At 46.4% G+C, this 71,898-nt stretch overlaps 1 protein-coding gene and 1 long non-coding RNA gene across 2 annotated transcripts; one reads left to right on the plus strand and one right to left on the minus strand.

The window, feature by feature from the left end:
* Positions 1-26,632: 26,632 nt before the first annotated feature.
* ZFP64 (ZFP64 zinc finger protein) lies at positions 26,633-40,833 on the minus strand. Its single transcript, XM_029070048.2, has 6 exons — positions 40,660-40,833; positions 35,859-36,098; positions 34,668-34,829; positions 32,901-32,963; positions 30,571-30,822; positions 26,633-28,226 (listed from the first exon to the last, which is right to left on the minus strand). The coding sequence occupies exons 1-6, from the start codon at positions 40,703-40,705 to the stop codon at positions 26,917-26,919; spliced, it is 2,073 nt and encodes a 690-aa protein (XP_028925881.1). The 5' UTR covers positions 40,706-40,833; the 3' UTR covers positions 26,633-26,916.
* A 1,134-nt stretch (positions 40,834-41,967) lies between these two features.
* LOC103171051 lies at positions 41,968-53,664 on the plus strand. Its single transcript, XR_486571.2, has 4 exons — positions 41,968-42,367; positions 42,681-42,813; positions 46,765-46,928; positions 53,244-53,664. It is a non-coding gene; the product is annotated as an uncharacterized LOC103171051 (long non-coding RNA).
* The last annotated feature ends 18,234 nt before the right edge of the window (positions 53,665-71,898 follow it).

The following is a 71,898-nucleotide window of genomic DNA, read 5'->3' on the forward strand; positions in this document are numbered from 1 at the left end:
TTTTCCATTTATTGGTATTAGTTGATTTTAATGGTTATCAGCGGGAATATCTGCTGAAATGAACTAGCACATGCTTTAAACCAACCTCATCTGTTGAAAAAAAAAAAGTCAGGAAATGGCCTGGGCAGTTTTTCAAATGATTTTCTAAACCCAGATTTCCTAGGTGTTTGAGCTAAGGATTTAAGTTGCCAAATTTTTGCCTTAGCTATCCCTTTGTCCCCCTCATATCCATCCATAAAATCACAGACTTCCTTAACAATGACAGTGTATGTTTGTGGTTAACACCAATAAATGCCATCGCTTCTCAAGTTGTTCCCATGTTTTCACACCGATTCTCCAAGATGATCTAGACATCTGGCAGCGGATATCACCAGCATCACAGATGGGGATTAAATGGGAGGAATAGGTTCAATTAAATTGGGGAAATGTGGTCCAACTTTTTTCTAGAGCATTAAGGAAAATTATATTAGTGGCACATTTTGGTAGCTGCCCTTTTTAAGAAATTTGATCAATAAAAAGATAGGTTAGCAAAGACCTATGAAACCCCACTCCCAAATCTCTCATATCTATTCTGTGGCTCTCATATTTCCCCTTTTTTCTCCATCAAATCCCCCAAATTATCATCTCCTCCACCTTCCAAGCTTCAGAGAAAGTCAATCATTTGAAGGCTTAGATGCTTGGGAGAGTACAAAGAAGTTAGAAGACATGGTCCTAAACTCTCAAGGAGTTTACCATCTAGCTGGTATGTAGGCACTTAAATTACTGATGGGGGAATAATCGAGTATGTGAGATATATACAAGTGCTGGGCTAATAATAGAAACTTGAGCAGCATGGACCAAACGGAAAGAGCTCTGCCTGGAAGGCAGAAGACATAAATTCTAATCCCAGCTCCACCACTTGCCTGTCGTGTGACCTTGGGGAAGTCCCATTGCTTAGAACAGTGCTCTGCACAGAGTAAGGGCTCAAATACTGGTCTGTGCCTCAGTTTCCTCATCTGTAAAATGAGGATTAAATATCTCTTTTCCCTCCTACTTATTCATGTTCATGTGGGATAGAGACTGTACCTGACTTCATTGTCTTGTACTTACCCGAGAGCTTTGTACATATGCTTGGCATATAGTAAGCACTTAAAAAATAGACTTAACAAACAAATGAGATGCAGCGTGGCTCAGTGGAAAGAGCCCGGGCTTGGGAGGCAGAGGACATGGGTTCGAATGCCGGCTCAGCCACTTGTCAGCTGTGTGACCTTGGGCAAGTCACTTAACTTCTCCGTGCCTCAGTTACCTCATCTGTAAAATGGGGATTAACTGTGAGCCTCACGTGGGACAACCTGATTACCCTGTATCTACCCCAGCACTTAGAACAGTGCTCTGCACATAGTAAGCGCTTAACAAATACCAACATTATTAAATACCATTATTATTTTTATCACTAGGTGGCATGAAGGATCTGAAGGGTTATAAACGGAGACGATGAGAGCTTAACCGGGGAAGGCCTTCTGAAAGAGATGTAATCCTGGAATCCATAGGTCATATTTATTGAGAACTTGCTAAGTGCAGAGCTCTGTACTAAGTGTTTGGGAGAATATTTGAGGAAGTGGGAAAACCATCATTACCTTCTCCAAGAGTCATTCCCTGATTAAGATCCTCCTTCCTGGACCATGCCAGCCAATCGGTCAGCCTTAGCCTCCTTATATAATCATGTATTTGTCGATTTATTCATTTAATGGCTTACTTTTATTTTTATCATTTGCCTATCAGGTATACTCAGGCCTCCTAAGGAACCCACTTTCTAATCTATTTATTTTGTATATATTTTCTCTGATGATTGTGTAGAAGCAGCAAGGCCTAGTGAAAAGAACACAGACCTAGGAGTCAGAGGCTCTGGATTCTAATCCCGGCTCTGTCATGTTTCTGCTTTGTGACCTTGGGCAAGTCACTTACCTTCTCTGCCCCTCAGTTACCTCATCTGTAAAACGGAGATTGAAACTGACCCGATGTGGGACAAAGACTGCCTCCAACCTGATTAACTTGTATCTACCCCAATGTTTGACACATAGAGCTTAAGAGATATCATGTTTATTATTATCATTACTATTACTTAACTGCAGATTAAGGAAGACTCACACTTCAGTATATGGACCTTGACTGGCAATCATGCATGCCCCCGGTGATTTCTTCTGATGTCTTAATAATAATAGTAATTATGGTATTTGTTAAGTGCTTACTATGTGCCAGCCACTGTTCTAAGCTTGCATTGTGGGCAGGGAATGTGTCTGTTTATTGTTGTACTCTGCCAAGCGCGTAGTACGGTGCTCTTCATACAGTAAGCACTCAATAAATATGATTGAAAGAATTCATTCTATCTCGATAAGTGTATTTTGTCAATCCACCAGATAACAATACTGACTGAGAATTTACTCTGTGCAGATTTCTAAAGGATTTGGGAGAGTTCACTAGAGTCAGTAGGACATGATCCCTGCCCCGATGAAGCTTATAGTCTAAGAAGGGAGGAAGACACTGAAATAAAGCTAGTGGAAGGCTGGATGTTGGAACAATGTTCCCTAATTCCTTAACAGCATCCTGTCCCAAATGAGTAGTAAAAACAACCGCTATGGAAGAAACAAGCATATTTGTGTCCACTTGTCATCCCTATTAGATTGGAAGCGGCTTGAGAGTGAGGACTGTGATTTTTTTTTTTTTAATTTCCATTGCTTGTTTCCAAGAGCCTGGTACCCTGCTCTGCACCTCGTGGGCTTTCAATAAATGTTCCAGCTGCTGCTGATAATGATGATTCATGATATTTAAAGTACATCCCTCTCTCTGGCAGTCTGTTTTGTGCCTGTTTGTGTCTGACTTGGTTTGCCTCTCTGTCTCTTCCATATCTGCCTCTGCGTATTTTCTGCCTTTTTCTGCATCTGTCTGGAAATCCTCTCTTAGCCAATTGCAGCCAAGTGGGGCACACTTTAGAAGCCCCGTTCAAAGATACATCCCGCTGGCCACATTCTCTATCTCTTCTTAGATCCACAACTGTCTTTAATGGTCCTGCAGCACCTGTAGTTCCTCATCTTCAGTTTGTGTTATGGAGTGGACACACGTGACCCTATGTGGCACAGGGACTGCGTCCAACCTGATTAACTCGTATCTACCCCAGTGTTTGACACGCAGAGCTTAACGAATATCGTCATTATTACCATCATTATCATTACTTAACTGCAGATTCAAAATGATGGGAACGGTGCCTCGTGGTAGATATCTTGAAATTTAAAATTTTACAACCGGAAATTTTGGGTTGAGTTCTCTTTAAAGTTATGCAGATTTTACATCCCGAAGAAAAAAAAATAGTATGTGGATTTTTAGTCTGTGGATTCTTTTCCCCTCTAGACTGTAAGCTCATTGTGGGCAGGGAATATGTCTGTTATATAATTATATGTAAGTGCTTACTATGGGCCAAGCACTGTTCTAAGCTAATCAGGTTGTCCCATGTGGGGTTTACAGTCTTAATCCCCATTTTACAGATGAGGTAACTGAGGCACAGAGGAGCTAAATGGCTCACCCAAGGCCACACAGGGGATAAGTGTCGGAGCTGGGATTAGAACCCGCGTCTTCTGACTCCCAAGCCCATGCTCTTTCCACTGAGCCATGCTGCTTCTCTACTTCTCCAAGCAGTCAGCACATTGTACTGCACACAGTAAGTGCTCAGTAACGATGATTGATTTTTTTTTCTGCTGGTCAGAAAACTGCTAAAGAATAATGTTGTGACTTCCATGTATCTAGATCTAAATTTTTATGTAGTGATATTCTGTCTTCTCTCATAGTATCATATTTATTCATGTCATCTCATATCTACAATGTGATATGCTATTCAGGCTGCTAACATGAAGCTTTATTCCAGGGAGAGAAAACCACTCTTGAAGCCAACTGCTTAGTACATCTTCCGGAGTCCTCACCTATCATTTAGCTACAGGTGTCATGAAAATGCAATCCAGAATTTGCTAACCAAAGAATACTTCAATCCGTAAAACAGTGCCTGAATCCTCATCCCCCAAATAATAACTATTACTTTGGCGGGTAGGCTTTTAATGAATTAAATAAGCTGTTCATGAAAAACACACATTTCTCAGTTTCACTCATGGAGAAAGGAAAATTCATTCAAAAGTTGCTGGGTTCATTTTAGGATATTAGGGATGTCAAATCTGACACTTAAAATTGTTTAAAAACCTACAGCTCTGCTTAGGGTTTACGTTGAGAAAGTTTTCTAAGAAATTTTCCTACAATTAGATGCATAGTAGACACAGTCAAGCTGAAACTGAGATTAGCTCAAATCATCAAGCATTCAGATAACTGAACAAACCTGGGCTGGGCTACAGCGAGGAGGCATGTACGCAATTTTCTTCAATTATTTGAGCCTAACCTGGATTTGGATTAACAGATTCAGCTTCCTGCTGTACAAAAATAAACACATGCCTGGGGAAATTATAGCCCTTTAATTATCTTCCATAAGTGCAAGAATTTCTTTGCTTTTTGGAACTTTTAATAGATTGGGTCTGTTGCTGTATCTTTTTTTTTTCTAAATTATATTTTAATATTCCTCTAGAGAACAGCTGAAAATTAGGGCCACATGGATCTGCAGAAAGATGAATATTTCTGAACACAAAGGAGAAGGTCTGCTTCGGCCTTGAGTTGGAGAAAAATTTACACCCACCCGCCTTTTTCTAATAATAATTAGAATAATCGTGATATTTAGCAAGCATTTTTCATGTGCTAAACATTATACTAAGCACTGGGGAGTAGATGCAGCATGGCTCACTGGAAAGAGCACGGGCTTTGGAGTCAGAGGTCATGGGTTCGAACCCCGGCTCTGCCACTTGTCAGCTGTGTGACTTTGGGCAAGTCACTCAACTTCTCGGTGCCTCAGTTACCTCATCTGTAAAATGGGGATTAAGACTGTGAGCCCCACGTGGGACGACCTGATTCCCCTGTGTCTACCCCAGCGCTTAGAACGGTGCTCGGCACATAGTAAGCGCTTAACAAATACCAACATTAATGTAGATCAGGCACAGTCCCTGTCCCACATGGGGCTCACATCCTTAAGTAGTGGGGTGAACAGGTAGAGAATCCCCATTTCATAGATGAGAAAACCGAGAAGTGACTTGCCCAACGTCATCGAACAGGCAAGTGGTGGAACTGAGATTAGAACCCAGCTCTTCTGACTGCCGGACGTACTGTTCCCACTAAGTGATGTCTTGTCACATTGCTCAGTTAGTGCGCATGAAGTATCTATAACACAGTAACATCATCCCGAAAGTAAAATCTGCCCAAACCCCTGACTTCTGTTGACATAAGCGCTGTTGTTAATTCCACAGGCAAGGTAACCCTAACCCCAAAACACGATTGGTTTTGTCACTAGACTGTACCCTTCTTGTGGGCAGGAATCTGTTCTATCAACTCTATTGTATTATTCCAAGTACTTAGTACAGTGCTCAACACAGAGTAATCTCAGTAAATACCACTGATTGATTGTAAACAAATCTTTAGCAAAATAAAAAAGGGTGATATAAATCTAAAAAGGAATGCTGACAAGGAGCTGAGGCATATAAGCAGTGAAATCTGGGATGAGAATCGCGGAGTCTTTAGAGGTGGAATCAAGTCACACTACCCACTTCTGGACTTGAGAATTCTTTTTTTCTTTTTTTTAAGCATTAGAGTGAAATTTCCAATCCTGCAAAAGAAAAAAAAATTGGTTTTGTTTGGGTAAAAGACAACCTTTAAGAAGCCAGAGAGTATCAGTGAGAAATTAGAGCAGCGTTGCCTAACAGATAGAGCATGGGCCTGGGTGTCAGAAGGTTCTAATTCGGACTCTGCCACTTGTCTGTTGCGTGAGGCAAATCACTTCACTTCTCGTTGCCTCGTTTACCTCATCTGTAAAATGGGGATTAAAACTGTGAGTCCCACATGGGACAGGGACTGTGTCCAACCTGATTAGCTTATATCTACCTCAGAGTTTAGAACAGTGCCTGGAACATGGTGAGCACTAAACAAATACCATCATTATTAAAAATATGCTTGAAGGACATGCCGTTCTTTTAAAGACACAATATTAAGCTCTAATATTCCCAATACGTAGCCTCCAACAGCCACCCTGACCCATACGTGTCACTTAAGCATGACCTTGTAGAAAGAGCACAGCCCTGGAAGTCAGAGGATGGGGTTTTAATTAATTTTGGATCTGTCACCTGCCTGCTATGTGACCTCGGACAGGTCATATAACTTCTCCGTACCTCAGTTGCCTCATCTGTAAAATGGAGATTAGACACCTGTTCTGCTTCCTTCTTAGACCTGTGAGCCCTACAGTGTGACTCAGTGGAAAGAGCCCGGGCTTGGGAGTCAGAGGTCATGGGTTCGAATCCCAGATCTGCCACTTGTCAGCTGTGTGACTGTGGGCGAGTCACTTCACTTTTCTGGGCCTCAGTTACCTCATCTATAAAATGGGGATGAAGACTCTGAGCCTCACTTGGGACAATCTGATTACCCTGTATCTCCCCCAGTGCTTAGAACAGTGCTCTGCACATAGTAAGTGCTTAACAAATACCAACATTATTATTATTATTACATGGGACAGGGATGTGTCTGACCTGATTATCTTCCAAAACACCCAGTATAGTGTTGGTACAGAGTAAGTGCTTAGTAAATACCACTATTATTTAATAATATTAAACACATTTTCCACACTCTCTGTGGACCTTTGGATTTCCCTTATGCAATGTACCACTATATATCTGTGTCCCCACTAACCTGTGAGCTCCTTAAGGGCAGAAATTATGTCTTTTAACTCTTTCGTACTCTCCCAAGCACTTAATACAGTCCCCTGCACATGGTAGGTGCTAATTAAATGCTGCTGATAAAGCAGTGTGTATAGTAAGTTCACTGCCTGCTTTTTTTTTTTTTTTTGATGGGGGAGGGAAATCAGTCATTTGGTTTTAGGGCTGGAAGTGGGGAATACAAGTGTGAAGAGAATGAATGTTGATGGATTTCCATGGGGCGGCTGGTTTGAAGATACAGTCGGTGTTTCCTAATCATCCCACACGATCTTCCTTGTTAGGCAAAGAAACTTGCTAAAAGAACTTTGCGTTACCTTTCTTCATGGAAGGGCTGAAATCTACTAGGGTACAGGCATGTTGAGGACAGGGAATGTGTCTTTTATTGTACTTTCCCAAGTGGCTACTCCAGGGCTCTGCACTTAATGTATTTGAAGTCTTGCCGTGCTCCGATAGCTAATTCGGAGAGTGGCTGTTTGTTATTTTTAAGTTTTTCAGATGCTCAAAAAACACAGTAGTTATTGAGGTAGGTTGAGATCCCACAGCTAAGTTTCTTGAAATTGATGTCCTTGGGCGTGTCCGCTGATTGAGCCAGAAATCCCCTCCATCGACAACTGCTGCTTGCGGGGCAAATGGGTATTTGCCGCTCTTCTTGTCCCACTTGCCAGCCCGGCACAACTCTGGGGTTTGCCCTGAAGTTTCCCCAGAATGGCTGGTGAATAAATGGATGGGACTGGAGAATGGAGAAGCCCTCGATACCGTCTGGTCGTCAGATAGTATTGTTGAGGAGCAGTGGGGCCTAATGATGATTGTGGCATTTGCTAGGTGCGTACTGTGTGCCGGGCACCGTTCTAAGCGCTGGGGTGGATACAAGCAAATCGGGTTGACACAGTCCCCGTTCCATGTGGAGCTCACAGTTTCAAGTCCGGTTTTACAGTGAGGGAACTGAGGCCCAGAGAAGTGTCCTCCCCCTCTCCCTTCCCATCCCCTCAGCACTGTACTCGTCCGCTCAACTGTATATATTTTCATTACCCTATTTATTTTGTTAATGAAATATACATCGCCTCGATTCTATTTAGTTGCCATTGTTTTTACGAGATATTCTTCCCCTCGACTCTATTTATTGCCATTGTTCTCGTCTGCCCGTCTCCCCCGATTAGACCGTAAACCCGTCAAATGGCAGGGATCGTCTCTATCTGTTGCCGACTTGTTCATCCCAAGTGCTTAGTACAGTGCTCTGCACATAGTAAGCGTTCAATAAATACTATTGAATGAATGAATGAAGTGATTTGCCCAAGGTCACACTGCAAGTGAGTGGCAGAGCTAGGATTAGAACCCAGGTCCTTCTGACTCCCAGGCCTGTGCTCTGTCTACTAGGCATGGGGTGGTGCCTCAGTTACCTCCTCTGTAAAAGGGGGATTAAGACTGTGACCCCCATGCGGGATATGGACTGTGTCCAACCTGATTAACTTGCATCTTCCTCAGCGTACACTCACTGACGTACAGTGCCTGGTACACAGTAAGCACTTAACAAAAACATTTTTTTTAAACTTTTTTTTTTAACATTTTTTAAAAAAGGACAGACATATGCTGATGTGAGAAACTCTGACATCTAAGGGGCTCCTGAACGATAGCCTTGTCACCATGGTATAGTCTCCCCTGATATTAATTTGGCACCACTGATTTCACGTGCCTCATGGAGAGCCGGCTAAAAAGGGCACTTGTCCTCTAGAAAATGTCTTTCCCAAAGCATTCTGAACTCACACAGGCTCACCTTGTGGATGCAATCGAGTGAACTCATCTACCTGAACCAGGTAAAAGCGGCGTTTGGACTATCGGCCGTATACTTCGTGGCTCAGTGGAAAGACCCTGGGCTTCGGAGTCAGGGGTCATGGGTTCGACTCCCGGCTCTGCCACTTGTCAGCTGTGTGACTTTGGGCAAGTCACTTCACTTCTCTGTGCCTCAGTTACCTCATCTATAAAATGGGGATTAACTGTGAGCCTCACGTGGGACGACCTGATTACCCTGTATCTCCCCCAGCGCTTAGAACAGTGCTCTGCACATAGTAAGCGCTTAACGAATACCGACATTATTATTATTATTACTTAATATTATTGTCGTCGTCGTACTTAAGTGCTCGTTCTGTGACAAACGCCGTTCTCAGCGCCGGGGTAGATACAAGCTAATCAGGTTGGACACAGTCCCCGTCCCTCGTGGGGCTCACCATTTAAGTAGTAGGGAGTAGTAATTGATCCCCATTTTACAGACGCGGTGACTGAGGCACAGAGGTCATGCAGCAGACGTGGTGGAGCCGGGATTAGAACTCAAGTTCTCTGCCTCCCGTGCCCGTACGTGTGTTGTTCCTCTCTCTATTTAAACGGCCTCGTTCTTAAAGCCAGCCTTGTTGGGACGAACTCAAATGATAAAATACTAAAAATTGGGTCCGCTAAGAATGAAGTACTCCATTGCTCTAGTTCATTCAGGCTTCAGAGCAGTTTCTAAATGTGCGGTAATCAGTCCTTATGTAACGATGGAAGCATCTGGGGGTTTAAGACGAAAAGAGAAATGGACCTAGAGGGTAGGAAGTGAAATTTAGGACTAATTTCCCGGTAGTGCTCTTCTCAGACTACAGACTACATCTTTCCAGCAATGGGGTTTTCTTCCGGTCCGGTAAATTCAACTAATCTTGTGAACACACCCAAACAGTCAAAGTACACATGGTGCTGTTTACACATGCTATATGGTTTCTTGGTTTGTGTTGAGTAAAATCGAATTCTCTCAGTAAAATATCATTTATTGTAAGCTTCTGAAACTTGAAAGTCATCACCACGGTGGTTTAAGGGCACAACGGCATCTATTTTGAATGCCTCTGTCTCACTTTCAGAAGAGGTCATGTGTTTTGTTCCTTTGAATAAATGTAAATTTACAGAACATTTTCCATGAGAAAGAACCGTTCTAGAAGCTGAAGAAAAAGCAGATTTCAAAGACCGTGTACTTGCTTATTTTTTACTTTCTACCTTCATACTCGGTATCATCTGGTTTAGTTCTGTCCTTAGCGGTGGGGAGGAACAGAATACCCAAAAGGACAGTAAAATCAGGCGTCCTCATGAACGCCTTGTAAAGCCACCGAGGGGACACCGGCATCTTGTCTGTCAGTCACTGAAGGAAGTGGGAGATGTGTTAAGAATAACAGGTCATTTCCTCTTTTCCTGTCCTGACCTCCAAGCTCTATTACCCACCACCGGAGAAAGCCATGGCTAAGTCAGTTAGTGACATCTTAAGGTGAGTATCAGAATTGGCAGCAGTGTTTTTCACCTGCTTAAAATTCACCTGAAAACACATCACCGCTTTGTGTAATGATGAATGTAGTGTTTTATAACAGGCATATTAGAGTTGAACTGGCCTACTCCACATTTTATTGTTGACGTTTTATTGTTTACTGGGATTATTAGAAGGACAGCATTGTGAGCATGAATTAGTACTCAAGGAAGGTTAGGAGTATAAAGAGGTGAGGAAAATTGTCTTCCCCAGGAAATCAGTTCCATAGATAAGAATTATTAGGGCTCTCTTTACTTTCCCTCAGACCGTAAGCACCTGCGTGCAAAGGTCGGGGAAAAATCCAGACGGTGATGGTGATAGCTGTGGTCTTTGGTAAGCCCTTTCAGGGAATCGAGAACTGTACTAAGTGCCGGGATAGATACAAGATAATCAGGTCGGCCACGGTCATCGTCTCACGTGGGGCTCACGGTCTACAGGGGAAGGAGGACAGGTACCGAAACCCGATTTTACAGATGGCAATACTGAAGCCCAGAGAAGTCAAGCGAGTAGCCCAAGATCTCCCAGAAGGCAAAGTTGTGGCATCGGGATGAGGATCCAGGTCTATTGACTTCCAGGCCTGGGCTCTTCCCGCTAGGCCAGGCCACTGGTGACGCAGGCCCGGGCCTCCCAGGGGTTCACAACCTAAGAATAAGGCAGGGAGGGTTGGCAACGGACATAGAAGGAAAATGAGATAATGATAAATGCAAGAGCAGAAGGGCATTGCTGCTAGAGGAGGAGAGGCTCAGGTTACAAATGGCTTAGTCCAATAGTCATGTGGGTCACAGCTGCAGCCAAAGAATGACCTTCCCCACCCATTTTCCAACTTGCTGACTCCTTTTCTACATCCTCCCTCTGGTCTGGAACTCCCTTCCCCTCCATATACGCCGGGCTACCATTTTCCCCGCCGTCCAAGGATTATCAAGGTCACATCTCCTCAAAGAGGCCTTCCCCGATTAAGCTTCCTTTTCTCCGGTTCCCTCTCCCTTCCGCGTCATCCGTACGCTCGGGTCCCTGCCGTTTAGGTTCTTGGTATTCGCTCCACCCATATGTACGTATCTATAAGTCAAATGATACAAATACCGTCCGACTCCCCCTCTAACCTGGAAGCTCCCTGTGGTCAGGGAACGTGTCTACCAACTCCGTCGCAAAGGACTCTCCCAAGCGCTTAGCGCAGTGCTCTTTACACGGGATGCGCTCAATAAATACCGTCGACTGGTTCTAAAATTGGAGACGCAGGTTATCGGAGTTTCCTCTCCTTTCCTGGGCCGGTGTAGGGGCAGACGGGATTCTCGTCGGCGTCTGGCCCGACGGTCTCTCTCATGTGCCCCAAGTTCCCGGGCAATGGTCCGACATATGGATAGTTTGGGACTCAGATCCTTGACAAACATATACCGGTCCTGGTCTGCTCCATGCACCTTTCCTGAATTATTATTTTTGGGGCATTTATTAGGCACTCTGCACTAAGCACTGGGATTCATTTTAAAAAAATAAATCAGATACAATCCCTCTCCCACATGAGGCTGTCCCAGAATGCCCTCCCTCCTCACCTCTGCCAAACTAATTCTCTTCCCCTCTTCAAAACCCTACTTAGAGCTCACCTCCTCCAAGAGGCCTTCCCACACTGAGCTCCCCCTTTTCCCTCTGCTCCCTCTGCTCCCCCTCTACCCCCCTTCACCTCCCCTCAACTAAACCCTCTTTTCTCCCCTTTCCCTCTGCTCCTCCCCCCTCCCTTCCCCTCCCCTCAGCACTGTGCTCGTGTTCGCTTAATTGTATATATCTTCACTACCCTATTTATTTTGTTAATGAGCTGTACATCACCTTGATTCTATTTATTGCTATTGTTTTAATGAGATGTTCATCCCCTCGATTCTATTTATTGCTCTTGTTTTTGTCCGTCTCCCCCGATTAGACTGTAAGCCCGTCAATGGGCAGGGACTGTCTCTATCTGTTGCCGATTTGTACATTCCAAGCGCTTAGTACAGTGCTCTGCACATAGAAAGCGCTCAATAAATACTATTGAATGAATGAATGAATGAGGCTCCTCTGTATCTGATGAATTGCAACGGTCATGTCCATTTTGCCTCATTGGGATCTGAAGACACAGTGTGATTCCAGAAGCATTCAGTGGATGAGAGGCAGCATGGGGTAGTGGATAGAGAACGGGCTTGGGAGTCAGAGGTCGTGGGTTCTAATCCCGGCTCCACCACTTATCAGCTGTGTGACTTTGGGCAAGTCACTTGACTTCTCTGTGCCTCACTGACCTCATCTGTAAAATGGGGATTAAGACTGTGAGCCTCACATGGGACAACCTGATTATCTTGTGTCTACCTCAGTGCTCAGAACAGTGCTTGGCACATAGTAAGCGCTTAGCCAATATCATCATTATTATAGAGCACGGGCCTGGGAGTCGTCAGGTCATGGGTTCCAACCCCGGCTCCGCCGCTTGCCTGCTGGGTGACCTTGGGGCAAGTCACTTCATTTCTCTGTGCCTCACTTACCTCTTCTGTAAAATGGGGATTGAGACTGTGAGCCCCATGTGGGACAGGGATTGTGTCCAGCCCAATTTGCTGGATGATTTAATATAATAATAATAATGTTGGTATCTGTTAAGCACTTACTATGTGCAGAGCACTGTTCTAAGCGCTGGGGTAGATACAGGGTGATCAGGTTGTCCCACGTGAGGCTCACAGTCTTCATCCCCATTTTTACAGATGAGGTAACTGAGGCCCAGAGAAGTGAAGTGACTTGCCCACAGTCACACAGCTGACAAGTGGCAGAGCCGGGAGTCGAACCCATGACCTCTGACTCCCAAGCCCAGGCTCTTTCCACTGAGCCACGCTGCTTCTCTAGCAGCGATTTGCCTAGCACTTAGGAAGCGCTTCACAAATACCATAATTATCACTATTATATCGTAGAGTAGCCGATGAAGGAGGAGTCTGGGTGGGATCTTGCGGCAAAGGAGACTGAAGTGATGCCTCGGTAACCGGCCAACCCGATCTAACCTCTCCCCTTGAAAATGTCGGTGGCATCTTGTGCTTTCTGTTCAGTTTTCCGTGAGGAGAAATTCAATAGTATTTATTAAGCGCTTACTATGTGCAGAGCACTGTACTAAGCGCTTGGGATGAACAAGTCGGCAACAGATAGAGACGGTCCCTGCCGTTTGACGGACTTACAGTCTAATCGGGGGAGACGGACAGACAAGAACAATGGCACTAAACAGCGTCAAGGGGAAGAACATCTCGTAAAAACAATGGCAACTAAATAGAATCAAGGCGATGTACAATTCATTAACAAAATAAATAGGGTCACGAAAATATATACAGTTGAGCGGACGAGTACAGTGCTGTGGGGATGGGAAGGGAGAGGTGGAGGAGCAGAGGGAAAAGGGGAAAATGAGGCTTTAGCTGCGGAGAGGTAAAGGGGGGATGGCAGAGGGAGTAGAGGGGGAAGAGGAGCTCAGTCTGGGAAGGCCTCTTGGAGGAGGTGATTTTTAAGTAGGGTTTTGAAGAGGGAAAGAGAATCGGTTTGGCGGAGGTGAGGAGGGAGGGCGTTCCGGGACCACGGGAGGACGTGACCCAGGGGTCGACGGCGGGATAGGCGAGACCGAGGGACGGCGAGGAGGTGGGCGGCGGAGGAGCGGAGCGTGCGGGGTGGGCGGTAGAAAGAGAGAAGGGAGGAGAGGTAGGAAGGGGCAAGGTGATGGAGAGCCTCGAAGCCTAGAGTGAGGAGTTTTTGTTTGGAGCGGAGGTCGATAGGCAACCACTGGAGTTGTTTAAGAAGGGGAGTGACATGCCCAGATCATTTCTGCAGGAAGATGAGCCGGGCAGCGGAGTGAAGAATAGACCGGAGCGGGGCGAGAGAGGAGGAAGGGAGGTCAGAGAGAAGGCGGACACGGTAGTCTAGCCGGGATATAACGAGAGCCCGTAATAGTAAGGTAGCCGTTTGGGTGGAGAGGAAAGGGCGGATCTTGGCGATATTGTAGAGGTGAAACCGGCAGGTCTCGGTAACGGATAGGATGTGTGGGGTGAACGAGAGGGACGAGTCAAGGATGACACCGAGATTGCGGGCCTGCGGGACGGGAAGGATGGTCGTGCCATCCACGGTGATAGAGAAGTCTGGGAGAGGACCGGGTTTGGGAGGGAAGATGAGGAGCTCAGTCTTGCTCATGTTGAGTTTTAGGTGGCGGGCCGACATCCAGGTGGAGACGTCCCGGAGGCGGGAGGAGATGCGAGCCTGAAGGGAGGGGGAGAGGACAGGGGCGGAGATGTAGATCTGCGTGTCATCTGCGTAGAGATGGTAGTCAAAGCCGTGAGAGCGAATGAGTTCACCGAGGGAGTGAGTGTAAATGGAGAACAGAAGAGGGCCGAGAACTGACCCTTGAGGAACTGCAACAGTTAAAGGATGGGAGGGGGAGGAGGCTCCAGCGTAGGAGACCGAGAATGATCGGCCAGAGAGGTAAGAGGAGAACCGGGAGAGGACAGAGTCCGTGAAGCCAAGGTGAGATAAGGTATGGAGGAGGAGGGGATGGTCGACAGTGTCAAAGGCAGCAGAGAGGTCAAGGAGGATCAGAATGGAGTAGGAGCCATTGGATTTGGCAAGAAGGAGGTCACGGGTGACCTTAGAGAGAGCAGTCTCGGTAGAGTGGAGGGGACGGAAGCCAGATCGGAGGGGGTCTAGGAGAGAATGGGAGTTAAGGAATTCTAGGCATCGAGTGTAGACGACTCGTTCTAGGATTTTGGAAAGGAAGGGTAGTAGGGAGATAGGACGATAACTGGAGGGGGAAGTGGGGTCAAGAGTGGGTTTTTTTAGGATGGGGGAGACGTGGGCATGTTTGAAGGCAGAGGGGAAGGAGCCCTTGGAGATTGAGTGGTTAAAAATAGAAGTTAAGGAAGGTAGGAGGGCAGGGGCGATGGTTTTAAGAAGGTGAGAGGGAATGGGGTCCGAGGCGCAGGTGGAGGGGGTGGCACTTGCGAGGAGGGAGGAGATCTCCTCTGAGGATACTGCAGGGAAGGATGGGAAAGTAGGGGAGGGGGTTGGTGGGGGGGAGGGGAGAGGCGGAGGGGTGACTTTGGGGAGCTCAGACCCGATCGTGTTGATTTTCGTGAGGAAATAGGTGGCCAGATCATTGGGGGTGAGAGATGGGGGAGGGGGAGGAACAGGGGGCCTAAGGAGAGAGTTAAAGGTCCGGAACAATCGGCGGGGGTGACGGGCATGGGTGTCGATGAGGGAGGAGAAGAAGCTTTGCCTGGCGGAGGAGAGGGCAGAGTTAAGGCAGGAAAGGATAAATTTGAAGTGTGTGAGGTCGGCTCGGTGCTTGGACTTTCGCCAGCGGCGCTCGGCAGCTCGAGCATAGGAGCGTAGGAGGCGGACGGAGGAGGTGATCCGGGGCCGTGGGTTAGTGGAGCGAGAGCGGCGGAGGGAAAGGGGGGCGAGAGAATCGAGATGAGTAGAGAGGGTGGAGTCGAGAGCGGAGACCCGATCGTCGAGAGTGGGAAGAGAGGACAGGCCGGCGAGGTGAGGAGAGATGCTATTGGAAAGACGGATGGGATCGAGAGAGCGGAGGTCTCTGTGGGGCAGTAGCGAAGATTTGCAGGGGGAGGGAGCGTGAGAGATGAGGCAGGTGAGAAGGTTATGGTCAGAGAGAGTGATTTCAGAGTCGGCGAGGGAGGAGATAGTGCAGCGGTAGGAGATGACGAGATCGAGGGTGTGACCGAGTCGGTGAGTGGGCGCGGTACGGTGGGGGAGGAGGTCGGCAGAGTCGAGGAGGGATAGCAGGCGGGCGGCAGAGGAGTCGTCGGGTACATCCGTATGGATGTTGAAGTCTCCGAGGATCAGAGTGGGCAGAGAGAAGGAGAGGAGGAAGGTGAGAAAGGGGTCAAGGTGGTCGAAAAAGTCGGAGGTGGGACCGGGAGGGCGGTAGATGACGGCGACAAGTAACTGGAGTGGGTGGTAGAGGCGAATGATATGGGCTTCGAAGGAGGGGAAGGAGGGGGGGCGGAGGAGGAATAGTGCGGAAGTGGCAACGGGGTGAGAGGAGGAACCCGACGCCTCCTCCCTTACCGGTGAGTCTGGGGGAGTGGGAGAAGGAGAGGCCTCCGCCGGAGAGAGCGGCGGCGGAGACCGTGTCTTTGGGAGAGAGCCACGTTTCCGAAAGGGCGAGGAGGAGGAGAGAGCGGGAGAGGAAAAGGTCATGGACGAAAGGTAGCTTACCTGTAATAGAGCGGGGGTTCCAGAGGCCACACTTGAAAGTAGCTGTGGGTGCAAGGGGGGGAGGGGGGGAGGGGCGGGGGGAGGGGAGGGTTTGGATGGGAAGGAGGCGGCGGGGCCCTGGACGGGGAGAGGGGGATGAGGGGTGGCGGTGGGACAAGAGGACTGGGATGGGGCGTGGGTGGGGAAGAGAGAAGGGGGGAGGGGGTGAAGAGGGGGTTTGGTGGGGGGAAGAGTAGGGGGAGGGGGAAGAGGGGTAGCGCTGGTAAAGTGGGGTTCTAGGGCGGGAGAGGGGAGGGGGGGAGGAGACAGAGGAGAGAGCGGGAAAGAGCTGAGCGAGAGAGGGGAAGGGGAAGGGGAGGATAGGAAGGGGCGGGAGGGGGGAGGGGGGGACGAGGGACATGGCGAGGCCAGAGAGGTGGGAGGCAGCACTGACAACAATAAACAGTAATAAACGAAATCGGTAATATAGCAACATGATACAATATGATACAATACAGTAGTGCTAATATAGCAACATGATACAGTATGATACAATATAGTCGTGTTAATAAAAGGGGTGATGATCAGGGTCGGGGGTAGACTCGATTAAGGGGCGACCTGATCAGATTCAAAGTCTGACGACAATAAACAATAAAAAGCGAGATCGCAAATATAGCAACATGCTACAGTAAGGCACACTACAATAGTGTTAATAAGCAGGCGATGACCAGGGTCGGGGGACGAGCCGACCCTACCCGATCAGACTCAAAGTCAAGCGGCCAGCGGCCGGGAGAGTCCCAGAGCTCATGACCAAATAACCCTGTGGCGGCGGGGGGGCCCTGAGGTTGTCCGGGGTGGGTGGCGGCCGTGGGCGGCGGCTAAGGTAAGGTAACATGGTGAGAACAAGGACGTCGTCGCCCGGGGCGGGGGCGGGAGAGATGAATCACCTCAAGAGGGAAGAGGGAGTGAGGCCTCATGTAAGAGTTCGCGCTGAGTACCCCTGCACTAACCGTAGATCTCAGCGGGTTCAGCCACCGGGTCCAAATCTTTTTGTCATTTTTCAAAGTTTAGCTTTGGTGTCTTTCTCAGCAGTTCAGATAACTACCAGGTGACTGCATGTAAGAAGATTCATTCTTTCAATAGTATTTATTGAGCGCTTACTATGTGCAGAGCACTGTACTAAGCGCTTGGAATGTACAAATCGGCAACAGATAGAGACAGTCCCTGCCCATTGACGGGCTTACAGTCTAATCGGGGGAGACGGACAAAAACGAGCAATAAATAGAATCGAGGGGATGAACATCTCATTAAAACAATAGCGATAAATAGAATCAAGGTGATGTACATCTCATTATCAAAATAAATAGGGTAATAGAAAATATATACAATTGAGCAGACGAGCACAGTGCTGAGGGGAGGGGAAGGGAGGGGGGAGGAGCAGAGGGAAAGGGGGGGAAAAGGGGGCTTAGCTGAGGGGAGGTGAAGGGGGGGTAGAGGGGGAGCAGAGGGAGCAGAGGGAAAAGGGGAAGCTCAGTCTGGGAAGGCCTCTTGGAGGAGGTGAGCTCTAAGTAGGACTTTGAAGAGGGGAAGAAGATGTACTATGTTATGAAGGAGCACATCATCGAGAGGAGAAGATGGAAATGTTGTTAACATTTTCATTTTCACTCCTCAGAGGTTTTGCGATGGAATATATAGGACCAAAACCTCTCTCTAGTTAGTTGTATCCGCTGAGTGCTTACTGGGTGCAGAGCACTGTACTGAGCACTTGGGAGAATACAATATAACGATAAACAGACACATTCCCTGCCCACAATGAACCCGCTTTAGTGATCTGCAAAGGTTCTTCGTTTAGTGGCTTTGGATCTCATCTTTTTTGTTTTTTATGGTATCTGTTAAACGCTTACTATGTGTCAAACACTGTTCTAAGTGCTGGGGTAGCTCTAAGATGGGACCCAATCCCCGTCCCACATGAGGCTCACGGTCTAAATAGGAGGAAGAACGGGAGAAGCGAGTCAAAGAGAATTTAAGCCATTTGCCCAAGGTCACACAGCAAGCAATTGACAGCCAGGATTAGAACCCAGGTCCCCTGATGTCCCGTGCTCTTCCCACTAGGCCATGCTGCTTCTCTGCTGCTTTGGAATCCCACCACATTTTAAGGAAGGTTCCCCACCAACAGTGAGTTTACAGTCTAGAGGGGGAGACAGATGTTAATATAAATAAATTGCGGATACGTACATAAGTGGTGAGGGGCTGAGGGAAGGGCGGATAAAGCGTGAAGATCCAAGGACAAAGGTGATGAAGAAGGGCGTGGGAGAAGAGGAAATGAGGTCCTAGTTGGGGAAGGCCTCTTGGAGAAATGCCTTCAATAAGGCTTTGAAGGTGGGGAGAGTGATCATATGTCATATGTCATATAATGTCATATATGATCATACCTAGAGAAACAACGTGGCTCAGTGGAAAGAGCCCGGGCTTGGGAGTCAGAGGTCATGGGTTCAAATCCAGGCTCTGCCACTTGTCAGCTGTGTGACTTTGGGCAAGTCACTTCACTTCTCTGGACCTCAGTTACCCCATCTGTAAAATGGGGATTAAGACCGTGAGCCCCAGTATCCTCCCCAGCGCTTAGAACAGCGCTTCGCACATAGTAAGCGCTTAACAAATGCCATCATTATATGTCGGATATGAACAGCGAGGGCGTTCCAGGCCAGAGGTAAGACAAGTGTTCCTAAACACTAGGAACATTCGATTTACGAAAAAGATACAATATAACGTATCCATTAACCCTCGTTTCGATAACCCACGCCAAATAGCAATCGCACGATATGGGTAGGGGGGAAAAGAAGGATTATTTTCATTTTATTCTTTAGTGAGAGTGGAAAGAAAATGTGTGGTGATCATTGTAGTGCAGTTATGCATTCCCAAGGCGAAATTACTTACTCTCAGGCTGGCGTTTATGCAACCAAGACCTAGAAACATAAAAAAGGGAAGAGCGAGAGTCTCGCTCTTTTCTATTTAATAGTATTTTACCAGAAATTGCATTTTAATTGCTATTCGATTGTCTTTCACTGTAGCAGGTTTTGTTAAAATAATCACGTTTAGGTTATTGGAATTATATGTTTTACAGAGTTCCACCATACATAGGTAAATGTAGTAATCATCCTCAGAGACTTTTTCTATTAGAAAATGGAACAGATTGATACTGAGTTTGGTGGTAGTGTGATGAAAGCACCGAATTCTAAATGTTGTATACTTCAGCTAAATCTGACTTAACTTGTCTTTACCAATAATCTTAAGAGTTTTATTCCTAATAAGGAATGAGGTGTGAATGGCATTTGGCTAGCATTGTATGGAAACTTATTGCTCGAATAATTCAGAGACTATTACTCATGGACCTCTTCCTCAAAGAGATTTCATTACCCTCCGCTCTAGGGGGCTCTGACAAATTGTGAGTATTTTAATTTTACGCAAACTGCCTTCTCAGTTTCTGAAAGTTCTGCAAGCTATACATTTATTTTATTGTACTTTTTTCTTTTTCTTGATCATCACTTTGTCAAGCCATCCAGATTTCCATTTAAATGGAGAGTGGACTGTCCACAGAATGGTCTTTGAAGCTATTAGCAGTGAAAGATAATCAATTGGAAATGGTTCCCGGAGGGCAGTTTTCAAGCCAAGTCATCACCAGAAACCAGTTTTGCCGGTAACTTTTGGAGATCATGAGCATCACCATCCAATTAGAAGTAGTGTCGCTTTCTGATCCATGATTTATAATGCAGGCAACATTTGATATTGTTTAAACAAACTGTTGTGAGCGATAAATAAATATGAAACAGAGAGAAGGGGTAGGAAACAGGTCACAGATTTTCATATTTCTCTAGCAACAAGGGATGCATTCTTATGCATCTCCAATGGTGGTAAGGATCTATTGCATTTATTTTAAATCTGTGCAGCAGAAACACCCATGATCCTTCCCACTCATAGTTTCTTCTATTTTTTTAAAAATGGTATTTGTTAAGCACTTGCTACATGACAGGCCCTGTACTAAGTACTGAGATAGATACAAGATCATCAGGTCTATTAAAATACTACACGGTGAATCATTAAAAAAAACTTTCACTTTCAAAATTTTTCATGAAATCAGGTGTCTATGGACTTGTATTCTTTAATTTCCCCTCCCCCAAGTCATTATTACACTTTTTTAATGTATAAAAAATGAGGAATCTGAATTTTTGTCATGGTGTCACCTATTTTGATTAGCAGAATCCTTTGCTTCACTCTAGCCGGCATAGCGATAATTTTTGTATAATTTTCATTCGGCACTTACGGGATGCTAAGGACCGATTTTTTAATTTCATCCAATATTAAGCTACTTGGCCAATCCTGGTTCTGCTCTTAAAATGATAGGGCTCCTTGGGGGCTTTCTATTATATTACAAAACAACTGGAGTTCAAAGAGCCAAGAGATATGATTCGAAGGGGGAAATATACACTCCAAGTGGGAAAGAGCATTTGCAAAATGAGGTTTGCCACGGCACTACCATTGTTCTAATTGAATAAGCTCCTATTTCACCCTGAAGTGACAATCCCCCAAAGAATAACAAAGGAACACATAAAGGCAATCAATTCAACATAGTTCTTGATTTAGAAAGAAAAGGTTTGATGCCATTCCTAAATAGTGTTTTAAAGATCCCTTAAGCTTGTTTTTAAGCAAACATTCACTGGACTAAAACTGAAACAATTTGAACCACGTTACTAAATATTCTGAAGCCTAAAAAGTAAATGATATCCCCTACTTACTAATTAAGCATTTGTAGATTTTTCTGGTAGTTGCATTTATAGGGCATTTCCTTGAGCTCTATAAACTCTCTCAAACTCAAAACTTGATTATTCAACATTGGCTAAAATTGAGGGGTGAATGTATATTCTATGACCAGGTCTAATCAGTTCTTCAAATCCACTATTTTGGAAAATATCTATCTGGGACTAGCTGTGGCCTCAAAATAATGAAACTCAAAGACAGAATAATCTGTCTAAAACCACCCAAGAAACTTGCATCTAAGCTAAATGTCAGCACTTTACCGAGACAGCATTTGGGGGAGAGAAGTAGCTCAAATAAGGGCCACCCCAAAAAGGGATGATTTTAACATTTAGATTACATTTTGAGGCAAGTTGGAGTGTACCTCTGAACTGTGAGGTAGATGTGTTTGTAATATAGGATTCTCAGGCAAAGGTAGTTCTCAATGTACTCTAAATGTCTAGAACAGGGCTATGTAACTTGGGGAGCCTCTGTGTAACTCAGTTTCAGAAATACTGAAATTCAGAGTTTGAATTCAGGGATTCTTCACTTAGGATTTGGCTGAGAGTTTCTGCCAGGAGCCCTTTGAAATTATATGATTCAAAATTGACTCTTGTTTATAGAAAAAAAATCACATTCTAAATATTATTGCATATACATTTTCATTGGTTAGCAATTCATAGTCCACCGAAGGGGAAAAGAGCCACATTTACAGCAGGAGATCCAAAGAGGCATTTCGCTTTAGCATTCTTTTTTTTATTGAATCTACTTCCCGGCCTATTGAATCTTTTTGTATAACTTACGGCTCATGAATGGGGCTTCAGTTCATGTCATCTTAGACACCTGTGTAACCCTGGACTCATGTTTACACAATTAGAGCTATGTGAATAGTTCACACAAATGATAAAGGAGTCTTTCATGCTTAGGACGTACATATGTGTACTGTATTTCTTTGAGTGTAATGTATAATTAGAAAACTCTCATTCTTCATCTAGTTTTTATGCCTGTATTGTTTTTGGCCAAAAACAAAACCGAAAAAACCTCTTGGAGATGAAAGATAGGCATGTAACCAAATACTATGTTTTATAAATCCTTCCGAATGTCTTAGAATCCGGAATAAAGGCCAATGCAGAAATTGATATCTGGGAGGAAAAGAAAGCTTTTCCTATGAAGACTTTTAATTTACATTGATATCTGAGCCATGATTTTCTTGAGGTCTCTATAGAAACCATTGTCTTATTACATCAAGGGGTCACGTGGATAATTGATGGGGGGGAAAACCAGTTGTGTTTGGTTTCTTTTCCTAAAATTCAAATATGTGTAAAGATGGTATAAATGGAGTTCGTGTGGAAGAAATACAATTTTCTGCCATTAAAAATGTGACCTCCCAAAGAAAAAAGTAATAAATGCAAGGATTTAATTATAATTCACATAAGTAGAGAGCAATCTAAATTTCCTAGAAGATGAAACTCTTGTAGAGGCGAATTGGTACAGCATCCATTAGAATATGTGTACTTTCAGTTACACATATGTATATGTCCAGTATATTACTCAGATGTGTTTCTGCATCCAGCAGCCAACCCAAGAGTTGCACCTGGAATTAATCGAGCATGCAAATTCAAAAGCCAATTCGGGACGTTCTGGAAATATACCCCTAAAAAGGGCTTTGGCAATAAAGGCCTTCATGGCCTTAATTAAAATCATTTGAAGTGGGTTTTTCTCTCTACCAAAAGGTCCTCAAGTCTCTGACATTCTTAATAGGGCACAGCAGTGATAAGAGCAGCTCGCCTTAAAGGGAAGGTTCCCAGATTTTATTTGAAGAATTTCATTCGGGTGTCATCCCTAAATAGCATTTAAAAATACTGTTAAAGTAACAGAAGAACTTGATCCGCTTCTGATGAACCTAATGTCATCGTCATATATGACGGAAAAGACAGTTCTGAGAGGTGCTATGCATTTTTTAAGATTTCAGTATGACATTTAAATTAGTTGAAAAACATCGATCCTCAAAAACAAATAGGTGTTGAAAAGTATGTGGATAATCTGAGTTGTTGGCAAAATTTCCCATGTGCATAATTAATGCAGAGCCTTCTGCTGGCTTTGTAATGGAAACTCTATTTGGGTGTAGCCTTATATTGATTCTGAAATCAAGCACAGAAGCAAAGTACAGGAGAGCTTCAAACATAAAAGAGAAACAAAAAAACAAAGGGGATGACGTTCTCCAGACATCAAAGGCAGTTTGTTTTCCATAATTGACCAAAGAACAGTACACTTACTTTAAACTGGAGTGAAATTCGGCTATACTGGCCATTCGGGATATATCCTCCTTTTGATGTTCACATGCTAAATTTCATGAATGTAAATCACAGATAATCCCCACCATCCCAGTCCTTTTTTTTTTTCCTTTCTTGGAAAAATGAACTGTAGTGTTTTGCCACACTCTGGTCTTAAATTCTTTAGCATTTGAAGATTAACCCACCCAGATTGTTTAAACTTTTTGACAGTTTGGCTTATCAAAGAGACTGTTTAAACCTTTATTTTCCATTTCATCAATTGTTCAATTGCCTCTGAAATGGAAGATCTTCAAAATAGATCTAAACTAGCATCGATATATGACCAGGCCTCCCTATTACAAAGGTAAACAGAATAATATGTAATTGAACCGGAATAGTTTCGAGACACTGACGATAACCAGGCATCGCCCATTTACCACCCTGTAATCTTTCCTGTTTATCATATGTTTTACACCAAGGGACCCGAAGCATGCCGATGAATATTATGAAAAGTACCTATCGGTAACCATTTCTGGACCAAGAAATTCAGGTTGGGAAGACAGTGTGGCCTAGTGGAAAAAATATGGGATTGGAAGTCAAGGAGATCTGGGTTTTAGACCTGGATCCACCCTTGCCTGCTTTGTGACCCCAGGCAAGTCGCTTAAACTCATTGTGCCTCAGTTTCCTCAACGGTAAAATGAGGAGAAAATAGCTGTTCTCCCTTCTTCTTAGACTGGGAGTCTCCTGTGGGACAGGGTCTGTGTTTGATCCGATTATCTTGCCTTGTACCCCAGAGTTTAGGATGGTGCTTGGAACACAGTAAGCATCTAATAAATACCATCATTATTTTTGATTAAGTGACTTGGACCAGAGAGCCCTGGAAATCAGCAACAGGGCAGGTATTATACTTCATTTATCCTGAATTGGAGAGTACCGGGATCAGGATGGCAATGAATGGTGTGTGAACTTTTTTTTTTTTAAAGCTGACCACAAATTCCATTTTTAAAACTCCCGTTACAGAATATTTCATATTATTTTCCTTTCTAATCCAGAAATCTAAATGGCTCAAATTGTCCATCCCCCCTCCCCCCTACACCAAGGCTCTGTTATCAAAACCTTTTCCTTCTAAACAAGCAAAAACGGGTATCCTGACATGACATTACAATGCAGTTTCATCCAGCGATGTTTATGACTTGAGATGAGGGAAAGGAAGGTTAAGAAAAATATTGGAGAAAGGTAGCAAGTCCGTGATTTACACCCACAAATTCAGGAAATTTAGAGATTTTTATCTTGATCTCTGGCACCACCTACAGTGCACAGATTTTTAGTGCAACTTGAAAAAAGTTCAGTTTCATCCCGAAGCCCTGAAACTCAAATCCACTGAAAACATTTGACTTTCGGAAAATGTATTTTGGGTGTGGGCAGTCATGCATGCTGATTAAAAAAAAAAACAAACAACCCCAAACGGTTCAAATATAAGTAAGCATTTCATGTTCTGGAAGTCTCTGGGAAATATTTTCAGATAACGGCAGATCGTTTCATAGTCCCAGACCCCCTTTTTATTTGCTGCTTTTTAATCAGTCAAACAACTTCCATGAGAAAGTTTGTGTTGCTAGGAAACAATGAAAAAAAATCCGTTGATTACAATGGCTTCAAGGACAGTCAAACATTTCTTAATCATTCCATTTATTTTAAATAGGCCAGAGACTATATTTGGGAAGCTAAGAAGGGGCAAGGCCTTAGAAGTATTTCTTTGCCTGGCATGTAGTAAGCGCTTAACAAATGCCATAATTATTATTAATTCTTCTTCTCGTATGGGGGACTCTTTGGACTTTTTTTTTTTCTGGGAAGAGGTAGAGGAGCAGAGAAGAGTCAAAAGCAAGAACTAAGACAATTATTTCTAATTAAGTACTTAACTCCAGGATGGAAGATAGGATTCTATTTTAAGGAATTTTGCTTGATGCCAACTCCTGTTTTGTTTTTTTTTAAAGCTTGTTTTTAAATTTTAACTTCAGTGGTATGAAGTAGAAGGGTGTGTGGGTGTGGAATTGCAGCGGTCAATACTTTTTTCTGTAAATTTCAGCAATTCTGAATAAGAATGGACCTGTCATATCAACAAGGTGCTTGCATTGATATGAAAATAACCTAAAATTGAGCCATTAAGCAAATGGCAATAAACATTTACAAATAAATGATTTTCTTTTTACTCTTTTTGTTTACTTTAATACTAAACAAAAATACCTCTGGGTATTCAGCATTCCTAAAGCTTTATCATTCAGGGTTTTTTTTTTTATATTTTAAAATCTGCTTTTCAGACCGTAGACTCCTTGAGGGCAGGGATTGTGTCTTCTGTCGTCACCTTCCAGGTGTTTAGTCCAAGGCACTGCACACAGTAGATGCTCAATAAGTACTGTCGATTGATTATTGATAATGTTGGTGTTTGTTAAGCGCTTACTATGTGCAGAACACTGTTCGAAGCGCTGGGGTAGATACAGGGTCATCAGGTGGTCCCACGTGAGGCTCACAGTCTTCATCCCCATTTTCCAGATGAGGTCACCGAGGCACCGAGAAGTGAAGTGACTTGCCCAAGGTCACATGGCTGACCAGTGGCAGAGTCGGGATTCAACCCTTGACCTCGGACTCCCAAGCCCGGGCTCTTTCCACTGAGCTATGCTGCAGTGCTTAGCACGTAGTAAGTGCTTAACAAATACCATTATTATTATACCATTAAAAAAGGGCAGAGATCACGTCTACTTACTCTTGATTCTATTTATTGCTCTTGATTCTATTTATTGCTATTGTTCTTGTCTGTCCGTCTCCCCCGATGAGACCGTAAGCCCGTCAAAGGGCAGGGACTGTCTCTCTCTGTTAGCGATTTGTACATTCCAAGCGCTCAGTACAGTGCTCTGCACATAGTAAGCGCTCAATAACTACTATTGAATGAATGAAAGAGAGAGGGAGATCGATATCTTGATCAGGAACTGGACATTTGAACATCTGAATTCACCCCCATCCTACGCCACTTAAATACAAATCTTTAAATTGTAAATTTAAATTATTTATTCATAGTAATGTCTGTCTCCCCCTCTAGACTGTAAGCTCGTTATGGCCAGAGAAAGCGTCTGCTAATTCTGTTGCACTGTACTCTCTCAAGCGCTTAGGACGGTGCTCCGCACACAGTAAGCATTGGATAAATACCACCGATTGATCTGGAAACTGGAAAAAAAAATACACACAAATACAGCTTTTGCATTCACTTCTGTTAAGTCTATATTTAATTCATTCCCCTTCCAACAGGCAGCATTTTGGTCACGACTATAAAATGACAATTAATTGCTATTTTCAAAAGTTGTCGCCATGTAAAAAAATTCTCATACTAGGAAATGATCATTTATTCTGCATTGAAGCAGCCTCCATTGAGCTCTGCCAGAGTTACAAGAAAGACAACCGACAAATCTCTCCGCTTATCCGTCACTGGGACGGGGGTGCTCTTTCGAGGGGGGGCGGGGGGGAAGAACTTTTTCGACGACTAATCCGGGATGGAATCCGCAGGACACAACAGAGCAGAATGAGCCCCGCTCTGAATGATGGAGTAAGTCTGTTTGGGTAATTCCTGGTGGGAGGATGAGGAGAAAATAGGAGGGGGAGTCGTGGTGGAGACGGTGATATCCTGGCTTCCGTCGCTGACCACGGTCACTTCCGTGGTGCCTTCCTGTATTAAGGCGTTGAGACCTTCTAAGTCGGAGCAGCTGATGCCCGAGCCGGTGATGAAAGTCTGGCTGGCGGAGGATTGGTGACTCCCCCCCGGAGGGGCGGAGATGAGCGCCCGGTGCAGCGCGGCGCCGTCCGGTCGGTCGTGGGCGGTAAGGAGAACCGCGGACCGGCCCGCGGCGCCGGCGTCGTTCCGGGGCCGCGGCGGGGCGACGAGGCCCGCCTGCCGTAATATCTGCAGCCGGTCGGCGGCGGGAAGGTCTTCCCGGGTGGGGGCGGCCAGGGCGGGCGGGGCGACGTTCAGCGAAGCCGCCCGGACGATGGTATCCCCCTGAGGCGCCTGGTGGCCGACGACGATTTTGACCCCGCTGCCTTCGCCCAACTGGGAAAGCTGGCTGGGCCGAAGGGGCACCTGGACGTGGCCGACGGTGAAAGGAGCGTCGGCCTGCCCGCCGGGCTCCACCCGGAGCTGCAGCACCGCCAGTTCCGTGCTCCTGGGCCCGCTGTACTCGCCGTGCTGCTTCCTGTGGCTCCGCAGAGAGTCCTCCCGCACAAACGAAGCCTCGCAGAAGTCGCACCGAAAGGCCTTCTTGGCGTCGAGTCTAGCCACTTGGCGGGAGCCGGCCGGCGGCGGCCGGTCTCCCCCGCCTCCCGCCGCGCCTCCCTTCTTCTCCGGGGACCGTCTCTTGGGCTCGCCTCGGTCTCCGTGCGCTTTCTTCACGTGGGTGGTCAGGTTGCTCCGCTGTTTGGTGTCGAAGCTGCAGAACTCGCACTTGAAAGGCCGATCTTCGCAGTGGATGCGCTCGTGCACCTTGAGGGCCGCCTTGTTGGAGCAGGAGTAGCTGCACCGCGAGCACTTGACCGGCTGCTCGGGCTGGTGGACGCGGGCGTGGTGCCGGAGGCTCGTCTTGTTCCCGCACCGGAAGTCGCACTCCGGGCACTCGAAGGTGTTTTCCGAGCCGTGCTTGAGGCGGATGTGGGACTTGAGGTTCCCTTTCATGGCGCAGCGGACGTCGCAGAACTCGCACTTGTAAGGTTTCTCGCCCGAGTGGACCCGCAGGTGCCTCTTCAAGTCCGAGTTGATTTTGAACTTGGAGCTGCACATCTGACACTGGAAGGGGGCGTCCCCTGGGGAAGAGAGCGGCGGGTCATTCCGTCGTATTTACCGAGCGCTGGGCTGAGCGCTGCGCTCGGGAGAGTGCCGAGTGCCGACAAACGGAGCTCACGGTTTAGAGGGGGAGACGGACGTCAACGTACACGCATACGGAAATAAATTACAGATAGGTACGTATGTGCTATGGGGATGGGAGGGAGGATGAATGAAAGTGACGAGTCGGGGAGATGATGATAACGTTGGTGTCTGTTAAGCGCTCACTACGCGCCGAGCACCGTTTTAAGCGCTGGGGGAGATACAGGGTCATCAGGTTGTCCCGCGTGAGGCTCACGGTCTTCATCCCCCTTTTACGGATGAGGTCACTGAGGCCCAGAGAATAACAAGAATGTTGGTATCTGTTAAGCGCTTACTACGTGCAGAGCACCGTTCTAAGCGCTCGGGGGAGATACAGGGTAATGAGGTTGTCCCGCGTGAGGCTCACGGTCTTCATCCCCCTTTTACGGATGAGGTCACTGAGGCCCAGAGAGGTGAAGTGACTTGCCCACAGTCACACAGCTGCCAGGTGGCAGGGCCGGGATCCGAACCCACGATCTCTGACTCCCCGGCCCGGGCTCTTGCCACTGAGCCCCGCTGCAAGTTTGGATGAAACGTGGAAGATTAAAAAGAGTTTCTAGATACTCCAAGGGAAAATACAATTTCTGAATGTATTGAGTACATTGTTCCTCTTAATAATCAACTGCAGTCTATGGATAATTTACCACTTTACTAATTAACGTTTCAAAGGGATGTATAATTTTGCATAATTTGTTGATGGAGTTGATACTGATTTTGCGGCACACTTCTGAATCAAGTTATTTCACGCTGTGCTAATCAGAGGGTGTTTTTCAAAATTATTGAAACACGCGGCTTATCTCTTATTCCAGTTCCTCTGAATAAAGACGCGGTGTCTACTGCTCGACCTCAGGGGGACTCTAAAGAGTCGAAGGTAGAAAACCCCGCTGTTGAATTTTTAGCGGTTTTATTAAGACTACGTGTGCAATTTGAGAGCTGCACATCCACCTAACAGAGAAAAACAAGTCAGTGAACTTTTCATTTGTTTCAGGCGAACGACATTCAGTCGGTCCATCACTTGTATTGAGCACTCCCCGTGTGCAAAGCACTGTAATAAACGCTCGGGAGACTACAACACAGACATTTCAGACAAGCAGCGTGGCTCCGTGGAAAGAGCACGGGCTTGGGAGTCGGAGGTGATGAGTTCAAATCCCATCTTTGCCACTCGTCAGCTGTGTGGCTGTGGGCAAGTCACTTCATTTCTTTGTGCCTCAGTTACCTCATCTGTAAAACGGGGATGAAGACTGTGAGCCTCACGTGGGACAACCTGATTACCCCGTATCTACCCCAGCGCTTAGAACAGCGCTCTGCACAGCGTAAGCGCTTAACAGATACCAACATTATTATCACTTCCCGCCCACAATGAGCTTACAGTCTAGAGGGTGAGTTTACAGTCTTGCGCTTACAGTCTGCTACGCTCCAAATTAATTTCCTTGGTCTGTTATGTGGATAATTTTAAAACAGAGGTTTGTGAAAACGGGCAAAAGAGTTGTATAGCCACAAGTCTCCTCAGCATCGAAAATGAAGCAAAATCTGGGTTAATTCTTTAGATTATAAACACTTTGAGGGCAGGGATGGTGTGAGCGCGGAGTTGTCTGTAAATATGGCTTTGGATAATAGAGATGATAGTCAACCTGTCTGACAGCCACTGAGCGCTTAACGATTATAAATGCCCGATTTAACATTTCTAACTTTTCTGGCACTAGAGAAGCGGCGTCGCCCAGGCGGAAAGAACGTAGGCCCGGGAGTCGGGGGACCCACGATCCGATCCCAGCTCCGCCGCTTGTCTGCTGCGTGACTTTGGGCAAGTTGCGTAATTTCTCTGTGCCTCCGTTTCCCTCTCCGTGAAACGGGGATTCAGTCCTCTTCCCTCTTTCTTAGATCATGAGCCCCAGATGGGAAGGGACTGTGTCCGACCTGCCTAGCTCGCTTTGAAGCCGGCACTTCCTACAGCGCTTGGCCCACGGCGGGCGCTTAACAGATCAATTAAAAAATACAATTTTTCTAGTAACTCCTGGTGGAGGAATTTATCCAAACCTCACTAGGCTATTTTTTTTTTTTTTAAATCCTCGTGTGGTCAATCTTACGGCGATCCAACCGATGGGAAAAATCGAAAACCTGCCACCGTTTAACGGACGAAGGCATCAGCGGGGGAGAGTCGGGAGAAAAAAGCATCGGTCGGCAGTCAGCGACAAGAGAAAGGGAAAGGCGCGGCCATTCGGACAGTCGGGGAAGAGAAAGACGTACCCGTGTGCGATCTGAGGTGCACGGTCAGTTGGCTGGAGTTGCGGCTGGCGTAGGGACAGATCTGGCATTTGAAGGGTCGCTCGTTGGAGTGTATGCGCCGGTGCTTGTTGAGACTGCTGCCGTCGGCGGCCGCGTAGTCGCAGTGTTTACATTTATAGGGTTTCACGCCGGTGTGGGACCGCACGTGCATCTTCAGCTTGTCTTTCCGGCTGAAGCACTTGCCGCACACGTCACATTTATGGGGCCTGTCGCCTTTTCGAAAGGACAGAAGAATCGGCAACTTCAGGAAAACCGGGATTTCTACACGGAGGTCGGGAGGAGCGCGCCGTCACCGTCATTTAGGGTGTTTCCTTTACGCGATTGATGTCTGTCTCCCCGTCTAGACTGTAAACTTCGCTGTGGGCGGGGAAAGGGTCCCCCAACTCTGTTGTAATCCCTCCTAAGTGCTTAGTGCAGTGCTCTGCGCACCGTAGGCACTCTCACTCTGGGCTTCGAGGCTGTCCATCCCCTGGCCCCCTCCTACCTCTCCCCGCTTCTCTCTTCCCACCGCCCACCCCGCACGCTCCGCTCCTCCGCCGCCCACCTCCTCGCCGTCCCCCGTCCTCGCCCGTCCCGCCGTCGACCCCCGGGCCGCGTCCTCCCGCGGTCCCGGAAGGCCCCCCCCTCCTCACCTCCGCCAAACTCATCCTCTTCCCCTCTTCAAAACCCTACTTAGAGCTCACCTCCTCCGAGAGGCCTGCCCAGACTGAGCTCCCCCTTTTCCCTCTGCTCCCTCTGCCCCCCTTCACCTCTCCGCAGCTAAACCCTCTTCTTCCCCCATTTCCCTCCGCTCCTCCCCCCATCCCTTCCCGTCCCCTCGGCACCGTACTCGTCCGCTCGACTGTATATATTTTCATTACCCTATTTATTTTGTTAATGAGATGTACATCGCCTTAATTCTATTTATTTGCTATTGTTTTAATGAGATGTTCATCCCCTCGATTCTATTTATCGCCATCGTTCCCGTCTGGCCGTCTCCCCCGATTAGACCGTGAGGCCGTCTAAGGGCAGGGACCGTCTCTATCTGTTACCGATCTGTCCATTCCAAGCGCTCAGTCCAGTGCTCTGCACATAGTAAGCGCTCAATAAATACTATTGAATGAATGAATGAAATACCATCGATGACGATGATGATGTTTGACTCTGAACGGCTACTAGCCTTTTCGGAGTAATCTCTCATCACGTTTCCCCCCCGCCCCCCCGCCCACTTCTGCGTCACCTATGCATTTGAGTCCTTATTCATTCATTCAACAGTATTTATTAAGCGCTTACTCTGTGCAGAGCACTGTAGTCCTTACGCCCCAAGCTCTTACCTACTCACTTCACTCGCTCCCTAACACTTATTCATAGCTTTATCCTCAGCTGCCTCTCCTCACAGCGTGGCTCAGTGGAAAGAGCGCGGGCTCGGGAGGCAGAGGTCGGGGGTTCTAATCCCGGCTCCGCCCCTTGTCAGCCGTGTGACTGTGGGCAAGTCGCTTGACTTCTCTGTGCCTCAGTTACCTCATCTGGAAAATAGGGATTAAGGCTGTGAGCCCCACGTGGGATAAAACGATCACCTTGTATCTATTCCGGCGTTTAGAGCAGTGCTCGGCACATAGTAGGCGCTTAACAAATGCCATCATTACCGTTGTTATTATTGTTACCTGTAATTTAGTTCAGTTTCCATATTCACCACTATATTATGAGCCCTTTGAGGGAAGGGATCTTATCCACCAATTTTATTGTGCTCTCCCGAGCACTCAGAACGGTGTTCTGCACAGAGGAAGTGTTCAATAAACACTATCGATTGATTACTTAGAGAAGCAGCGTGGCTCAGTGGAAAGAGCCCGGGCTTGGGAGTCAGAGGTCATGGGTTCGAATCGCGGCTCTGCCACTGGTCAGCTGGGTGACTGTGGGCAAGTCACTTCACTTCTCTGTGCCTCAGTTACCTCATCTGGAAAATGGGCAATAAAACGGTGAGCCCCGCGTGGGACAACCTGATCACCCTGTATCTACCCCAGCGCTTAGAGCAGTGCTTTGCACATAGTAAGCGCTTAACAAACACCAACATTATTATTACTTGCCAACGTTTTGGAAAGGAAGTCATGCAAATTTGCCCTTCTTTCAAGAAATGCAGTTTTGAGGACACTGCACATTAAAATGTCCAAGAGTTTCCCGAATCTTTTGATTTTATGAAAACAAGGTTTCTATCGACTTTGGAGCTGGGATCACTACGTAACTGCACAGAGAAGACCACGGCTATCAAATGCTATTCAACACTGGAAATGATAAAGACGAATTCTGATATTTACCCGTGTGAGTCCTCAGATGACGTTCCATATCTTTCATGCCATATGCTGTTTTGAATTGGCAACCTAAAAAGAGACCCAAATTTTTTAAAAAGTTTCAGTTCTAAAAATACCAACTTCTGCCAAAATGGGTATTTTCACTAGGAGCTTTGTCTAGGACACGGTCAGGAAATTAGGGAACATTTCTCAATTGGATGTGAGCCTGTTTGAATACAACACCCCAGTTGTGATGTTGGAAGAAGCAGTTTTTACATGGCATGGACACTGGGCCTAAGCACTTACTATATATGCATATATTCAATTTATTTATTCATTTCGACCACTCTAGTTGCAAAAGTGTTTATTTGCCTCTCCCCTTAGAAGATAAACTTCTTGTGGGCACGGAGAATGTACGTGTTTTCCTGTGTTTCCTGAGCCCCGGGCCAAGTGGGTGCTCAATAAATGCTACTATTACAACAACGTGCATTTTCCTTAATGCGAGACCTCACGGAAAGAGCACGGTCTGGGGAGCGAGGGGATCTGGGTTCTAATCCCGGCTCTGCCATTCACCTGCTGTGTGACCTTGGGCAGATCACTTAACATCTCTGGGCCTCCATTTTCTCAACCGTAGAATGGGGCTTCAATACCCGTCTTCTCTTTCCTACTTCATTCAGTGATATTTATTGAGCGCTTCCTATGTGCACAGCACTGTCCTAAGCTCTTGGAATGTACAATGCGGCAACAGATAGAGACCGTCCCTGCCCGATGACGGGCTCACGGTTTAAACGGGGGAGACAGCAAAGCAAAACGGAACAAAACGAAAACAAGACAACAGCATCAAGATACATCGAATCAAGGAGATATATACCTTATTAATGAAATAAATCGGGTGATAAATAATATATACAAAGGAGCACAGTGCTGAGGGGAAGGGAGAAGAGCAGAGGATTTGGGGGGGGGGAGGAGGGGAGCAGAGGGAAAGGGGGGGAACTTCGACTAAAAGTCTACTTAGGCTGTTAGCCCCACGGGGGACGGGGACTGTCTGACTTGATTATAATAATGATAACGTCGGTATTTGTTAAGCGCTTACTGGGTGCCGAGCACTGTTCTAAGCGCTGGGGGGATACAAGGTGATCAGGGTGTCCCACGTGGGGCTCACAGTCTTCATCTCCATTTTCCAGATGAGGTAACTGAGGCCCAGAGAAGTGAAGCGACTTGCCCGTAGTCACACAGCCGACAGGCGGTGGAGCCGGGATTAGAACCCATGACCTCCGACTTCCGAACCCGTGCTCTTTCCGCTGAGCCACGCTGCTTCTCGGTATCTGGTACCTACCCCAGGGCTTAATACAGTGCTTGGCACATACTTCATCTGCTCATTTGTATATATTTCTATTACCCTATTTATTTTGTTAATGAGATGTACATCCCCTTGATTCTATTTATCGCTATTGTTTTTGTCTGTCTCCCCCAATTAGACTGTGAGCCCGTCAGTGGGCAGGGACGGTCTCTATCTGGTGCCGAATTGTCCATTCCAAGCGCTTACTACAGTGCTCTGCACATAGTAAGCGCTCAATAAATACTATCGAACGATTGAATGTTACAATTATTTGACTACGAGCTGAAGAAGATAGCGTGGGAATGCGGTGAGGTTAGGAAGAGGTGATTATTTGGTAGGTCCTGCTGGTCGGTTGCGGAGGACAATTTCAGGAGGAACCCAGAGACCTACTGTTTGTGAAGACTTATTTTCACTTACTTTCTTCTCATGCAATAGCGACACAAAGGTTTACCCACCTGGGTAGCAGCAGCTCAGTTTCTTCTGGGCCAGCGCGGCCGCGGCCTTCCGAGAGCGAGCTTTGGGAGGGACGGAGACCACCGTGGCGGTCTGTGTATCGCTGCTCTCCGTGGGCAGGTAGGTCTGGTAACCGTGTTCAAAAACAAATTCTGGGGCAGAAACTAACGAGATGCGGAAATGACTTGCTTTCGTCGACCAGATACATTGGAACGTCAAATCCGGCGTCACTACCCTCGCGACAGTGAGTCTATCCCCCAGAAAGCACAACTCCAGTCCATAAAATACATCAAACGCTTCCCCGGTGCTTCAAAACCAGAAACTCCCTAAAGCTTGCCCCCCACCTCCTCCCGCCCCCAAATAAATATATCCTTAACACCCGAGCTAGAGCCCAACGCTTGGCACATAGTAAAAGCTTAACAAATACCAAAATTATCACGGTTACTCTCGGGAGAATACAGTGCTAGGACACTGAGAACACAATTCAGACACAAATTATTTACACTGAACAGCCGCGCTGATCTCGGATTTCCCCTTGATTCTATTTATTGCCATTGTCCTCGTCTGTCCGTCTCCCCCGATTAGACCGCGAGCCCGTCAAGGGGCAGGGATCGTCTCTATCTGTTACCGATCTGTACATTCCAAGCGCTTAGTACAGTGCTCTGCACATAGTAAGCGCTCAAATACTACTGAATGAATGAATGAACAGTAAGGGTAGCGAAGTTTCCGGACTCACGCCGCGCAGTCACACCCTTTCACCTCTTCGCCGTCACCCGGTTTCTCCTACACGCTCAGCTGAGGGTTCTTTTTTTTTTTTTTCAAATGGTATTCGTTAAGCGTTTAGTATGTGCCAGGCTCTGTACTAGACCGTGAGCCCGTCACTGGGCGGGGATCGTCTCTCTCCGTTGCCGAACTGTCCGTTCCGAGCGCTCAGTACAGTGCTCTGCACATAGGGCTCAGCGAATAGTATCGGATGAATACTAAGCGCTGGGGTAGATAGAAGCCAATCGGGTCCAACACGGTCCTCGTCGCGCCTCGGGCTCGCGGCCTTGACCCGCTTTTTCCAGTCGAGGCAACTGAGGCACAGAGAAGCGGCTCCGGATCGCCCGACTCCCAGGCCCTCGCTCTCCCCACCGGGCCACCCCGCCGGCCCCCTCCAACTTTCACCGACCCACAGGCCCGCCCGGCGGTACCGGTGATGGTCTGCGTCTCCGAAGTGATGGTTCTCGCGGCGGTCTGAGACGGGGGCGCCGGGACCGTCTCCTCGGCCACAAACTGGACCGTACCGGGCGTGCCCGGGGTGGCGCCGCTCAGTTGGCAGCCACTTTGCTTGTGGGCAACAAAGGCATCCAAGTTATTGAACTGCTGCTTGCAAAGCCCACAGATGTGTATATCCGGAGTCAGCTCCACCAGGACTGTAGTTCCTCCTGGAACTGGGCAGGGTGATAGGGAAATTCGATATTTACGGAGCGCTCGCTCGGTGCGGAGCACCGGACGCCGGGGTGATAATGATGACGATGATGTCGGTATTTGTTTTAAGTGCTTACTACGGGCGGAGCGCTGGCCGAAGCGCTGGGCTGGCTGCAGGGTAATCAGGTCGTCTCACGTAATGCTCACAGTCTTAATCCCCCTTTTACACATGAGGTCACTGAGGCCCAGTGAAGTGACTCGCCCACAGTCACCCAGCTGACAAGTGGCAGAGCCGGGATTCGAACCCACGTCCTCTGACTCCCAAGCCCGGGCTCCTTCCACTGAGCCACGCTGCTTCGAAACGCCGGGGTAGAAACGCGTCGCTCGGGTTGGACCCGGTCCGCCTCCCTCCCGGTCTCAATCCCCATTTCACAGACGCGGTAAGCGAGGCACGGGGTAGGGAAGGGACGTCCCCCGGGTCACCCGGCAAGCGAGCGGCGGAGTGGGAACTCGAACGCGGGCCCTTCTTACGCCCAGGACTGTGCTCTATCCTCTATACCAACGAATGCTCGAGTTACTTAAAGAGTATCCCCAAAAAGGTTGTGAAATCACCTTATACATTCGAGAAGCAGCGTGGCTCAGTGGAAAGAGCGCGGGCTTGGGAGTCAGAGGTCGTGGGTTCTAATCCCGGCTCTGCCACTTGCCAGCTGTGTGACTCTGGGCAAGTCACTTGACTTCGCTGTGCCTCAGTTACCTCATCTGTAAAATGGGGATTAAAACTGTGAGCCCCGCGCGGGACTACCTGATCGCCTTGTATCCCCCAGCGCTTAGAACAGTGCTTGGCACATAGTAAGCGGTTAACAAATACCACTATTTATTTATTTGTGTGGTTCTACTCCGCCGTGCGTGTGATTAACCAGTAAAATTCTCCTACGGAGATTTTTGAACCAAAGTCTCCTTATAATCATTATTCAGCGTGGCTCAGTGGAAAGAGCCCGGGCTTGGGAGGCAGAGGTCGTGGGTTCGAATCCCGGCTCTGCCACTTGTCAGCTGTGTGACTGTGGGCAGGTCGCTTCACTTCTCTGGGCCTCAGTTCCCTCATCTGTAAAATGGGGATTAAGACTGTGTGCCTCACGTGGGACAACCTGATTACCTTGTATCTACCCCAGCGCTTAGGACAGTGCTCTGCACATAGTAAGCGCTTAACAAATACCAACATTATTATTGCCCCTGCCCAACTCACAGCAGGGACGTGCCTGTGTCCGCTTCGCTAGGCCCGGGGGAAGCCTGTCAAAATGTGGGCTTGTCTTACGCATCTCCCCCTTCAATCAACCAGTGGTATTTATTGAGCGCTTCCCGCGTGTGGAGCGCTGTACTGACCGCTCGGGAGAGGACAATTAAACCGATTTAGTAGACACGTTCCCTGCCCACAACCTCTCGAGCCCCGGCTTCCGGGCGGTCTCATAGTTCTGCAAGCATGTTCACGGAGAATAATAATAATAACGATGGTATTTGTTAAGCACTTACAAGCACTGTTGTAAGCAACAGAGCCAAGCACTGTTCTAAGCACTGGGGTAATAATAATAATGATATTTGTTAAGCGCTTACTATGTGCAAAGCACCGTTCTAAGCGCTGGGGAGGAGACAAGGTGATCAGGTTGTCCCACACGGCGCTCACAATCTTAACCCCCATTTTCCAGATGAGAGAACTGAGGCACAGAGAAGTGAAGCGGCTTGCCCAAAGTCACACAGCTGACAAGCGGCCGAGCCCGCATTCGAACCCGCGATTTCCGACTCCCAAGCCCGGGCTCTGTCCAGTGAGCCACGCTGCTTCTCATAAATGCTATTCGTTAAACTCTTACTGTGTGCCAAGCACTGTTCCGAGTGCTGGGGTAGATACGGGGTAATGGGGCTGTCCCACGGTTTCATAGTTCTGCAAGCACGGTCGTGGAGAGTAATGAATAATACCACTTACGATGGTATTTGTTAAGCACTTACTATGTGCCAAGCACCGTTCTAAGCGCTGGGGAGGAGACAAGGTGATGAGGTTGTCCCGCGTGGGGCTCACAGTCTTAATCCCCATTTTACAGAGGAGGTGACCGAGGCCCAGAGAAGTGAAGTGACTTGCCCAAGGTCACAGAGCAGAGAAGAGGCGGGGTCGGGATCAGAACCCACGGCCTCCGCCGCCCAAGCCCGCGCTCTTTCCGCTAAGCTAGCGGCTGGGAGCACGGGCCCGGGAGTCGGAAGGTCACGGATTCTCTCCCGGCTCTGCCGCGCTGGGCAAGTTCATTCGGCGGACTCTTTATCGAGCGCTTCCTGTCGCTTCACTTCTGTGGGCCTCGGGTGCCTCATCTGCGAAAGGGGGATGAAGAGTGGGAACGACGCTCCGGGCCTGTCACTTCCCTCCTCAAAAGCCTCCAGTGGTTGCCCATCGACCTCCGCACGAAACAAAAACTTCTCACTCTGGGCTTCGAGGCTCTACATCACCTTGCCCCTTCCTACCTCTCCTCCCTTCTCTCTTCCCACCGCCCACCCCGCACGCTCCGCTCCTCCGCCGCCCACCTCCTCGCCGTCCCCCGTCCTCGCCCGTCCCGCCGTCGACCCCCGGGCCGCGTCCTCCCGCCGTCCCGGAAGGCCCCCCCCTCCTCACCTCCGCCAAACTCATCCTCTTCCCCTCTTCAAAACCCTACTTAGAGCTCACCTCCTCCGAGAGGCCTTCCCAGACTGAGCTCCCCCTTTTCCCTCTGCTCCCTCTCTGCGCCCCCTTCCCCTCCCCTCAGCTAAACCCCCTTTCCCCCTGCTCCTTCCCCTCCCCTCAGCACTGTGCTAATTTGTATATATTATTACCCTATTTATTTTGTGAACGAGGTGCCCATCCCCTTGATTCTATTTATGGGGATGACGTCGTCTTTTTTTGTCCGTCTCTCTCCCCGTTTTAGACTGTGAGCCCGCAGGTGGGCGGGGACCGTCTCTATCTGTTGCCGAACTGTCCATTCCAAGAGCTTAGTCCAGTGCTCTGCACCTAGTAGGCGCTCAAGAAATACTATTGAATGAATGAATGCAAGGGATCAATAGGTACTATTGAATGAAGGAATGAAAGGGATCAAGAAGTACTAATGAATGAATGAAATCAAGAAATACTATTGAATGAGTGAATGAATGAAAAGGATCAATAGGTACTATTGAATGAATGAATGCAAGGGATCAAGAAATACTATGGAATGAATGGGATCAAGAAATACTATTGAATGAATGAATGAAGGGATCAAGAAATACTACTGAATGAATGCAAGGGATCAAGAAATACTATTGAATGAATGAATGGGATCAAGAAATACTATTGAATGAATGAATGAATGCAAGGGATCAAGAAATACTATTGAATGAGTGAATCCAAGGGATCAGTAAATACTACTGAATTAATGAATGCAAAGGATCAATAAATACTATTGAATGAATGAATGCAAGGGACTAAGAAATACTATTGAATGAATGCAAGGGATCAAGCAATACTATTGAATGAGTGAATGCAAGGGATCAAGCAATACTACTGAATGAATGAAGGCAAGGGATCAAGCAATACTATTGAATGACTGAATGAAGGCAAGGGATCAAGCAATACTATTGAATGAATGAATGAATGCAAGGGATCAAGCAATACTATTGAATGAGTGAATGCAAGGGATCAATAAATACTACTGAATTAATGAAGGCAAGGGATCAAGCAATACTATTGAATGAGTGAATGCAAGGGATCAAGAAATACTACTGAATGAATGAAGGCAAGGGATCAAGCAATACTATTGAATGACTGAATGAATGCAAGGGATCAAGCAATACTATTGAATGAATGAATGAATGCAAGGGATCAAGCAATACCATTGAATGAATGAATGAATGCAAGGGATCAAGCAATACTATTGAATGAATGAATGCATGCAAGGGATCAAGCAATACTATTGAATGAATGAATGCAAGGGATCAAGCAATACTATTGAATGAGTGAATGCAAGGGGTCAATAAATACTACTGAATTAATGAAGGCAAGGGATCAAGAAATACTATTGAAGGAAGAAGGCAAGGGATCAAGAAATACTATTGAATGAGTGAATGAATGCAAGGGATCAAGGAAGACTACTGAATGAATGAATGAATGAGCGAAAGGGACTGTGGGCAACCTGACTAGCTTATACCCCCCGCCCAGGGTTTGGCACAAAGTAAGGGCTTAACCGCACCATATTAATTATGATGATTCGGATTGGTTTTTTTTGGGGGGGAGGGGGCGAGGGGGTCCCCGGGCTCCCCTGCAACGGGGGGCGGGGGGGGGGCGGGGGCCGCCGAGGCCGCGCTCACCCAGGTTCCCGGGTTCCCTCCCTCGCGCGCGCTCGCCCTCGCGCTCCCTCCCGCCCTCGCGCGCGCGCCCGCCCGCCCGCCCGCCCGCTTGGCCCCAACCAGGTTCCCGGGCAGGGCTGCGCCGGCTCGTTCCCGCTACCCAGGTTTCGGGGCCCCCGGCTCGGCGCCCTTGTCCCCGGCCGGCCGGCAGCCCGGGCCCCGGAGCGCGCAGAACGGCATAACGCCACTTACACTGGACGGAGCCGGGGAAGCCCTCGCCCCCGCCGTTGGCGTTCATGGCCGGGCGGGAGTCGGGGGCGGCGGGGGGAGGGGTTGGGGGGGACACACGACAGCCGGCCGCTTTCCTCCGCCAACCGGTTTATTGCTATTATGCGGGGACTTTTCCTCCCCTTCCCCTCCCCCGCCCCTCCGGCGGACGGATGTGGTGGAGTGGCTACTTCCGGTGGGTAGGGGGCGCTGGAGGGACGCGGCCTCCGCTCTGCCCTCGGCGCCCCCCCCCTCCCACCCCGCCGCCCTGTTGCCCCGCCGACGGTTCGCATCCGCCGCCATCCTTCCCTCCCGACTTAGCTGCGATATTCCTCCCCCTCCCCCTGCTCGCAGACGACCCTCCCCTTGGCCCCGGCCATGTCGATTAGCCGCCGCAACGTCCTGCTCGGCCAAGCGGCGCGCATCTTCCCCCACCCCTCCGCCCTGGGGCAAAGACCTCCCTGGGCAGCCCTGCCCAGCCCTCGGTAATTGTAATGATGAGCGTGTTGGTATTTGTTCAGCGCTTACTCTGTGCAGAGCACTGTTCCGAGCACTGGGGGAGATACAGGGTCATCCGATTGTCCCACGTGAGGCTCACAGGCTTCATCCCCATGTTCCAGATGAGGTCACTGAGGCCCAGAGAAGTGAAGTGACTTGCCCACAGTCACACAGCTGACAAGTTGCAGAGCTGAGTGATAGTGGTATTTGTTAAGCGCTTACTCTGTGCAGAGCACTGTTCTAAGCACTGGGGGAGATACAGGCTCATCAGGTTGTCCCTCCTGAGGCTCACAGTCTTCATCCCCATTTTACAGATGAGCTCATGGAGGCCCAGAGAAGTGAAGTAATCATTATCGTTATTATTAAGGGAAGCAGCGTGACTCGGTGGAAAGAGCCCGGGCTTGGGAGTCGGAGTCGTGGGTTCGAATTCCGGCTCCGCCACTCATCAACTGTGTGACTGTGGGCAAGTCACTTCACTTCTCTGGGCCTCAGTGACCTCATCTGTAAAATGGGGGTGAAGACTGTGTGTGTGACCGTGTCAAGTGGGACAATCTGCTGACCCTGTTTCGACCCCAGTGCTTAGAACAGTGCTCTGCACAGAGTAAGCGCTGAACAAATACCACTATCGCCTAGCTCTGCCACTTGTCAGCTGTGTGACCGTGGGCGAGTCACTTAACTTCTCTGGGCCTCAGTTCCCTCATCTGTAAAATGGGGATTAACTGGGACCCTCACGTGGGACGACCTGATTACCCTGTATCTACCCCAGCGCTTAGAATGTGCTCTGTACATAGCGCTTCACAAATATCAATATTATTATTATTATTACTCGTTCTTCCCCTTAGACTCTGAGCACAGTATGGGATGGGGACGATGTCTGACCTGACTGGACTGTTTTTACCCCCGTGTTTAGTACAGTGCCTGACACGTAGTGAGCATTTAGAGACCACAATTCTTCTTTTTCTACCTTGAATGCTGAACAGCCCAACCAGAAAACATCTGTTGCTCTTAAACTTATTCCCCTGCTCTCCCCCAACTATACAATTTAGCAGATACTAAAAACTGCAGATTTAATGACTCTTAATAAACTCATATCTGGACCAGGGATTAAATTATCGAACGGATTGGAATTTGTGTGATTTTTAGCCGGTCTGAAGGTAACCTAGGACCTCTGGAGCCACAATCATTTTATTTTAAGGTAGGCGAGATGTCCTAATGCCTGCTCATGCATTTAGCCAAGGAATACTTTACGTCTCTGCGTGGAATTGATAATCTAAAATTCATAACTAAAAAATGCTCCCAGAGAACGTTCTCCCACCCCAGTGAGGCTCTGGGGAAGGTGGAATATTTCCATTATCGGGGAAGACTTTCACGGAAACCTGAGATTAATGAAGAAATAGAGTATCGCCTCAGCTTTGCGAGCACAGCCGTCGAACTCAAATAATAGTGCGCGAGGACAAATTTAGATATGAAACCGGATTTACGGTTGTTTTTCGGGTGACGGCTTGCAGCGGTTTGGATTACCCCCGGATCTCAGAAACGGAAGCATAAAGGAGACGTGTTAGAGTGCGGAGTTAGTGGCAGACAGCAGAAGATGCTCCCGATTAAATGGGAAGACGTATCGACGTGAGCATCTTCTCCCAGGTAAGCATGATAGTCGCTGAGCGGGTGATGGCACTCCGTGATTTCAGCCTCCAAAAGAAAGCAAAGGCTGAATTTTCATTGCACTGAGAGTCACAGAATAGGATGATGGAAGAAGCGTTTAAAAGACGAGCTCAGGTCTAAAAATAAAGTCAGAAGACATAGAACGTCTTGGGACACCCGGCCGAGGACCACGTGGAAGAGTGGTGATCGTACGGAGCGGAGCTTTCGGACGCCATGCGCTGTCCGAGGGAGACGGTGAGAAGAGAGAAAGCAGGAAATTGAAAAATCTCAATGCCCCCTTCCTGCTTTGAATCGATTGGCGAATTTCAGCAAAACCGGTTGGCCTCAGTTTGGCTTCATTCTGTTCGTCTAGGCAAATATAAATACACGTACGGTAAGAAAAATCATTTAGCCCACTGGGGATCGTAGGCATTGATATCGCCTTGTAATTGATTCCCAAAATACCTTCCACGAGGAAGTATAGCTTAGGCGCAAACCCGGATTAGTGAACTAATAGTATCCATTAAGTTCCTACTGGGTGCAAAACACTGTACTACATGCTGGGAAAATAAACAGGTGAGAATTAGACAAGTTCCCTATTTTGTTTGGGATTTAAATGAGCCTAAAAGTTGGTAAGGATAGACAATGATAACAGCAATGAAGATTATTGATATTATCATCATTATCGTATTTCTTAAGCCCTTACTTTGTGCCAAGCATTCTACTAAGTGCACCCATCCTGGCCAGGGCAGAATCTGAAGGGAAGTCTTGATGACAAGGGGACTGGGAAATTACCGGGGAAATTACACTGGTTTTAATTTGAATATCCTGGGAATGATGCGCTTTTCCCAGCCCTTGGAACTGATTTGGCATCTTTTGGTGTTAGGATTTGGACATTAAGCTCAAAAGCTAATGAATGATGTGTTTTGACTTTAGGGGAAAACACTGTCTTTTCCTGCAGCACTCGTACTTGATATTTAATAACTCCCTTTGGCTTAATGGGTAATATCAAATGTGTGATTTCTTGGGGCTAGGAAGGCCCGGTTTGAAATAATAATAATAATAATGGTGGTATTTGTTAAGCGCTTACTATGTGCAGAGCACTGTTCTAAGCGCTGGGGTAGATACAGGGTCATCAGGTTGTCCCACGTGAGGCTCACAGTCTTCATCCCCATTTTACAGATGAGGGAACTGAGGCACAGAGAAGTCAAGTGACTTGCCCACAGTCACACAGCTGCTTTCTCTCTTCCTTCCTCTTGTTTTAGGGAAAAGTCGGATCACTGCAGCTTACTGAAATACCTCTCTTCGGACGGAGGGAAAATATCCCCCATTGTTGACCACAAAGTTCTGAACTGCGTTGCTGCGATTAACCCCAAAGGATGTTGTTGCAAAGCAAAATGTAGTTTTAGATACGTAAGATATTTTAGGGTCCCGGGATTAAAGGAAGAGGGGAGAGATGCTTTTTAGATTTTCATTTCTCTTTGCTAAAGGGCAGGAAGGGAAAAGGAGAAAAATCATTCGGAATACTCTCAAACTACATTTCAGTGAAAAGCAATGTCATAAATGGAAAGAGTGTAAAAGCCACGGTACTTAGAGGGAGCAGTGTGGCCTAGGGGAAAGAAGCCAGAAGTCAGAAGACCTAGGTTCTAATTCTGGCTCCACCACTTGTCTGTTAAGTGACCTTGGGCAAGTCCTCGATTCTATTTATTGCTCTTGATTCTATTTATTGCTCTTGATTCTATTTATTGCCATCGTTCTGGTCTGTCCGTCTCCCCCGATTAGACCGTAAGCCCGTCAAAGGGCAGGGACCGTCTCTATCTGTTACCGATCTGTCCATTCCAAGCGCTCAGTACAGTGCTCTGCACATAGTAAGCGCTCAATAAATACCATCGAGTGAATGAATGAATGAAAAAGTCACTGATCTTCTCTGTGCTCCAGTACTTACATCTGTAAAATGGGGATTAAATACATTTTTCTTTCTCTCCGTGAGACTGCGAGTCTCGTGTAGGGTAGGGACAATGCCCACCTGATTATACTACTAATAATTGTGGTATTCGTTAAGCGCACACAGTACTAAGCACTGTACTAAGCGCTGGGGTGGATACAAGCAAATAGTGTTGGATACAGTCCCTGTCTCCCGTGGGGCTCACATCCCTATTTTACAGATGAGGTAACTGAGGCCCAGAGAAGTGAAGGGACTTGCCCCAGGGCCCACAGCAGACAAGGGCCAGAGCTGGGATTAGAATTAATGACTTTCTGACTCCCTGGCCCGGGCTCTAACCACTACGCCATGTCGTACCCACTCCAGCGAATAGCACATGCTCGACGTATAATAAACACAGAGGGTCTTAAATGGTAATTGGGAGAATAAAAGGTAGAGTTTACTCAGGAAAAGCCTCTTCGAAGATATGTGATCTCAGAAGGAGACAGAAAGGACTGCTCTGTCTGAAGGGGGGAAGGAGTTCCAAAAAAGGGGAGAGGATGTGAGCAAGAGGTCAAGCAGCGGAAGGGATGAGAACAAGGCACAGAGAGAATCATCATCATCGTGTCGGTATTTGTTAAGCGCTTACTATGTGCAGAACACCGTTCTAAGCGCTGGGGAGGATACTGGGTCATAATAATAATAACGCTGGTATGTGTTAAGCGCTCACTACGTGCAGAGCACTGTTCCAAGCGCTGGGGGAGATACAGGGTCATCAGGCTGTCCCACGGGAGGCTCACAGTCTTCATCCCCATTTGACGGATGAGGGAATTGAGGCCCAGAGAAGTGAAGTGACTCGCCCACAGTCACCCGGCTGCCAAGGGGCAGGGGCGGGATTCGAACCCATGAGCTCTGACTCCCCAGCCTGGGCTCTTTCCCCTGAGCTCCGCTGCTGTGAAGTGACCTGGCCCAGGTCACCCAGCAGGCAGGGGGCGGGATTGGAACCCACGACCTCCGACCGCCCCAGCCGGTGAGCCGAGCTGCTTCTCGGGGGACCTGCGGAGCGCTTAGGGCGGCGTTCCGCGCCCGGGAAGAGCGGGCTGAAGAGGACGAGGCGGGACCGGCCCCGAGCCCAACCAGAGTCTTGTCTTGAGGGAATGAAGAGTGTGAGCTGGGGTGTAATGGGAGAAGAGAGGGGATAAGTGAACTGATGGAGTGCTTTAAAATCAGTCAGGGTATTTTGTTCGATACGGAGAGGAATGGGAAACCACTGGAGGTTTTTGAGGAGTTGGGAGTCAGGCCCAGAACCGTGTTTTAGGAAAACGATTCGGGCAGCGGGGTGAAGTGTGTACCGGAGAGGGGAAGGGCTGAAGGCGGAAAGATTGGCGAGGGGGCCGTCGAAGTAGTTAAACATGACAAGTGCCCGACCCAGAGTGGCGGTCTTTTGGGTGGAGGAGAAGGGATGGATTCTGGCAGTGTTTTGGAGGAAGACGCCACGGGATTTGGTGGCAGATTGCAAGTGGGGGTTGAAAGAGAGGGAAGAGTGAAGCAGAGTGCCGAAGTTACAGGCTTGAGCGATGGGCGGGATGGTGATGGCAAGAACCAGCGGTGGGACTCTACACAGCTCTTGTACCAGGCTCAGGCCCCCCACTGTCACTCCTGCCCGGGTGTTCTGCCTTACTCCTGAGCCCCCAACCCCCGCCGTGCGGGAAGAAACCCGGGAGGAGCTGGCCGGAGTTGGACGTTTACAGCCTCCCCCAGGGCGGAAACATCCCCACGTGACCCTGGAGCTAGATGGGGTCGGGGTCAGAGATCCCAACGGAGAAGGGGTGTGATGCCGGGTGGCGGCTACCCGACGTCTCACACAGAGAGCGACCTAACGACGTCTCCGAAACGGTGGCGAGCGGCAGATGGGGACCGGGGTCTGGTCCGAGTCCCCCTCCCCCCCCCCCCCCCCCCGATTATTCTTTCCGAGCACTCAGCACGGTGTTCTGCGCGTCCTTAATAAATACCACTCCTGTTTGTCTTAGCGCTACCAAACGTCTGAAGCGGTCCCCGCCGCTAGCTGACGATTTCACCCTGGGCCATCGGCCGCTGAGTGATTCCTCCTTACGACGTCTGGTCCCTCCGTGGCAGAGTCAACCCGGCATCGAATTGAAAAAACCTGTAGAATCGAAAGAAAAAAACCCTCCAGGTAACCTTTAAATTTGGGGTTGTAAATCTCCCGCTGCCATTTCTTCTTTCCCTCGCCTCTGATAGGCACTTATTTTCGGGATCGACCGGATGTTACCGTCACCCAAGCCACCTTTGAAACAAATCATTTATTGTCAAGGTCGGCCAGGCCGTAATTAACCGTCGACGGATGTGACGTATCTGAAAATAAACTGGTTATCTCCCGAGATTTATTTCAACCCACGTTGCGTAAATAAAGCGGGAAAGGTGAACCGCTGCATGGATAAAAGTGATAAAAAGATTGATTCAAAAGTACAAATCTCAGGTTTAATATTTAGTCATTTTTATTATATCGGCGGGTGGAAAATATGAAACAAGGCCAGCAGAGGGATTCTCAATACTCTGAGGAGTTTTGCCCGCTTTCCAACTGGAGAGAGAAGTAATTCTAGTCTAGAAGCTCTTGAATGCTTTACAAGTAATAGAAACCAAGTGGGAAAAGCAGGTTCCATATTTTAGGGCTGACATTCTCATCGAAAAAAAAAAATTAAAGATTCAGAATACTTGGCTGTGATTCAGTACCTAAAGACTTTCTGGTGTTTTTCAGAATTCCCCAGAGCTCCATAAATGCTTCTATGCTAGAGGTACCCATTGTAGCTAGTCACTTATGCCAGTTTATCAAACTAACGAGCCATTGAGTGATGCTATTCCCAGGTTCGACTCCACGAGGGAGGGAAAGTGGAAAACAAAACTGAAATTTAGACAGACTGGTATTCCTAAGGGTCCGGACAACTAAAATTTATTAACTCATACACACCAAAGCTTACCAAGAATAATATTCTTCTTTGAGGTTGTTCCCCTACAAATCTTATAATATTTCACGAAGTCCAAGCCTATAGATAAGGCTGCATAGTTTTAGCACTGGGTGACGCTTATTGATCTGGCTTTGAAAAACAGCACTAGGTGGCCTTTTCCGCTAAAATAACATGAGCGGATGACTCCAGATGGAAGGAAGCACGTTTTTCTGGGTTAGGTGCCTCGGTGCTTCTGTTTAGGAGAACAAAAGGGAAAAGGGGAATTGAATTCATTTAATGGAACCGTCTCGGTGGACAAGAGAAGGCGAAATGTAAGCTTTGTCATCATCTCTTGAATTGGCTTTTGGATTCTTAAAGTATTCGTATCGGTGAAGTGGCAAAAAGAGACTGAAATTTAATGGGGAATGTACATTTCTTAATTCTTTCTTGTACAGTGATCTCTGATTTTGGTGGAAAATGTTCCATCGAGTCAAGTATTCAAAGAGTGGTGAAGAAATTATAGGGCAACAAATTGTAAAGCAAATAAAAACGTCAATTTACGAGACTTGCCGTGATCTCATCGTAAACCTTTTTAAAGCTGTTCTGTCACTCTGAAATCGCATCGCATTTAAAAAGTCCAGATTATATAAAAGACCACTGAACAGAATAATCCAAACTGGGTCCATCTTGAATTTTTATGCATTTTGTGAAATTCAGTGGAGTCGCCGTTAACGCCAATGGAATCATTTAATTAATTTTTCAAAATCAGATTTTAGGAATTGGGAGCGTTAGTGAGAATCTGTCCCACCACTATAATGTATCGTGTGGGAGAGTATTGGCAGTTATTTCCTTGAAATCCGGTTTCACGATTTATGTTTTAAAATATTTCCTAGAACAACATCAACTATGATTTTATTAATCCCATATTTTGGAGGGTAGGAGGAAACAGGGCGCGGTTTGGCCGTGGGGATCGGAGAAAGAAGTATTTCTGGGTGGAAGGTTTAGAGGAGATTTGTCTTTACGAAAGGCAGATCTGCTTCACTCTCTCCATCAGTGGTATGAATTGATCGCCTACTCAGTAGAGAATACTGTTTTTAGGATTTTCGGGGAGAGCAAATTGTAAATAAAATAAATAGTCCCTACCTTTCAATATTATGCCGTCTAATGGGGGGAAACCAGCAGACATTCACCCCCACGTACGATCATTTTTAAAAGGAAAGACACGAACCCCTGATTGAGAACGTTCTTACTGTAATATTTGATGAGAGAGAGATTTTATATCTACGGTTTTGTGCCCTAGTTGCGTGGCTCTCTTTGACAAATTAATCCAAATATAGTCATGTTTCAACACACACGTTTCAACACACGAGAAGCAGCGTGGCTCGGTGGAAAGAGCCCGGGCTTTGGAGTCAGAGGTCATGAGTTCGAATCCCAGCTCTGCCACTTGTCAGCTGTGTGACTGTGGGCGAGTCACTTCACTTCTCTGTGCCTCAGTTCCCTCATCTGTAAAATGGGGATGAAGACTGTGAGCCCCACGTGGGACAACCTGATTCCCCTGTGTCTACCCCAGCGCTTAGAACAGTGCTCTGCACATAGTAAGCGCTTAACAAATACCAACATTATTATTATTATTATTCTTAACACACACCCCCCACACGTAATCCTATAATTTAGGGGTTACATTATTGTAAAAGCCCATATTAAGGAATATTGAAATATCGCACTCTAATAGAAGATAAAAGCCCCTACCCGCAAGGAGCTGATAGTTGGCCATGGAAGACACGCAGATATTGAGAAGCAGCGTGGCTCAGCGGAAAAGAGCAGGGGTTTGGAAGTCAGAGGTCATGGGTTCTAATCCCGGCTCCACCGCTTGTCAGCTGTGTGACTCTGGGCAAGTCGCTTCACTTCTCTGGGCCTCAGCTACCTCATCTGGAAAATGGGGATGAAGACTGTGCGCCCCACGTGGGACACCCTGATCACCTTGTATCCCCCCAGCGCTTAGAACAGGGCTCGGCACACAGTAAGCGTTTAACAAATACCAACATTCTTATAAAGAAGAGGGAACGGAAATCCGGTTTGTTTTAAGCAAGATTGAAGGAGCGGAAAGAGAAGGAAAGGGACAGGGGAAAGGCAATGAAGCCGAACTATTTATTGAGCACGAAGTGTAATAATGTTGGTATTTGTTAAGCGCTTACTACGTGCCGAGCACTGTTCTAAGCGCTGGGGTAGATACAGGGTAATCGGGTCGTCCCACGTGAGGCTCACAGTTAATCCCCATTTTACAGATGAGGTAACTGAGGCACAGAGAAGTGAAGTGACTTGCCCACGGTCACACAGCTGCCAAGTGGCAGAGCTGGGAGTCGAACCCATGACCTCTGACTCCGAAGCCCGGGCTCTTTCCACTGAGCCACGCTGCTAGCACTGTGCGCGGGAGAGTACAGTGGACCAGTGAACACGTTTTCGGCTCTCGAGGAGTTTATGATTCTAGAGAGACACTAAATTAATTGCAGGTTGGGGAAATTAAGAGAGTCTAAAGATATTTACATAAGTGTATGGGATTGGGGTGGTGAATACCCAAGTGCTTAATAATAATAATAATAATACTAACGATAATGGTATTTGTGCCAAGCACTGTTTTAAGACCTGGGCTGAAGTTCTGATGTGGTAACTGTGAAGCGCGAGATGAGAGATGAATCAAGGAAGGCTGCCCGAAGAAGATGGGATTTCAGAGAAGCCTTAAAGATGGGGAGAGCGATGGTCTGCCGGATTGTGGGCGGGGAACGTGTCTGCTACTTCTGCTCTACTGTGCTCTCCCAAGCGCTTAGTACAGTGCTCTGCACATAGTAAGCGCTCAGTAAATACGATGGGTCGACGGGAAGCAGGAGGGAATTAGAGGCAGAAAGGAGAAGGGGAGCGAGAGGTTGGTGGGTGAGGTGAGAATGTGGCACAGAGAGTGGGTTGATCTGAGAGAGCAGATGGGCCTGAGGTGAGGAAAGAAAGGAGAAGGGGGAAAGGAAGAGTCTTGTCTTATGCCTCAGCCTCACCGTGGGCACATCTCTCCCACGACGCCCCTCCCTCCATCTGGGATCGTTCTGGTAGTGGATCCCAGAAAATTTTCTCGGTAAACTTGGGACTCCGCCTTCGACTCTCTCCCGTGCCGCTGCTGCCCGGCGTGGGTGAGTTTTGACTTACGGCAGATGGTCTTCCGCTCGCTGGCCGCTGCCCCGGCTAGGAATGGAGTGGCTGGGAGAAGCAGCGTGGCTCAGCGGAAAGAGCCCGGGCTTGGGAGGCAGAGGTCGTGGGTTCGAATCCCGGCTCCGCCACTTGGCAGCTGGGTGACTGTGGGCAAGTCACTTCCCTACTCTGGGCCTCAGTTCCCTCGTCTGTAAAATGGGGATTAAGACTGAGCCTCACGTGGGACAACCTGATTACCCTGTATCTACCCCAGAGCTCAGAACAGTGCTCTGCACGTCGTAAGCGCAAATACCAATATTATTATTATTATTAGACCTCTTTCGTAAGCGCAAATACCAATATTATTATTATTATTAGACCTCTTCTTGAATCTCCCTCCCGTAGTCGAGACTGGTAGAGGACTGGAAACTTCCCAGGTGCGACCCTGAGAGGGGCAAGGAAGAGTAGAGAGAAGAGTTGTCCGCTCAACTGTATATATTTCCATTACCCTATTTATTTTGTTAACGAATTGTACATCGCCTCGATTCTATTTAGTCGCCATTGTTTTTACGAGATGTTCTTCCCCTCGACTCTATTTATCGCCATCGTTCTCGTCTGTCCGTCTCCCCCGATTAGACCGTAAGCCCGTCAGACGGCAGGGACCGTCTCTATCTGTTGCCGACTTGTTCATCCCAAGCGCTTAGTACAGTGCTCTGCACATAGTAAGCGCTCAATAAATACTATTGAATGAATGAATGAATGAAAAGAAAAGGAAAAGGGGGTCTGGAAAAAGAAAGAGGAGAAAAGAAAGGAGAGGGGAAAGGAAAGCAGTAGAAGGGAAAGAAAGAAGAGGGGAAGGCGCACGCTTACCGATGTCCAGCGTCATCTTTTTTTTTTTTAAATGGTATTTGTTAAGCACTTACTCTATTTCGGGCACTGTACTAAACACTGGGGACAGAGAATCTGTTCTACCTCGGTGATGCGGTTGCTCCCACAGTGATCTGACCAATGAGGGCTCCTTGAGGAGACCTGCGGCCACACTCCTCTGCGACCCAGGCTCCGGGAGCCCTGAACCTCCCACGGGAGGCTGCGTTCAGTAGGATGATATACTATAAATTCCTAATTTATTTCTACTAATGTCCGTCTCTCCCTCTAGACCCAGCTTGTTACGGGCGGGGGACGCATCCGCTAATTCTGTTGTTTTGCATTCTCCCGAGTGCGTACGACAGTGCTCTGACCGTAGTAAGTGCTTAATGATCATGATTGGCTGATTGATTGATTCAGGGCACTTGCCTCGAACTCCAGGCGGTCAAACTCGGCCTCCATACCCTCTCTTCTACCTCCCTCATCCCTCGTCCCTACTCCTCCTCCCCATAGCTAACCCCTCCTCTGGCTTTTTAATTTAATTATATGGTAGTTGTTAAGTGCTTACTATGTGCCAGGCCGGGCTAGATACAAGCTAATCAAGCTGCGCGCCGTCTTTGGCCCGCATGGGACTCTCCGTCTTGATCCTCATTTTACAGATGAGGAAACCGAGGCACACAAAAGTTAAATGACTTGCCCGAGGTCACACGGCGGACGAGAGGAGGAGCTGGGATGAGAACCCAGGTCCTTCTGACTCCTGGGCCCGTTGTCTATCCACCAGATCACGCCGCTTCACTCGAAGTGGGTCATCCCCTTAGATGGAAGCAGAGAAGCAGCATGGCTCGGCGGAAAGAGCCCGGGCTTGGGAGTCAGAGGTCATGAGTTCGCATGCCGGCTCTGCCGCTTGGCAGCTGTGGGACTGTGGGCAAGTCACTTGACTTCTCCGTGCCTCGGTTCCCTCATCTGTAAAATGGGGATTAACTGTGAGCCTCACGTGGGACAACCTGATTACCCTGTATCTCCCCCAGCGCTTAGAACGGTGCTCGGCACATAGTAAGCGCTTAAGTGAATACCGACGTTATTATTACGGACCGTTGTTTTCTCTTGGCCTCAAAAGTGTCCCGAAGAACCTAAAAAGAGTATATGGGAGAGACTTCATCTTTTCAGGGCGGTCCTGCCTACACCGAGACATCTGGCACCCAGATCTTGAGGAGATATGTGTTTGTGTGGGCGTGTTTGAGGCGGGTACCCGTGTAAGGCCTAGCCTGTTGTTGCCTGTCCTCGCCTCATACGAGTGGAGCCGTGACCCAGTTGCAAAAAGAAAAAAAAAATCTATGTGTTGCCCCACTGAAAGTATATCTGCTCTTCACGGAGCCCTGGAATGGGCACGTGTTCTTGTCTGCCACGTGTTCTCGGTGAACTCTGGATCCTTTACAGAGTGATGTTTTGAGTCCTTTCAAGAGCCCTTTAATAAACCATATGCCATTTTGCTTCCTCTGTGCTTTCAGCCGAATTTTCTCCACTAAAATGAAACGGATTCGACGCCAGCCGCCGCAGCACCTCACACTCTCCCCCAGATCCGACCCAGCAGCTTTCTCCGGCTACAGTGAATGTTGCCCGAAGAAGGATTTTAATTCGGTCATTATCGTCGTCTGCATCGGGTTACAAGAAGCCATCAGCAGATTTGTGCTGATGCAGAGAGAAGAGAATTGCTAAAAAGATAATGGCAACTCCGTTCCCGTGATAATATCTTATCTTCATTTGGAAGCCATCTTGGTGCTAAAGTATCCCCAAAGATGAAGTGAGGTCTTCTTTCCGAACGTGACTGCGGGAAAAACGCCATTGCTTCGGGACGAGGTTTCCCCAAGTAAATCGAATATACTCTTCCGATGAGATCTAATGAATAAAACGAGGAAGAGCGGGAGGGGATGTGGTGTCTCCGCAAAGAATGTGCTATTTTTCACCGGTCCACCCGAAAGCGTGTTATCTTTATTTCCTTTAGCAAATATCACACCATTTTCTGGAAATGAAACATATTGCGAGGAAAAGAAATGCTGTGGTCCACCAGAGGGTGCCAGCTAGTTGTACATCTGATTTTTAACGACGGTTACGGGGCGGTGAAATCGGGATTTCTGTTGAGCCCGTGGTGAATTTTTCTCCCAGACATTGTTTTATTTTAGACTCGTAAGTGTGAAATTCCATTTCAAAGAGTGTAACGTGACCCTAGATACTTAACGCCGGGAAAATCCCGGGAGTACGGCCGTGTAGGGGAAACAAAAGACGTAATAAGTTTAAATCCTGTGACCCCCTCTTGTCTTTGGATCACGCATCCTGGCAGTATATTTCAGTGAAAGGGATACGTGTGGGAAATGTTGTGGGGTTGGTGCTGTCCCCTAAAGACTGTAGTCTAGAAAATAGCCTAGGTTGGTGAGAGGAGCAGCGTGGCTCGGGGGAAAGAGCCCGGGCTTGGGAGTCAGAGGTCATGGGTTCGAATGCCGGCTCTGCCACTTGTCAGCTGTGTGACCCTGGGCAAGCCACTTCACTTCTCTCTGCCTCGGTTCCCTCTTCTGTAAAATGGGGATGAAGACTGTGAGCCCCACGTGGGACAACCTGATTACCCTGCATCTACCCCAGCGCTTAGAACAGTGCTCTGCACATAGTAAGCGCTTAACAAATACCAACGTTGTTATTCGACTGTGAGTCCGTTGTTGGGCAGGGATTGTCTCTATCTGTTGCCGAATTGTACATTCCAAGCGTTCAATACATAGTAAGCGCCCAAAGATACTAGGGAATGAATGAACTCATTCGATTCTCAATAAATGCCGCCGTTAACAGTGGTGAGTTTCCAACTTGTTCACTCTCTTACTTAGAGTTTCCTGGACTGCGTTTCAGAGCTTTCTCCTTCTTTCCTTTAGGAAGTTCAATATTTCACTTCCGTAACTACAGCTCCAGATGCTTCATCTTTCTCACAATCCTCTCCCAGAAAATTCCCTTCAGCTCCTGCTTTCCAACTTCACAGCTTCAAACCTTGGGGCGCTCAGAAACCTCTCTATGATATTTGGTGGACAGACCAGCCTGACGGGCAGCAATCAGAGAGGGGTCGGCGCTCGTCGTTTCCTTGGAAAACGGCACGGGCTACCGGGAAGAGCTTGGAATTGCTCCGAACATATCCGACAGACAATCACTCTCCCCCAATCCCCGCCTCCCTTCAAAGTCTTAATGAAGGCACGTCTCCTCCAAGAGGTCTTCCGTGACTAAGCCCTCTCTTCCTTTTCTTCCATTCCCCTCTGCGTCATCCTGACTCGCTCCTATTATTCATTCCCCCCTCTCAGCCCCACGGCACTTATGTGCGTGTCTGTAATTTTATTTATTTATCCTAATGTCTGTCTCCCCCTCTAGACTATAAACTCTGTACATAGTCAGTGCTCAATAAATATAATCGACTGAACTGGTAGGTTGGAGACTCGCCTTTCCAGACTCTGCCACTTGCCTGCCGTGTGACCTTGGATAGGTCACCTGTCTGTGCCCGAGTTTAGCCCCAAGTGGAAGAGGGGCGGGTTGGGTTCGATCCGATTATCTCGTAATAATAATAATTATAATAACAACGATGGCATTTGTTAAGCGCTCCCTAGGTGCAAAGCACTGTTCTACCTACCAGGTGCTTAGCACAGGGTTCGACATACAGTAAGTGCTTAATGAACGGCACCATCATTATTATCGAGCAAAGACTGGGTAGATTGGGACACCGAGAGGCGGGCTTGAAAGAAGAGCCCGCTCATGAATAGGTCAAACCCATTTATGCAGCAAGAATTGGACAGTGTGGCAGGTTGGGTTGAAACACTCGGTTACTTTCCTCTGACGTCTTTTGCTATTTCATCTTGTTCTGAAGAATAAGAGTTCAGTTGCTACTGAAGTATACGAGCTGGTGTAAACTTTCATTCTCCCCTGGTTCCTTGAGAGGCTTTTAGTTACAAGTCGCTTCGAGCTTTTTGGATAAAAACAACTAAATAAGTAAAAAGCGATTCCCCATGACACTAAAACCCTCTTGGTGCAGAGTTTTTGAAAACCCGACAGTTCCCTGCATGAAAATTTGGTACAAGCCAAATTCACTTTTCAATTCATTTATTTTAAAAGATATTCATAATAATGTTGGTATTTGTTAAGCGCTTATTATGTGCAGAGCACTGTTCTAAGCGCTGGGGTAGACACAGGGGAATCAGGTTGTCCCACGTGGGGCTCCCAGTCTTAATCCCCATTTTACAGATGAGGGAACTGAGGCACAGAGAAGTGAAGTGACCTGCCCACAGTCACACAGCTGACGAGTTGCAGAGCCGGGATTCGAACCCATGATCTCTGACTCCAAAGCCCGGGCTCTTTCCACTGAGCCACGCCTATTAACATCTTCGAGTTTATCCGTCACTTTTCACTGTACGTCATGAGTCTCTCATCTTGCAGAGCGTTAGTAAAACAATAAAATATGTTGCGGGCTAGATATTAATTGCTGGAAAAACGGTATTTCTTGTCGTGTCACTCTCATCTTGGGTCTTCACCGAGTACCTTATCTCTTCTCCTTTAGATCTTCTCTCCAAACCCTCATGCTAAAAAACACATCTTTCACGTTTCTCAGGGTTTCCACTTGAGCTGAGCCGGTAATACGTACTTTGGAACGTCTGTCTTCGGCTTAGTGATCTATATTTGAAACAACGTTGTGGTGCAGATAAATATTATGCCACTCCCTCACTTTATGGATGAGGGCATTTGCAGATGTATACGGGATCATTTTGGGGTGAGACTGTGGCAAAAGCAGAGTTAAAACCTGGAAGACCATAGCTCTCAAAGCAGGATTAGGCTACCAAGTAAATATTTCTGCCGATCAAAATACCTTTAAATGATCACACGACTTCACCCTAAAATAATGGCGAGTGGGGAGAAGAAGGGGATTGTATGATTGAAATTTGTGTTGGTAGTTGGACTCGGAATATGTAATTCTTTAGCTTTATGTTTAGCCGTTTTGGGGGGCAGAAGGAGTGACTAATATGCGGAGCAATAGCTGTAAAGTGTAAAGCCCTTCAAAGTGAACGGGACTATGAAGGCTTTGCTGGAAATCACAAGTGTTTATATGAGCCAATAGTTTTCTTTTTTAATCTTTCTTCAGCTTTGGCCAATTTGTTGTATTTTGAAGGTGGTCTAATGCAGATCTATCGATTGAATGGGACTATTTACTTGCCCTTTACCTTACTCTCCCATCGTTGATTTGACTGGTTAACGTTAGACTGACCGGGTGCTGCCTGAAAGTAAACCACGGGTGAAGTAGCTCTCCGGGAGACGTAATGACTGTTTCTGACACGATCTTCGTAGTTAGCAAACTACAGAGGCCTCGAGAGAGCGCTGCGGGATATCGGCGGTATTCTTGCGGCCTCTTATTTTTGGCTATTACTTTTGCAAAATCCGACCGACAGGGCACGATGTGCTAAGCTGTAAACGGATGTACACTGGTCCTCTAGGAGCCTGCGTGAGTTTACCCAGTAGGAATGGCAATGGGAAAGACTTGCTGGATCAACAGCAGCTTTAGGCTTCTCAGAGTCTGACCCAAAGGCGTGATGATCACGTGAACTGGCACATATGCTTGTTCTCAGTTACTCCGGACCTCCAAATAATAATGTTGGTATTTGTTAAGCACTTACTCTGAGCCCTGGGGGAGATACGGTGTCATCAGGTTGTTCCACATGAGGCTCACGGTCTTCATCCCCATTTTACAGATGAGGTAACTGAGGCACAGAGAAGTGAAGCCACTTGCCCACAGTCACACAGCTGACAAGTGGCAGAGGCGGGATTCCAAGAGGATCGGCACGAGTCCCTCTGCATTCCTGACAGGATGTCTAAAGTAGGACTTCTCTGCCTCTCGGCCCTCCTTCAATCAGTCAACGGTATTTACTGAGTGCTTAGTGTGTACCGGGCCCTTTACTGAGCGCTTGGGAGAATACGGTACGGTAGAGTTGGTAGACATGATCCCTCAAGGAGATGTAATCTACTTTCCGGACGCGAATCTTTATTGTGCCCCGTGAATTGGTTGACTTCAAGCTCTGCCGTGAAAAGTTGAAATCTAAGAGAAGGAGCTATTTAACTTGCGGACTGAACCCCTTTATTTAATGAAGTGGATTCTTATTTGGCCATTGGTACGATTTACTGGGTGTTGGTTTGACTCAGTTCATCAGGGGTATTTATTGAGTGCTTACTGTGTGCGGTGCACTGTACTCAATAGCACTTGGGAAAGTACCAATATAGCAGAACGTTCCCCGCTTAAAAGGAGCTTACAGTCTAGAAGGGGAGACAGACATTAAAATAAATTAGGGATATGTTTAAAGTGCTGTGAGGCTGAGGGTGGGAAGGATATCAAGTGATTAAAAGGTACAAATTCCAGTGCAAAGGTAATGCAGAAGGGAGATGGAGTAGGGGGGATGAGGGTTTAGTTGGGAAAGGCTTCTTGGAAGAGATGTGCTTTCAATAATAAGGTTTTGAAGGGAGGGAGAGTGACGGTCTTTAGGATGTGAAGGGGAGGGAGTTTCAGACCGGAGGGAGGACGTGGACAAGATAGGGTTCCCCTTCACCTCCCCTCAACTATGCTCCCTTTTCCCCTCCTTTCCCTCTGCTCCTCCCCCTCTCCCTTCCCCTCCCCTCAGCACTGTGCTCGTCGGCTCATCTGTATATATTTTTATTGCCCTATTTATTTAATGAGATGTACATCCCCTCGATTCTATTTATTGCTATAGTTTTTGTCTATCTGTCTCCCCCGATTAGACCGTAAGCCCATCGATGGGCAGGGATCGTCTCTATCTGTCGCCTAATTGTACATTCCAAGCGCTTAGTACAGTGCTCTGCCCATAATAAGCGCTCAATAAGTACTATTGAATGAATGATTGAATGAATAGGTGAGATTGAAGTCCAGTGAGTAACCTGGATTTGGAGAAGAGAGTGAGCAGACCGGGTTGAAGTAGGAAATCAGCGAGGTCAGTTAGGAAGAGACAAGTTGACTGAGTTCTTCAAAGTTAATGGTAAGGCGTTTCTGTTTGATGTGTAGGTGGCTGGACAACCACTGGAGGTTCTTGAGGAGTGGGAAAACATGAACTGCGTATTTTCGAGAAAAATAATCCGGGCAGCGGCAGTGAAGTATGGACTGGAGTGGAGAGAGGCGGGAGAAGAGTATCTGACTCCTTGGAAGAGAATGCCAAGTACTTAATAACATCAGAGAAAGTGATAAGAACATAAACCTCTATAAAAACCAGCAATATCTGAATAAAAATATACACATGATGCAAATTAGGGCACTTAGAAGTTTAATATATATGAACACACTATTCCTCTCATTAATATAAGATGAAAAAACAAACCTCAATCCTTCCCCAAATTAGGGTGGGAGGGAAATCCTTTCCCTCAAACAAGCTTATCAAAGGATGTGGAGTCCTCTCCCTGTCATCTCTCAACAAAAGACATTACATAAAGAATACCGTGTAAGAGCAAAGAAAGCTTCCTTGAAAAGTCTAAATCCTGAAGGAAGTGGTATCGGGGTCAGAGGTTATGCTATTCTTCTCCATCAGCAATCAGTAAATATCCCTGAGCGTTTGGAAAAAGATCCCTGGATGCTGGAGGTGTTGAAAAATATCTGAAGATTACGGGCCCTTGTCTAGACCTTACGTCCCACTAAGATTCAGACAAGGTTTCTGGCCTGTTCTTCATGAATAGGATGCATAATTTAGGGGGAGAAAACAAGTGTTGTGCCCACCCAGCAGGAAGATTTCATTTATTTGGAGAGGCTGGGCTTGTGTTTATAATTAGCTGTTATTGAATTAGTCGCAGCAACCCCTGTGAATTATTTATTTAATCATACACAGCAGCGATGCATGATGCATGACAGCTTAGACATTAGGTTACACAGTGACACATGCGGCTAACCATTTAGGCGATTGTTGAAGGCCCGATACTGATTTTTAAAAAAGGGAAAGAATGTTCCTTTCAAAAATATTCTTTAACACTTTAAAAAAATGTGTCCAAGGAGCTTTTGGAGTTTTTCAAAAAGATCTTCAGGAAATACTTCGCCAAAGAGCTATAAACATCTAAGAGAAAATATGTTGGTTGGGTGGCTTTGTGTTGAAAATATATTTTTTTTTAAATTCCACCAACTTGGTGGAGTTCGATGGCGATTTTTTTTCTAGGATGAACATATCGTGCATCATAGAATTTGACTTAGAAATCGTGTAGGTAATAGAAATGATCACTTCTGACAGTTATCTTTTTTAAATGCTGGGCCATTTGTGATATATTAACCACAGAAGTCAAGAGAGCCTGCAAGCCAGGTCACATTGGCCTCATTTCTGCCTACAGAATTGGAAGAATGTTACTTTGGAAAGGTTAAGACCTACGTCTCAAAAAGGCTCCAGGTTTATACCTTTAAATTTTAAAATTCTTCCCAAATTAGCAGTATCAGCAATGGAGAACTTTGATTCATGCAGTCGTATTTATTGAGCATTTACTGTGTGCAGAGCCCTGAACTAAGCACTTGGGAGAATACAGTACAACAATAAAAATAAAAGAAACGGTGGTATTTGTTAAGCGCTTACTATGTGCAAAGCGCTGTTCCAAGCGCTGGGGGATACAAGGTGATGAGGTTGTCCCACGTGGAGCTCACAGTCTTCATCCCCATTTTACAGATGAGGTCACTGAGGCCCAGAGAAGTGAAGTGACTTGCCCAAAGTCACACAGCTGGCAAGCGGCGGAGCCGGGGTTCGAACCCACGACCTCCGACTCCCAAGCCCGGGCTCTTTCCACTGAGCCACGCTGCTTCTCTCGACAATAAGCGGATACATTCCCTGCCCACACCGAGCTTCCCACCAGTCCACGGGGCTTTAATCGTCAGGAAGCCTTTCTGTCTTCGGAGCGTTGTCAAGATGGCAGTCGGATCTTCTTCTTCGCTTTGAGGTCCTTTGGGGAAAGGGTCCATAAATTGGCAAATAATGGTTTTTAAAAGTTGGTTTGTGCTCTTGGCATTGGGGTGCTCCCGTGTTGACCTACTAATATTTGTAGCCAAACCCCTACCTCCACCGATTTTCAGTGACTTGTCACAACGAGAAGCAGCGTGGCTCAGTGGACAGAGCCCGCGCTTGAGAGTCAGAGGTCGTGGGTTCTCATCCCGGTTCTGCCGCCTGTCAGCTGTGTGACTGTGGGCAAGCCACTTCACTTCTCTGGGCCTCAGTCACCTCATCTGTAAAATGGAGATGAAGACAGCCTCACGTGGGCCGACCTGATGACTCTGTATCTCTCCCAGCGCTTAGAACAGTGCTCTGCACAGAGTAAGCCCTTAAAAAACAAATACCAACGTTAACTTTGTTACATAGGGAAGGTGCAACGTTGGCTTAACACGGGCAAGGGATCCAAGGAGGAGCGGAATCACGTCAGACAGACAGGGCCACCTCCTCCGGGCCTGGTGGAGTGCGGAGGGAGGAAAGAGGGACGGGTAATCTGAGACATGAAGACTTGCACGGCAACGGGACTCGGCAAGTCAGTGCGGGGCTTTCCCAGGCAACGGCTTCGCTTCCCTCTCCAAGTCTTTGGTTTCATGCTGTAATTATTGATACATCTATATGGCAACAAGCTGGAAGTTAGGCTTTTGACTTCTCCCCATTTTCTCTAACATTACCCAGTCAGGGATTACCGTGTCCATCCCGATTTACTCGTAAACACCCCAGCGCTTAGTACAGTGCCTGGCACAGAGTAAGTGCTTAACAAATACCACAGTAATTATTATTATTATATAAGATGACTAATTCCAATAAAACAACAGTATGGCCTAATGGACAGAGCACGGGTCTGGGAGTCAAAAGGCCCTCAGTCTTAATCCCGACTCCACCACTTAACTTAACTTCCCCGTGCTTCAGTTCCCTCATTTTAATAATAATAATGATAATGTTGGTATTTGTTAAGCGCTTACTATGTGCAGAGCACTGTTCTAAGCGCTGGGGGAGATACAGGGTAATCGGGTTGTCCCACATGAGGCTCACAGTCTTCACCCGCATTTTACAGATGAGGTAACTGAGGCACAGAGAAGTTAAGTGACTTGCCCATAGTCAAACAGCTGACAAGCGGCAGAGCCGGGGTTCGAACCCATGACCTCTGACTCCCAAGCCCGTGCTCTTTCCACTGAGCCACGCTGCTTCTCAACAAATGAGGATTAAGACTGAGAGCCCTACGTAAGGCAGGGACTGTGTCCAACCCTAATATCTTGTATCTACTCCAGTGCTTAGAGCAGCGCTTGGCACCGGTAAGCTCTTAGCAAATACCGTGATTCTCATTATTCACACTGGAAATTGCTGGGCTCCTTTTTCTTCAATGCGTAAGGTTTCCACTGAAGGTAAAGAATGATCAAATTTATTAGAGGGCGAAATTATGACCAGAAACACAATGCAGATAAGCTGCTCACAGTTGTTTATAATAAAGGGGGGAAAGTAAAGCTTTCAAGCTTCAGACACTCTGGAGATAAGTCTCTTTGGACCACAGGGAAAGGGAGGAGTTACAAATTTCCTGTGCAGCTTGGGACAATTGTTAAGGAGACAGATTTTTTTTTTCTATTTAAAACCAATCACTTTCTATCTTTCCATAAGATATGAGACTGATCGTTATCTGCTATAATGAAAACAAAATGACAGGCGGATAAATTTAGTTGCTGTTCAGAAAGTCTTGTAAGGTATTCTCAATAGTATAAAGATAAGGAAATCACATAATTGAAATAGCTGAAAACAGCATTAGGAGCGGCACATATAAGGAAGAAAATGGGGAGATCAATTGGCGGATGCAGACAACTTTTAGATTGCCAAAGGCGCTCTTGAACTCATCAAAGCAACTGAGGCGAAGTCATCGCCATCACTTAAATCTCCAAAAAACCAGAGGTGCATTAACCAGAGCGTAACCCTTTTTCAAGTTCCTGAAGCCACTGCAGATTCTAACTACTGCAGAACCTTCAGACCATAATTAAAAAGAATATTTCATTAAGATCCTTCTCATTCTTCTCACCCAGTTTGGAGAAATAGTCTATTATTACTGTTTATAGACTGGCAAGTCTCCAAGGCCGTTTTCCCTTCCTGTAATCATAAGACTTCTAATATACCCTTCTTCAGTTGAGATCTCGGAATCAGATGCCGGGCTCCAGATAGAAGAAGGTTGTCTACGTGGTCCTTTGTACCATTTTGGGGTATTTCAAGAAGATTGAATAAGCCTCAGTTTCCACGGGAAAAGATTTCGAATCTCACTTTTGCCAGTGTTCCCCTTCTTGCTTCTAGCTTGCTTGTTTCCTTCTAATGTCCCCCGTGTCTAGTCGTAACTGAGTTTCCTACCTCTAGTCCATCACTATGTGCCTCAGTTACCTCATCTGTAAAATGGGGCTTAACTGTGAGCCTCAGGTGAGACAACCTCATGAACCTGTATCTACCCCAGCGCTTAGAACAGTGCTCTGCACGTAGTAAGCACTGAACAAATACCGACGTTATTATTATTATTGCAGAGGAATGGAGACCTCCTTCAGGTAAGAGCTTTGCCTAGATTTCCAGAGAAGATGAATGACAATAATAGCATCAGAATTAAAAATCACAGGAGGCAGTGCAGTCTAGCACGAGATTAGGAGGCAGGAGCCGAGTTATAATTCTATCGCCGCTCACCCTGATTAGGCCCTCTTATTGTTCTTGTCTGGCCGTCTCCCCCGATTAGACCGTAAGCCCGTCAAAGGGCAGGGACTGTCTCTATCTGTTACCGATCTGTACATTCCAAGCGCTTAGTACAGTGCTCTGCACATAGTAAGCGCTCAATAAATACTCTTGAATGAATGAGTGAATGAATCTCCCTCTTGTGTCATCTAGGCACTTGGTTCTGTACTCTTTGATGATCACAATAATAATAATGATGGCATCTGTTAGGTGCTCACTATGTGCCAAGAACTGTTCTAAGCACTGGGGTAGATACAAGGTAATCAGGTTGTCCCCCGTGGGGCTCACGGTCTTAATTCCCGTTTTACAGATGCGGTAACTGAGGCACAGAGAAGTGAAGTGACTTGTCCAAAGTCACACAGCTAAGTGGCGGAGCGACATTAGAACCCAAGACCTCTGGCTCCCAAGCCTGGGCTCTTTCCACTGAGTCAGGCTGCTTCTCTGCTTTAAGGACTTGATATTCACCCCACCGTCAGCACTTATGTGCATATTCTCAATTTATGTACTTATACTAAAATCTGTTTCCCCGTCTAGACAGTAAGATGTTGTAGGTAGAGACTGTGTCTTCCTACTCCGTTGTATTGGACTCTCCCAAGCGCTTAGTATAGTGCTGTACACCTAGTAAGTGCTCAATAAATACAATTGTTTGATTGATTAAGCCTGCTGTTTTTAAACCCAGATAAGTCATTTAACCTTCCTGTGCCAGGGTTTCCTTATCAGGAAAATGAAACCTATACTCCCCCTTTCCCTCAAGGATGTATTATAATAATGTTGGTATTTGTTAAGCGCTTACTATGTGCAGAGCACTGTTCTAAGCTCCTGGGTAGATACAGGGTAATCAGGTCGTCGCACGTGAGGCTCACAGTTAATCCCCATTTTACAGATGAGGTAACTGAGGCCCCGAGAAGTGAAGTGACTCGCCCACAGTCACACAGCTGACAGGTGGCAGAGCCGGGAGTCGAACCCATGACCTTTGGCTCCCAAACCCGGGCTCTTTCCACGGAGTCACGCTGCATGAAAAGGTCTTGGAGAAACCAAAAGTCCTAATCAAATTCAAGGTATTATTCTTAGTGCCTCAGAGCTCTTCCCAAGTCCTCTGAGCCCCGGTGCATCGCGTGAGCGGTTTTTCTCTACAGTTTTGAAGTACCCACCTGATTACCATCTTTCTTACCTTTTACTCGAGATTAGTCAGACATCTTGATTTAGCTGCCCTCTTTGATTCTTTTAGAGGATTTCCCAAGGTTGCAATCCATCAGAAGTGAAGGAATGGCCTACATGTGCCTAATAGCACTAATTTTTAGAATGCAGAGCTGTATCACGACTAGACCAAACTCCACCGGGCATCTTTTCGCTGGGGACGTTTAAGATCCTGAGGAGATTTCTCATGATATTTAGCCCTACTGAGAGCTCACCTCCTCCGAAAGGCCTTACCAGACTGAGCTTCCCCTTTCCCCTCTGCTCCCTCCCTGCCCCCCCTTCACCTCCCCTCATCTAAGCCCCTTTTCCCTCTGCTCTTCCCCCTCTCCCTTCCCCTCAGCACTGTGCTCATTTGTCTATATTTTTATCGCCCTGTTTATTTTGTTAATGAGGTGTCCATCCCCTTCATTCTATTTATCGTGATTACGTTGTCTTGTTTTAGTCCGTCTCCCCCGATTAGACTGTGAGCCCGTCAGTGGGCAGGGATCGTCTCTATCTGTTACCGAACTGTCCATTCCAAGCGCTTAGTACAGTGCTCTGCACATAGTAAGCGCTCAATAAATACCATTGAATGAATGAATGAATGCTATGTTGGTCGCACTGCCCTGTCCCGAGGTTGAAGTTATTCTAATGGTACAGCTTTCATACTGAATTGAAATATCTTTGTAGATATACAGATTGTTCTTTTGCTGGGGTGCATTTTCCAGTACTTTCCCCTGGACATTTCTGCCCATTTATATTAAGTGTATTTAAGCCTAGCTGGGATTTCTTCTCGTCTTCGTGGTTTTTAACTGCTCCAAGCAAGTTGGAATTTGCTAGCTGACTTCTACTTCCAGATCTAGAATTAATACGTTGCACAGCCTTGGTCTCAGAAGTGACAGAAGTCTGAGGTTCCCACACTTTTAACTACCCCTTAGTCTTGAAAACAGATCCTTCTTTCTTTTTTAAACCCATTTTTAATCCGTAACAAAACTCTATATTTTACTCCATCCTTGTTGAAAACTAAATAAATGTAATTATGGGTCTATCTCCTTCTGTGATCTCTATGCCACTTTTCAAAGCTCTTAAAAGGTTTGGGGCATGATTTGACTATAAATTAAAGAGGAATTACACATTTCATTAGGTTCAAGGGGTGCTAAACCCTGCAATTTTTCCTTTTATTTCTTACAGTGCCTTTCTGAGGTTGCTTTGCATCGTATCCTTGGACTGTATCCGGCGAGGGAACGATTTGCTTTTGGCCGTCATCGTTTATCTTTCTTCCCAAATCTATAATAACAATGATAATCAGAATACCTCATTTTTGGTGTAGCACTCTTTATATGTACAAAATACGTCCACCTAGTTATCCCATTTTTTTCCTCACAACATCTCTGTGAGATAAGGAGTTATCTCCTTATTATTTTACAGTGGAAGAAACTGAAGTCTCACCTTCAAAGCCTAATTGAAGGCACATCTCCTCCAAAAGGCCTTCCCCGACTAAGCCCTCATTTCCTCTTTTTCCACTTCCTTCTGTGCCATCCTTGCACTTGTTTATGCAGCCTTAATTCACCTCACCCTTAGTCCCGCAGCATCTATGTACACATCCGTAAATATATATTTTCATTACCCTATTTATTTTGTTAATGAAATGTACATCACCTTGATTCTATTTATTTGCTATTGTTTTAATGAGATGTTCTTCCCCTTGATTCTATTTATTGCTATCGTTCTTGTCTGTCCGTCTCCCCCGATTAGACCGTAAGCCCGTCAAAGGGCAGGGACCGTCTCTATCTGTTACCGATCTGTCCATTCCAAGCGCTCAGTACAGTGCTCTGCACATAGTAAGCGCTCAATAAATACTATCGAGTGAATGAATGAATGAAAAAGTCACTGATCTTCTCTGTGCTCCAGTACTTAACATCTGTAAAATGGGGATTAAATACATTTTTCTTTCTCTCCGTGAGACTGCGAGTCTCGTGTAGGATAGGGACAATGCCCACCTGATTATACTACTAATAATTGTGGTATTCGTTAAGCGCACACAGTACTAAGCACTGTACTAAGCGCTGGGGTGGATACAAGCAAATAGTGTTGGATACAGTCCCTGTCTCCCGTGGGGCTCACATCCCTATTTTACAGATGAGGTAACTGAGGCCCAGAGAAGTGAAGGGACTTGCCCCAGGTCCCACAGCAGACAAGGGCCAGAGCTGGGATTAGAATTTATGACTTTATGCACATAGTAAGTGCTCAATAAATACTATCGAATGAATGAATTGAATGACTAAATAATTTATATTAATGTCTGTCTCCCCCTCTAGACTGTAAGCTCCCTTGGGCAGGGAACATGTCTACCACCTTGATAATAATGTACTCTCCCAAGCACTTAATTCTGTGCTCTGCACAGAAAAAGCGTTCAATAAATATGATTGATTGACTGATGGGTCCAGAGAGATTGAGTGACTTGTAAGGTCACACTACAGTCCAGGAGCAGAGCTGGATTTAGAACCAGGGTCTACTGACCGTAAGAGCCACGTTATTTCCACATGGATTCGTATTACCCGGGTGCTTCTTAAGTAAAGCATATTTAGTTTAACTCGATGAATGTTAACAATAAAGGATTTTTTAGTTTCAAAACCGTGCATCGCCCATTGTGTCCTGTGCTGTAGATTTACATTTTTGGATTAAAAATGGGAAAAACTCAGATTGACTTTCATCAGAGAAGCAAAAGAATGCAATTGGACACATCCTCTAAAATAAAGTTTTTAAATGAACATCCATGTGTTAATAATTTATGTAGAAAAGTAGAAGAAAATGAGCAAAATAATTGAGCAATTGCAGACAAATGCCGGGGTGTCTTGTGTTGCCAAGAGCTAATCATCTGGACTGTATAGCCCTGATATCCATGTTTATTAATGAAACAAAATGGCATCTACTATGGATAAATAATACATCATATGGAATTCACACACTCTATTTATTACAGAGATCAGTGACACCTATCAACTTGTATTAAATCAGGTCATACATATTTCGCCCAGTCTGCAGTCTGTCAATCTTTCTTTGTATTTAATAGCTGAAGAAGTTAGCTAAATGAAAAAAGCATCCCAGAGCCTATGAGATATATAAATAATTCCAAAATATAAGCCAGAGTAACACTCGTAACAATAAAAAAGCCATATCGTGAGTCAGCGTATTACATTTTACGAAACAGTGCAGATTATAGGGATTCGGTAAATCGATTCTCTGTTTTAGACCCTGCTATTTTAAAGAAATGAAGATACTTGACGAGCCTGGTTTGCCGATAGCCTTAATTTACGTGCGATCACTCTTTTTTGTGCATCTGCAAACTGCATCATAGGTTTATAGGGTTTGTAAGGGAGAAGAACAAAACCGTAGACTCCCCGAAAGGAAGGATACAGTGTAATGTCAAAACTGGACCAGCTCCAATTTTTCTAAAAATAATTAGTGATGAAAAATCAAGAAATGTCATTGGCTAGAGCGAGGCTTATGACAAATAAGTAACAGTTGAACACAATAAAACTCCCTGAAATGTAGTCTGTTGTAATATTGATGGCAACATATGGCAAACATCTGACAGCTGTTAAACAGATGTGGCAATTAGCAAACCTTATGGTCACGCTGTTAAGATTATTATGCAACACATACTTTAGCAAAATTAGATGACTTCCTACTTTTTGTGGCTTTCCACATGTGGAGTGCTAGTCTAATGTCCCATTTAGATGATATTGTTAGCTAATGACTTCTAGCCCGTATTATTTTTTTTTTAAGCTAATGCCTTACGGAAGATTTAGAGAAGTTCAGAATTTAAACAAGAACAATATCAATTCAACTGTGTAGCAGATACTTCAATTATAATAGCTAATAGACAAATTGAGAGATAAAAAGACTTTTCTATCATGTTGAAATTCAATGAACAGTTTTCAATTAGGCTTAGAATATAAAAGGGGAAAAAAGAAAGATACTTTTCCTTGATGTTAACATTGCCGAGAAAGATGAGAGTAACTTTGCTTTTTCATTATACTGAAGAGATGCATATAATGATGCATATTTAAATTATAAATCAGGTCAGTATCTGCCAACTGAAAGCAATATCAATTAGAGCTTAGGTGGATCATGCTTTAAAATGCCTTATATTTAATGACAAAAGTCTGACTGTTAATCTCAGCAGCCATCAAAAGGATAATTTAAGGCAGCAAGAAATCAAAGAATGATGTCACAAAAATAGGCCCTCGCAGCTTTTTTGGATAGTATTATCGTAATTAATGTACTTCAAATGACTTTTTTGTGGGTTATGGGCTCTCACAAAAGCATTTATTGCAGGCATAAAATATAAAACTCTAAAGAGTGGGTTTGACTAAGGTTGACTGGAGGGTCCTTAGCCTTTCTACTACAGTAATTCCTGTAAAATAATAGTTTCATTTACAGACTCAATTTATAATGTTGAATTTATGCCAGTTCATCTGATATAAATCATGATAATAGCTTGATATATTGTGTGTCACTTGAGCTAATGCAAATTAAATATTGTTAAATTTAAAAAAGCCTGTTAAAATAACATTAAGGTCGTAATTGGAACCAGTGGAAATAAGAACATTTTGGGAGCCAGGTGAGATCATAGCTCTGCGTGGCCCCAGGAATATCAGATATGTTCTGGGAATATAAATGATCCAAAACAAGACCTTGAGCTAAACAGAGAGGAATAAGGATAGAGGGTGAGCCTGTCTTTGAATTTCTACTCGGTTTTTTTTTTTCTTCCTTTGTATTTCTGGGATTCCCTAGTCTTTGGTTATTTTCAATACTGTCTTCAAACCTGGGAAATGAGATTTCATCCTCTGTTGCTTTGGTCCTTTCTCTCCTTGGCACGGGTCTCTCTGTCCTTCTGGAGCGCAGTCAATACGGCTATTGTTTACTTCATTATTTAGGCGCAGCCATCAATGGTGATAGCTGAGCCCAGCACAGCTCAGAGGATAGGATTGTTAGCTAATGTTGAGTCCCTCTGCTGTTTCTATAGCAATAGATCATGAAATGTAACTGGCGAAACTGGTTACCATTGGGATTTTGGGATTTTCAGCCAAAATGCTGGTTGATGAGTAAATAGACGTTATTAAAAATCTGCATACCGTACATCTCCGCTCCTGACGCATCGTAACTCTTGATGCCAATTCAACATTTGATTGCCTCTGATCTCAAAAATGCAATGGATTGAAGAGTTAGGATGGGAAGATAAAATCAGAACAGAGAAAGTGGGCCCCGCAGGATATTTTGTTGGTGCCTCTGACGTATTTTCCTCCTAGGGGCAGACGATTCATACCTAAGTGACACCATCACTAAACCTCGGTCCTCGGAAGGGCCAGGCTCAGATTTTGTTCTCTGTTGTAGCTTGGCGTCTTTTCCTCGCTCAAAACATATTAGCTGGTGATGAGAGTGATGCTTTCATTTTAACAGGTGAGCTTTACATTCACAAATGAATACACTGCCGACGTAGAGTTGTCTAAATGATCCAGGGAGAAATTCGTCCTGCTTTACTCTCTTTTTGCTCTCATTAATTATGTAGCTATCAAAATATGTCCTTCAGAACTCTGCAGTAAAAACTGAACCTGTCTCTTAAATCAAGAATGGGGGAAAAAATCCTCCAGGTGGTCCCCTAAATGGCAGTAACTATCCCCTAGATTGTAAACTCCTTGAGGTCAGGGATTTTGTCTACCAACTCTGTTGCACTCTACCAAGCACTAAATTGAGCGCTTGGCACACAGTAAGAGCTCAGTAAATGCCACTGATGGGTCGTGCTAGATTTCATTTCCCAGAGAAGCTCTGAAATGGCTAGTCTTGGTCATCTAGGTGGTACTTAATCAAGGCATAAGCAGGTATTTATCACCTCAGATAAAGACTGGGGAAAAAAATAAAACCTTTGGGTGATCTTAACCCTAAATTCTGCCAGTTACATTCAGTCTTGTTGCCAGACAGTAGCAAACGCTCTTAAAAGTTGGAAAAATCTTTGTAACGGTCAAGTGCGGGAAAGAAAATGAAAATGAAGTTCCATCGAAAGCGTGATGGGTTGCATGTGACAGGTCACGCCAGCATTAAAATGACTTGTATTTCTCAATTCTGCTTTGCTATTGTATCACTATTTTGAAATGCCAATTTGTGGTCATATAAATTTAACATGGGCATACACACGTGTGAAAATATACACGGGAAACAACACGGCCTAGTGAAAAGAACCTAGGTATTAGAGGACCTGGGTTCTAATCCCGGCTCCGTCACTTTTCTGCCGTGTGATCTTCGGCAAGTCACTTATCTTCTCTGTGCCTCGGTAACTTCATCGGTAAAATGAAGATGAAATCATCCTCCCTTTTACTTAGACTGTAGCCCCACGTGGGACAGGTACGGTGTTCAGTGTGATTATCTTGTCTCTTCCCCAGCTCTTGGTACAGTGTCTGGCACATAGAGAGTGCTCAACAAGCACCATTATATAAAAAAATGCAGTTACGCAGAGTTAAGGCTGACAAATGTGAGAGCAGGAAAGAAGAAATTGATAAAATTCAGGTGTTGTATAAAATAAACCTGGGTCCATCCTACCCATTACCCCACTGGGAGACAAGATAAAGTAAGATATTATATATCTCTATTGTGTGGATCCCAACTTAGGACTCCAGTGTGCTTTATTGTCTGTCGTGAGCTTGCGGTGTGCTTGTTGGATCTTTGAATGGAAGTAAGCTAAAAGGGAACGTTTGCTAAAATATAACTGGAAATATAAGAATTAATAATAATGTTGGTATTTGTTAAGCGCTTACTATGTGCAGGGCACTGTTCGAAGCGCTGGGGTAGATGTAGGGTAATCAGGTTGTCCCACATAAGGCTTACAGTTTTAATCCCCATTTTACAGATGAGGTAACTGAGGCACAGAAGTTAAGTGACTCGCCCAGTCACGCAGCTGACAAGTGGCAGAGCTGGGATTCGAACCCATGATCTCTGACTCCCAAGCCCGTGCTCTTTCCATTGGATTCAGATTGAAAATCAGCATTGCTATTGTTCTTGTCTGTCCGTCTCCCCCCATTCCGTCTCCCCCCGTTAGACTGTAAGCCCGTCAAAGGGCAGGGACTGTCTCTATCTGTCACCGATTTGTACATTCCAAGCGCTTAGTACAGTGCTCTGCACATAGTAAGCTCTCAATAAATACTATTGAATGAATGAATGAATGAATGAATGAATGAAAGAG

Source organism: Ornithorhynchus anatinus, chromosome 8 (assembly GCF_004115215.2).
Source record: "Ornithorhynchus anatinus isolate Pmale09 chromosome 8, mOrnAna1.pri.v4, whole genome shotgun sequence".
In the NCBI taxonomy this organism is placed as follows: domain Eukaryota; kingdom Metazoa; phylum Chordata; class Mammalia; order Monotremata; family Ornithorhynchidae; genus Ornithorhynchus; species Ornithorhynchus anatinus.

Coding starts and splice junctions, on each gene's coding strand:
- ZFP64 (XM_029070048.2), bottom strand. CDS start 40,705: ATGAACGCCAACGGCGGGGGCGAGGGCTTCCCCGGCTCCGTCCAGT. Junction 36,099..40,659: donor CTTCCCCGGCTCCGTCCAGT/GTAAGTGGCGTT, acceptor CACCCTGCCCAG/TTCCAGGAGGAACTACAGTC. Junction 34,830..35,858: donor GGAGACGCAGACCATCACCG/GTACCGCCGGGC, acceptor GCATCTCGTTAG/TTTCTGCCCCAGAATTTGTT.